Source organism: Scomber scombrus, chromosome 13 (assembly GCF_963691925.1).
Source record: "Scomber scombrus chromosome 13, fScoSco1.1, whole genome shotgun sequence".
Taxonomy (NCBI): domain Eukaryota; kingdom Metazoa; phylum Chordata; class Actinopteri; order Scombriformes; family Scombridae; genus Scomber; species Scomber scombrus.
In genome coordinates this window covers 175,654-236,467 of record NC_084982.1, presented here as the reverse complement: position 1 = coordinate 236,467, position 60,814 = coordinate 175,654, and the positions used below count along the sequence as shown (strand labels likewise).

The 60,814-nt window shown below is 40.8% G+C and overlaps 1 protein-coding gene across 1 annotated transcript; it reads right to left on the bottom strand.

Moving 5' to 3' along the window:
- Nucleotides 1-19,444: 19,444 nt before the first annotated feature.
- itgb2 (integrin, beta 2) lies at nt 19,445-59,259 on the bottom strand. Its single transcript, XM_062431192.1, has 16 exons — nt 59,135-59,259; nt 55,527-55,575; nt 53,847-53,944; nt 47,954-48,155; nt 43,210-43,380; nt 39,158-39,399; nt 38,161-38,319; nt 37,593-37,688; nt 37,396-37,485; nt 37,098-37,235; nt 29,607-29,800; nt 29,023-29,258; nt 28,314-28,533; nt 27,963-28,174; nt 26,560-26,726; nt 19,445-20,078 (listed from the first exon to the last, which is right to left on the bottom strand). Exons 2-16 carry the CDS (start codon nt 55,570-55,572, stop codon nt 20,013-20,015), a joined length of 2,337 nt encoding a protein of 778 aa, XP_062287176.1. The 5' UTR covers nt 55,573-55,575; nt 59,135-59,259; the 3' UTR covers nt 19,445-20,012.
- Between the last annotated feature and the right edge of the window lie 1,555 nt (nt 59,260-60,814).

The window sequence follows — 60,814 nt, the reverse complement described above, 5'->3', positions numbered from 1 at the left end:
CTTTAGCACATCTGGTGACATAGTGACAGCACAGCGCAGTCGGCTTCTTCCTGAACATGTTGACCAACTAATATTCCTGAAAAAAATCCTGACACTAAGCCATATGAAATAAATCACTCAGTGAGGTGAGGTACTGGCAGCCTGTGATTGCCAATACAACTTGACTTATTTGCATACATTGTTAGCAGTTATGAAAGACCTGTTTATCAATGGTTTTCTTTATTTATTTTATGAAGTTCTATAGAAATCACATCAACACTTTATTTTCCTCACTACAAGGGAGTGAAGGAGTAGTGTGGACTTTGCACTTTGAAAAGAAAGACCTAGTTGATATACCTCAGTGTGAGTGATGTTTACAGTTGCTGTGGCTATCAGTCAATAGTTTAATTGTTTACCCATTTGTAAGCAGCTGCATTGTTTATTTTTGTTTAACTGTTATATTGTTGTATAGATAGATCATCTTTATTGTCCCGCATGGAATTTATTTTCAAAAGCCAGTGCTTATACAATAACCACACCAGGACTATAGGCTATACAGAATATACATAAACCTGTAACATTTAATTCCCCGCCTATCACAACACACGTAGGCTATCACTCGTGCAACAAGGCAGTTTGTTAACGCTGCTATGGCAGAAATGACAAAACCATATCTAGCCTACGGCCTGACGGCAGTTTTATATGGATTGAGAGGTGTTGTTTTTGGTAGCTTAAAACCTTAAATTGTTTAATATAGCGTAAGAGGAGACTTGAATTTCTTTTAATGAAATTTGCGAAACGAAACTAAGTGAAATGAAATCAATCATAATGCCGATTTACTGGGTTATATAGCCTATTCGTTATAGTCATTTGTCTTGCAGTAAACAGAAAAGAATGTGTAGAATTGTTTCCAGTAATCATATTTAAACCAAAAATCCGTAAATTGACAAGAGAATGAAATGTTTGCAGTGCATGCGCGTTCACGTGAAGGGTAGTCAGATTCTGAGGGGGAGTCGGAAAATTCCACAACACCTGGAAGGTTACGGTGGATCTGACATTGTCACAACTAAATGTTCAGGATATTGTTAACTATTGTTAACTGTTGGTATTTTGTCTCTTAATGTCTCTACACACTGTTCAGTTTTCTAACTGCTAAAAAGCACTAATGGTACGTTTTTGGTTGTTACTGTAGAGAGGACTCTGTGTGTTTTTGGCAGGCAGTTTAGAATAATTTGTCAGTGTGAAACATTTCAGTCAAGGTGTCCTGTATGATCAATAAAGTCAGGAGAGCATCACATATTTGAACATTTGATAACTAATATCATAATATTCCCTTATCTTATGCTATGCTCACTTTCAAACTGTGAATCAACACTGGACCCTTAGTTGTAATTTATTTGCCTAGATCACTCAAAAAAATAAGAATTTGCGAATGACTATCCCGCCTGTGTATTACTCTAATTATTAAATGAATCCATAGGTCACAGCTCTGAGGTGTCAAAACACCTGTTAACCCTAACCCACCCCCCATTACATTATCCCACCCACATTTCAAATGCTTCCTACGTCCATGCTGTACATAGTCATGTTTCTTTACTTAAAGTACAAATTGAATAAAATATTATTGATGTATGGTGGCCACAATGAATGGATCAAAACAGATTGGGGGCCTGCCCAAATACCCTCAAATCTCACTCCAAGGTCTTGTCAAAATTGACAGCTCTGATTAATAATAAAATGAGGTTGTATGTGCCCCTCTGACAAAGAAGCTGGCCCCAACCTGGCCCCTCCATTAAAACTGGTCTAGAACCGCCACTGGTTTGTAGTTGTACTTATTATTTGGGACTCCAGAGTTATAGTCACCTGGGACTATTTTTTCAGCCTGTGACGTTTATGCGTAGAGACGCCGTACGTAGGGGCGTGAACGACAGGAGGAAAAGACCACAAATAGATCCACGGTCACGGACAATTTCAACATGCCTAACAAGAGAAAATCACTGTTGGAAAATACTTGCGATGCCGCCAAACACCGCATGACATAACGCAAGGTGGCAAAACTCCAGAGAAGTCAGGTATGAAACCACAAAACACAATCCACACAGTAGCTAATGCTAATGCTACAGCTGCAGCTACAGTTTGTCAGCTACTCACCCATACAGCCTTCCAACCATGTAATTATCCTTCCACGACATGAATTCATGCATTATGTTCCTCTTGGTCTCAGGGTTAAGATCCTTTTTGTTCCAGAGGTAAATAATAACTCGCCTAACAAAAACGTTGGTTTATGAATCATAGGGGCAATGCACTAGAGGGGGCGCCAAAGTGATGGGGGGAGAAATTATTTAGAGTCGGCATTCTCTGTATTTAACAGCGTTTGTGCATGTGTAAATGATATGATCAATAACAGCACACACACACACACACACTATAGGCGCCCCCTCGAGCACGCGCTGGAGCACGAGGGTTTTCATGACAGGTAGCTAAAGATGGAGAGGCAAGAAGGAGAAAGATTTCGTAGGGATGAAAAAAAGCTTTTCAAAGTGGTTGAAAGACAGTAGGTAAGTTATGTCTGGACAGTTTGTTCCTGTTAGTGATGGACAGCATGTTGTAAAAACAGGGTGAACAATACAGGAGGATGGGTTGAATGATGCTGGTGTACAGTAGTGACAGAAGGTGGGGGCAACAGAGAGGGCACAGAGTTTGTGGATAACATGGAGTCTGTGTTGGGACCTTTTGTGAATGTTGGTGATGTGTTGATCAAATGTCAGTTTATTGTCTATGGTGAGTCCGAGGTATTTGAAGTGGCTGACCTGTTCAACTATTTGGTTATGGATGGAGGTGGGGACCAGTCCAGATGGGGCTTTGCGTGAAGTATGGATGACCATTTCTTTCATTTTGACCACGTTCAGTTCCAGAAAGTTATTGGTGCACCACTGACTGAAGTGAGAGATGGAACGTTGGTAGGCAATAATTGAGTTATTGTCACTGAGCAGACCTAGGATGGCAGTGTCATCTGAATACTTGTAGTATGTGGTGATTGGTGAGGGGCTGATGCCATGATGTCATTTGTGTAGAGGGTGTAGAGAAAAGGGCTTAGGACACAACCCTGCGGGGCTCCGGTCTTGGTGATGAGGGTTGATGATGTGACTGTGCCTATCCTTACAGCCTGTGGTCTATTGGTGAGGAAGTTGTGAACCCAGCGGATGAGGAGTGGATATATGTTGAGGTGTCTTGAACATCTGGTGGCGTTGGATTGTATTGAAGGCTGAGCTGAAGTCTATGGCTGTGTCTCAATTCAGGGGCTGCATCCTTGTAAGGACGCGGCCTCGCGGTCTTCGAAGACCGCGTGCTATTGAGGAACCTCAGAAGGATGCATCAACCGTTGTGAAATGGGACGGTCTAGCCTTCGAAGCATTTCCTGGTTGCGTCACCAGCTGCGTCACCAGTTGTTCCCGCCGATAAGACGAGAAAGGCACACACAGAAGAAAAAACACACAGAAGTATAAGACAAACAGAAGAAAGAAGACAAAACGAAGAAAAACTCAACAGAAGAAAGAAGAACAACACATAAGAATAAGACAAACAGAAGAAAGAAGAGGTGGTGATGGTGGTGGTTGGAGATGTTACATATTTTATTATTTTTTAGTTATTATAGTATATCATTTCATTATTATAACAAATATTTCAAATACTACTCATGTTATTTAAAAAAAAAAAAAGGAGAAAAAAAAAGGAAACGGATATTTATCACTTCCACCCAGTGGATGATGCGCAAAGCAACACTGCTTGACCCAAGATACCGGGGGGACCACATGAAGCCACCTGAGCTAAGTGTTATAAAAGCAGAACTGGTAGCGGAGATGACGGCGGCAGCAGAAGCAACACGTGAATGTCTTTTGCACAGAACATTTTTGAGTGTTTAATTAATTATTAATCTAAATGATTTTGAATTTTATTGTTTTTAGTATAATTTGTTTCGTTCGTTTAAGACCTTGGTTAAGATAATTTTATATAATTCGCTTTGCACGGGGGGGAAAGGGGGGCGGCATCGTCCATCGGACCAACCCCAGTGGACAGTGGAGACCAGACCCCCAAACACCCTGAATATCAGCCCAGATGATGTCTCACTGACCACAGAAGACACCAGACCCATCCAGCCCAGCAGCACTGCCAGGGACTCCTGCTCAGCCTATTACTTTATTTTTTTTTATTTTATTAATTTGTTATTATTATTTTTATTTTTTTTATTATTGTAAATCATTTGGAATTGTAGTAGTGTAGTATTTAAGAATACATATTTTGTTAGTAGTTTGTTCATAATTGTACATAATGTTCTAATAATAATCTGTAAATAGTTATTTCTGATGTATTTTTTGTAAATAGTTAAATGTTAAGACTGCCCCCTTGTAGAGTTAAGTTTCATCCTTAAAAGAAAATATGAAATCCCTTGTTGTTCCTGAACAGTAGCACTTTATGTCGTTTGCTAATCCTGTTATAAATTGTACTTAAATTGTAAATACTAAATGGAAAAGACAACGTGTAACAATTAACCATTTTTTTAATTTTATAACAATACCATATAAAAACATAAACATTTATTAACAATAACAACCATTGTTCTTTTCGCGGGACTGCACATAGATATATATGGAACACATGTTCTATTTATATCTATGGGACTGAACAGCGGCGCGCAAAGGATCTTGGGATATATGAGGCCACTAAGGATAGTAGCGGTGCATCCTCAAAAACTGAAAACAAGGACGCATTTTGAGGCTGCGTTTGAGCATTCGTTTGAGGAGTCTTCGAATTGGGACAGGCCTTCGCGCGGCGTTGTGACGTAACCGGCCTTAAAATGCGTCCTTACAAGGATGCAGCCCCTGAATTGAGACACAGCCAAAGAGAGGATGGATGCAAAGGTGCCAGGTGATTCCATGTGTTGAAGGAGGGGGTGGAGGAGGCATGCTACAGCATCCTCTGGCCCTGTAAGCAAACTGATATGGGTCCAGCCGTGGGCTGACGACTGGCAGGATGATATGGAGGATGAGTTTTTCCAGTCATTTCATTATAATGGAGGTGAGTGCAACTGGACGGGTTTCTTAGGTACAGGGATGATGGTTGATGTTTTCCAGATGGTGGGGATGGATGCTGACCTGTATGATTCCCAGAAGATGGAGTGAAGAGGGGGGGCCAGTTCCATGGCGTAAAGCTTTAACACCTTGGCTGAGATGTTATCAGGCCCGGGTGCCTTTCCAGTTTTGCACCTACTCAGCTGCTGCTGTACCCTCCATCACAATGTTGTGCAGGTACGTCCAGGGGGAAGGCATTGAGCAGCTCATCACATGTGGCAGAGTGGTCTTGGGTGTCGAACCGTGTGTAGAAGGAGTGGGTAAGAGGAAACAACATTGTGATCGGAGTAGCCGAGTGGAGGGTGTGCGTGAGTGATAAACGCATCAGAATGTTCCCAAAACATAAGTCCAGAGTGTTGTTCTTCCTCGTGGGAATGTCCATGTACTGGTGGAAGGATGGCATGACACAATTGAGTCTACAGCTGTTAAAATCATCGGGAAATTTAGCCATTATGTGGCTAGCACCCTCGGCTACCAGCTCCGCTGCTGCTCCGTTGTTGGCACTAGGTGGGATGTAAACACAGCTGATCACAAGGGTGTGGAATTCCCTTGGAAGGTGGAAGGGGCGCAGTGACAGCGTCAGCATCTCCACGTCAGGTGTACAGACTGTGCTGTGGACTTTGATGTTTGTGCATCACCAGTTATTGACAAAGATGCAGACACCTCCACCTCTGTCCTTGCCGGACTGGCTGGTCCTGTCAGCCTGCAGGATGGAAAAGTTGTCCAGACTGACCTCCGTGTCCGGGACATCTCTGTCGAGCCAGGTTTCTGTCAGGGCGATGATGCATGCATCTCTGAAGGCCCACTCCACCTGGCATTTGGCATGCAGTAGATCCATTTTATTCCGGAGGGAACGTACATTTGCCAGTAAGATGGAGGGAAGAGGGGGTCTGAAAGGACGCTTCCGCATCCTGGTGCGTACACCTCCTCGCCTACCTCTTTTCCTCGGAAGGATTTCTGAAGGAAGATTAACTGCCGGTTTCGCGTTGCAGAGGACAGAAGAGCGTAGTTGGAGGAGCTCTACCTGGCTGTAGGTGAGTTTTTGTACCCGCTGACCTGTGGTAGTAACGCCGAGCAGTTGTTGGGGATCCATACTATATATTTACAGTGTAAGTTGTGGTTTATTTTTGTAGTTCCATCTTTAGGCTACCATACAAACTATGTGCGCTAGATTTCCCTGCTGCTCTCCTCATCTCCTACTGTTGACTCTCTTGTAACTGTAATCAGAAAGTATGAGTACCTGTAACCTGAGGTACTTTCTGATTACAGTTACAGTACACTTTCATCCCACAGTAACAACATTAACAATGATAATTTACATACACAATGTTATTCACAAATGGCCAACATGACAACATGGCCTTTGTTATGTGGATCTTCTTTCAAACAACTATCTGACTCATAAAAACGCACTTTAATATTTTCCAGCTGAGTGACGTGAGAACGATCGCCATCGAAAGAGACGAGGTCATTGGAGCCACCTCAGGTTACAGGTACTCATACTTTCTACTTTACATACACAATCTTATTCACACATAGTCTAACATTGCCTTTGTTATGTAGATCTAATTTCAAACAACTAACGGATGTAACTACACTCATAGATTATCATGTACGCACGATCGCCACCTAAAGAGACTGAAGAAGTCATTGGACCCACCTCAGGTTACAGGTACTCATCTATCTATAAATGATAGGAACATCTGTCTGTCTGTCTGTTATTCGCATATCTCTCGAACCGTTCATCCAATCGGATGAACGGTTTGAAATCAATCGATTTCAAAAGTGACAGGTGTCTTGCTACGGGCACGAGTAAGTGCAGAGCCAAGTTTGATGTTGCTTGGATAAGAAATGTAAAAGATATAGATAAATATATCGGTAAAAGAAGCACACATTTGCTGCTGCTGCTGTAGCCACTGGCCACTCCCCCTCTCACACAGCACACTGAGCAAAGCGCAGGACTACTTACCGGGGATTTCCACCGGCCCCGTCAGCGGTGCGAAAACTCACACTGGGCAGCGGAGTTGAGCTTGCTCTCCCTTTTTCTCCCTCTTTTGAAGTTGCACTGTTAATACAGTAATTGCAGTCCAATAAAATCCGAACGAGTGCCTTTGGCTACCGTAATTACGGTAGTAGCAGCATAACTAAAAGGCCCGATTTTGTTAACTTGCTCAAATTTAATTGATTTGGTATTTTTAGTTGATTTTTGTGCTTATACCGTGTGTCAGTAGGCTACGTAGCTAGATGGTGTCTTTATCTGTCTGTTTTATCCGTGTTTCTTGCTGAAATACAATCGGGAGGCTGCACGGGTTGTTTTATTTTGAAAGATGGAAGTTATTATGCTGATTCTTTGTCTGACTTCCTGTCTGGTGCAATCTGCTCTGTTGAGCCTGACACCATTTAGAAACGGCTCCATCAAAAATAGAAATGCTGCGGATTGATAGCGCTGCACCGCAGAGAGCCTCCTGGTGGAAATTGGGCTTTAGAGAGGCTATAAGGCAGCAGAGCTTTGGCAGCTAAAATGTGAAATACACTTCAGACCCTCAAAAAATGGATGAAACTGAAAACACTTCGAACAGACATCCCAACCTGCAAAGTCATTTCAGGGGGTGATCGGTGTCGGTCCGGGGGGGGGGGGGGGGTTGCTCTGCTAAGCGGCAACACAGAGCTATCAGGACGCTTTGCTCTCACACACGCTGCATTAATAGTCGCACACACACACACACACACACACATACACGCGCAGTCACTCTCTAGCGCACGCTCCAGATTCCGGGACATTGGATCTCATTTGCAAAATGAAAATAATGATATTTAGCATGATGTGTTGCAGTGGGATGTGAGGTGCATTCAGATTTGAGCATCAGTGTAAGGTCTTGTATGGCATTTGTCATGTTTTGGTTGGATCTTAACTTTTTCTGTAGTATGTGCGGTGAGCTTGTACTTTAGCTATACGTTCTGTAAATCTATTGTGTTCATGCCATACTAAATTTCACTTTTTTATGTGTGAAGTCAGAGGAGGGGGCACTTGAAGACAAACATGCATATAAAATGATCAATCAACATACAGTACTTTGCAAAAGTCTTAGGCCACCATTAGATGAGTTGTTTTAGACAACATGGACATACATTTTTTTTATTTAAAAGAAGAGTTAAGTAAGTCATCACTGGTAGTAATCAAGGACGCCGCAACGGGGCAGGCAACCCAGGCAATTGCCTAGGGCCCCGAGCTGAAGGGGGCCCCGAGGGACGGCTGACATCAATGACAAAATAATGGAACTGCTTTAGACGCTGCAACGACAACGCATCGGAAATGCCCCGCACAGGGCCCTTTCCGAGTTGTCACTGGCTAGTTGCTAGTAGGGGGGCCCTGACAGACGGCTGATATCGCTCCATATCAGCGACACAAGTTGAAACCAAAGTGAATTCAGCCATTTTCTTCTAAACACATTAAATTGGTCATAAATGTATTTTTCAAGAATTGTGGAGCTAGGCTTCGCAAACTGCTTCAAAACCCGCCCCTGCTCCTTTGCCAGTTAGCCGAGCTAGCAGCCTAGCTAGGTGGTGACATTGATTGATAGGTGACACTTGGTAGAGCGCTTGGGAGCAGAGACCGGCTGATTTTTTACACAATTTCATATATATATATATATATATAATTTATTTTATATGTTCATTGTTTAATAAAAGATTTCTCTTCTGATCCGTAGTCCTGGACTTCATTCATCATTATTCAGGGGGGCCCCATGGTCTTAGGGCCCCCAGGGGGTCTAGAAACGCCCCTGGTAGTAATCAGTTAACTTCAGCTAACTACACCTGAGTCTCTTATGGACAGGAGCTGACTAATAAAAGCCTGGCTGCCTCATTTATAAACTGGCTCATAAAACTGACAAATATTCTACTTTTAAGTAATCGTTGGCCTGCTGCTGAGGACTTTGGCTAAATTTCCAGTTTCACAGACTGATATTTTACAGTCAGTTGTATTTACATTCAGTATTTATATTCAGTATCATTTGTTTTGATTATAAACATGAAAGAATAGATACATCTCACTAAATAACTATCACTCCACCACCTCTCCTGACATCTAGGTGCATGAGAGTGAGTCAGATACAGGTGCAGGATGCAGGGACAGTGCAGAGATCCTTTGCTGTGGTGAGTGATGAAAGGGATTTGACAGTTTAGAATAATTTGTCAATGGGAATATTGAATGTTAAACATTTCAGTTAAGGTGTCCTGTATGACCAATACAGTCAGGAGAGCATCACTTACTTGAACATTTGATAACTTAATATACTGTTCCCAGATGAACCATCTTCTACCATGCTCACTTTCAAACTGTAAATCAACACTGGACCCTCAAATTCATTGTCATTTATTTGTAAAGGCATAGACCACCCAAAAAAATCTGAATTTGCCATATGTCACAGCTGTGACATGTAGATTAATCAATTTCTATACTTAGCTTTTGAAAACTTCTAACATGTGATCTGGGGCCAAACGCTTCCTCTGGAGGTAATTATAAAATGTACCCATCATTTCTCTCACAGTATAGTCAGATCAAAGTGTTGTAGTATCTAATTTTTGATAAGTATTTGGTTGTTCAAAAATGTTGAAGTCCCAAAAAGAATCAATCAGAAATCACCAGGAGTCGTCCAGCTGAATGCAGTTAGAGTTTTATTGTCGACAGCAAAACCCAGAGCCATTATACACAGACAGCATCTATGCAGAGAATGACACACAGAACTAAAGTGGGGGTACCTTTTATACGTTCTAATATTGCTGACCCATGTAAAAAGTTTCAACCCCTCCCAATGTGTAATGAATTTCAACCAAACAAACTCATTCAAAACAACATGCACATTCGTTTTGCACCTGGTGGCTGCTTGACCCAATTCTGGTTCTGTAGGTACTTCTGATGGGTACAAGAGTTCAAATTAAGTCATCAGTTTTTTTCCACCTTGGCCTTCACTTCTGTTCTTCCCCTCCCCTTTTTGCTCACCCACTTGATCACACAGCTCCTGTTGGCTGTTTCAACAGTGTTTATCACAAATTACTTCAAGTGCAAAATCACACACATCTCTTCATTTAATATAACAGCACTGGTCCCGACCATCATTAGTGAATAATAGTCAACAAACAAATGCCCCTATATCAAAAACAACATTATGCATTGTTAACAATTATCTACCAAAATTATACACTACAGTGTATAAACACTTGTTAAAAAGGCACCAGAATACAGGAAATGACATCTTCTACTCTGTTAAAAATGTAGATGTCCCACCCACATTTCAAATGCTTCCTACGCCCACGTTGTACATAGTCATGTTTCCTTTCCTAAAGTACAAATTTTATAAAATGTCTTTGATGTATGGTGGCGACCATGAAAGGGCCCCAAAAAGATTGGGGGCCCGCTCAACTTCCCTCAAATCTCACTCCAAAGTTTTCTGAAAAGTTGACAGCTCTGCCACAGTGATATTCTGAACTGTTTCTGTTAGCCCGCCAGGGCTTGTGTTTATAGAGGAATTAAGTCACCCTATCGATTTCAGAGACCAGATAAAGCAGCCATAGACCCCACTGTGGCTCGTGAATATATGTGGACAGACCAGCCACTGCATTTCCTTTACAATCACGTCTCTATCTTGGTTGGCAACTTAGCTGCCTGAGGGTTAATGCCATCTTGAGCAAGAGGAATAACAACTTTTTGTCAGCCAGCATCAGGTAACACGTGTACACAGTCTCCACGCTGTCAATCAATCAATCAATCTTTATTTGTATAGCGCCAAATCACAACAAAGTTATCTCAAGGCACTTTACACATAGAGCAGGTTCTAAACCGAACTCTTCAGGTTTAATTTTAAAGAGACTCAACATTCACACATGAGCAGCACTTAGCGACAATGGAAAGAAAAAAACTCCCTTTTAACAGGAAGAAACCTCAGAACCAGGCTCATAGTGGGAGAACATCTGCCTCGACCGGTTGGGGTAGAGAGGAGAGAGAGGAAGGATAGTAGCCTGGGTAAACCCATGCTCACTTTCAAGCGACATTCCACTTTGCTCTGAAAGTTAGCATGGCCACCAAAACAAAATTTTCGCCTGAGATAGGGAACCAATCACAGAACGGGGAGGCAGTCTCAAGACGATGAGGACCGTAGAGCGACTCTGTTTACATCCAGCATGGTGGCCACGGAGGTGCAGCAACCGTTCGAAGCAGCAGTAGATTGTATGCTAAATAAATTGGAAGTTCACTTTGAAAGTAGAACAAAAACCTGCGCTACATGATTTCCTTCGTAAAAAGGATGTGTTCGCGCTGCTCCCTACAGGCTCTTAATACATCATTGTGTATCGTTGATATGATTGGCTGTAAGATTGTCCAAAAGCGTACAGAAGCATTTGATTGACATTCATTGATCCCGCCTCAAATACGAAAAAAAAAATACAGGCAGACCCTACCTCAATTGTGGTAGGGTCTGGCGTTAGCCAGGCTAGAAGGATAGGAGAGAGAGAAGCACGTTGAAAATCAACATTGAAGCTATAGGTCCGCTGTGTGAATGTTTATCTGTGTACAAAGCTCGCCATTCTATCTCTTGATCGCCATCTTCCCTGCTTCTCTTTCTCTATTTCTTCTCTTCTTACTAACCACGCACACGCGTGTACACATATCAGAGCTGGGGACTCTGACTCGCGACTTGGACTCGAGTTGCACTTAAGTCTCACTAAACTGTGACTTCAGACTTGACTTGGACTCGACCTCAAAAGACTTCAGACTCGACTTGGACTCGAGGCTTGAGACTCGCCCAAGACTCGTGAACAACCTTTATTTCATGTTATTATTATTATTCTCATTATTTATCTGTCATTCATCTTTTTGTATAATCTCTGGCTCTGAGCTAGATGTAAACACCAACATCATGCCACGCACATGCGCCATGTGTGAAGTGCGCATCTTCAGTATCAGTCATTGACATTGGCGAGTGCGACAAGTTGTCAGGTTTTGTAGAAAGTTCGGACCCAAATGCAGAAAGTTCCAAATTCAAGAGTTTTTAATTGAACAGAAAAAGTCAAAAAACAACTCCAACAAAGAATGTCCCGTCAAACGGTGAAAAAACTCAACAAAAATGCAGGCTCTTGGCCACAAAACTGAAACAGGAAAAGAGCTGACAAACTAGAGGGCAGTCCAAAGAGTGGTCTAGAGGCAGGCAAGGGTCAGGTCCAAATAAGCAGTCCAAACAGGCAGATAATCCAAATCGGCAGGCAAAATCCAAAAACCAGGTTCACAGGCAGAGTACAAACAAGCAGGTTGGCAGACAGGAAAAGCAGGTAACAACGGTAGATGTGCTCAGAACAAAAGACTGGGACAATCTGACAAACTGGGGCTGACAGAGCACAGAATAAGTAGGCCTAATCATTAGGAGTTAACGGAGTACAGGTGAGCACAAAATGGCCGACAATGACCACATGGAAGCATGACAGGTGAGGGCGGAGTCATTACCCAAAACAAACAAAAGCACATGGTTGCAACACACAAAAAATGTCCAGCAGGTGTCAATGAACATGCAAGGATACTGACACTACCCCCCCCTCAACGAACGCCTCTCGGCGTCAAGGCAGGATGGCGTGGGTGTTGCTGGCGAAAGTCTCTAATGAGTGTCTTATCCACAATGTGGCGGGCGGGAACCCACATCCGCTCCTCTGGCCCATACCCTTTCCAGTCAACCAAAAACTGGAGACCACGCCCACGCCGGCGAACATCCATCAGCTTCTCGACAGTGTAGACAGGACCCCCATCAACAAGCCGGGGGGGAGGGCGGGGCACAGCCGGGGGAGACAGAGGACTGTGACAGACAGGTTTGACCCGGGACACATGGAAGGTGGGATGGACTCGGCGAAGTGAGAGGGGCAGGCGCAACCGGACTGCAGATCTGCCCAAGACCCGTTCGATGACATAGGGCCCAATGAAGCGGGGAGCCAGCTTACGTGAGTCCACTCGGAGAGGTAGGTCCTTGGTAGAGAGCCAAACCCTCTGACCGCTCCTGTAGTGGGGGGCCTTGACCCTTTGGCGGTCTGCCAACCGCTTGACCTGGGCACCCGAACGCAACAGAGAGGCTCGAGCACGTCTCCACGTCGCCTTGCACCGCCGGACAAACGCCTGGACCGATGGAACCGATGCCTCAAGTTCCTGGGAAGAAAAGAGAGGTGGTTGGTAGCCAAGGCAACATTGAAAAGGGGAGAGACCCGTAGATGCAACAGGGAGAGAATTGTGGGCATACTCAGCCCATGCCAAATGCCGACTCCAGGATGTGGGGTTCTGGGACGCCAGGCACCTAAGAACCCTTTCAAGGTCCTGGTTGGCCCGCTCTGTCTGGCCGTTGGTCTGAGGATGGAATCCTGAAGAGAGGCTGGCGGTGGCTCCAATAAGCCTACAGAACTCCTTCCAAAACGAGGACACAAATTGAGGACCTCGGTCAGACACCATGTCAAAAGGCATTCCATGGATCCTAAAGACATGGTTAACCATGAGAGAAGCTGTCTCCTTGGCAGAAGGGAGTTTAGGCAGAGGGACAAAGTGCACACACTTGGAGAACCGATCAACAATAGTCAGGACAGCAGAGTTACCATCAGAAGGCGGGAGGCCAGTCACAAAATCCAAGGCTATGTGGGACCATGGTCGTCTGGGTACCGGGAGCGGCTGGAGGAGTCCGACAGGTGGCTGATTTGAGCTCTTGTTTTGGGCGCAAATCTGACAGGCAGCAATGAAGGCTTGGACATCTGCAACCATTCGGGGCCACCAAAACTGTTGACGGAGAAATGCCATAGTCCTCCTAACCCCGGCATGGCAGGTCAGTCGGGAGCAGTGACCCCACTCCAAAACCTGAGGACGGACAGAACTGGGGACAAACAGGCGGTTAGGGGGGCAACCAGCTGGGCAAGCCTCCTGTTGCTGGGCACTGCGAACCACAGAGACTATATGCCAAGAAACTGCACCCACTAAACAGTGAGAAGGCAAAATGGTGTTAGGGGCAGGGGCAGCATCTGGAGCACTAAACTGTCGAGAAAGAGAGTCAGGTTTAGCATTCTTGGACCCAGGACGGAAAGACAAGGTAAAATTGAACCGACTAAAAAAAAGAGACCACCTGGCCTGGCGTGCGTTGAGTCGTTTGGCAGACTTCAAATACTCCAGGTTCCTATGGTCCGTCCACACAAGAAAAGGAACCTCAGTGCCCTCTAGCCAATGACGCCACTCCTCCAGAGCGAGTTTGACCGCCAGAAGTTCCTGGTCCCCGACATCGTAGTTTCTCTCAGCAGGCGTTAACTTGTGGGAGAAAAAGGCACATGGGTGCAGCTTACTGTCCTCCTTGGACCTCTGGGACAGGACAGCTCCAGCCCCTACCTCAGAGGCATCCACCTCAACAATGAACTGACACGAAGGATCTGGCATAACCAGAATGGGAGAAGAGGTGAAACGCTTCTTCAGTTGTTGGAACGCCTTCTCCGCCACTTCCGACCAGAAAAACCTGACAGAGGAGGATGTCAGAGCAGTTAGAGGAGAGGCAAGAGAACTATAGTTACGAATGAACCGTCTGTAAAAATTTGCAAAACCCAGAAACTTCTGCAGATCCTTGCGGGACTGAGGGGTAGGCCAATCAATGACTGCCTTGATCTTAGAGGAGTCCATCCCAACACCACCTTCAGAGACGACAAAGCCCAAAAACGATGTGGAGCGTTGATGGAACTCACATTTCTCAGCCTTTACATAAAGTTGGTTCTCTAGTAACCGCTGAAGAACTAATCGGACATGATGGACATGGTCACGAAGGGACTTGGAAAAAATCAGAATATCGTCCAAATAAACAAAAACAAATTTGTTTACCATATCCCGCAGTACATCATTGACCAAAGTCTGGAACACAGCTGGGGCGTTGGTCAGTCCAAACGGCATTACAAGGTATTCGTAGTGCCCTGTGGGTGTATTAAATGCCGTCTTCCACTCATCTCCCTCCCTGATTCTCACCAAATGATAGGCATTACGAAGGTCCAATTTAGAAAACACTGTGGCACCCTGTAACAGTTCAAAGGCTGAGGACATCAAGGGAAGAGGATATCTGTTCTTAACCGTAATATCATTGAGGCCCCGGTAATCAATGCAAGGTCTTAATGATCTATCCTTCTTGTCCACAAAGAAAAACCCTGCCCCTGCTGGAGAGGACGAGGGACGGATAATACCTGCTGCTAGGGAGTCCTCAATGTACTTGTTCATGGCCATGCTCTCAGGGGGCGCCAGAGAGTACAGACGACCTCGAGGCGGACAAGCTCCAGGAAGCAACTCTATAGAGCAATCATATGGACGATGAGGTGGTAGAGAAGTTGCCCTGGACTTGCTGAAGACGGGTCTCAGGTCTAGGTATTCCTCCGGAACTCTTGACAGGTCTGGAAACTCCTCAGGTAGCTCAGGAAAAACAGGGAACCGGTTAAGGGCAGACCTCAGACACTGGGAATGACAGAATGGGCTCCAGCCCAAAATAGAATTCTTCTCCCAATCAATGTGCGGGTTGTGTTTGACTAACCAAGGGTGACCAAGAACTATGGGAATCTGTGGTGAATCAATAACATAAAGAGCAATCTCCTCAGTGTGATTACCAGAGAGCATCAAACTCACCGGGGATGAGATATGGGTTACCTTGGCGAAACAGGTCCCGTTTAGCGCTGAGGCAGTCAATGGCACTTGCAGGGTGGTTACTGGAACTCCCCATCTGGTGGCCAGTGATACGTCAATGAAGCTCTCTTCAGCTCCAGAGTCAATGAGGACGGAGGTGGTGTGATGATGGCTCCTCCACATCACAGTTGCTTGCAGAACAGTGCGAAGGGATGGGGAGATCCTTGAGGGAATTGCGCTCACCAGTACTCCCCGCCTCACTGGTGAGCATTGTCTTTTACAGGACAGGTTGAAACAAAATGGCCACGCTGACCACAGTACAGACAGGCACGAGACTCCAGCCTTCGCTGTCTCTCAGCTGGTGAAAGACTAGTCCGGTCTATCTTCATTGGCTCTGGAGGAGCCGGAGTGGACGACCTTGATCCCCCCTCAAGGACCTGAAGAGGAGAACTGGACCCTCGACGAAGCTCAGTCCGCTGAGAACTACTGGTTGTCTTCAACCGATGAAGCTGACCTAGCCGAGTGTCCACACGGATAGCCACATCCACCAAGCCATCAAAAGATGAAGGCAAATCGCGGGGAATGAGTTCATCCTTAATCCCTTCAGAAAGTCCATTGAAAAACGTATCATACAGAGCTTCCAGGTTCCAACCAGTAGAGGACGCCAGAGTCCGGAATTCTATTGCAAAGTCGGACACTGACCTGCGGCCTTGACGGAGGTTAAGGATCTCACGAGCAGCCTCCCTTCCCTGTTTAGAGCGATCGAAGACCTTCTTCATTTCACCAGTGAATTGAGTGAAGTCATCCTGGATCGCCACCTGGTTGCTCCAGATGGCCGTTCCCCACTCACGAGCTCTTCCAGACAACTGGGTGATGACGTAGGCAACCTTAGAACGATCGGAAGGAAAAGTCAATGGCTGTAGTCCAAAAATCAGCTCACACTGAGCTAGGAATGACTGACAGGATCCTGGATCTCCTGAGTAAGTCTCAGGTGGAGGCAGGCGAGGTTCTCGGGCTGGAGCAGCTGGAGGAGGTGGTACTGAGGAGGCTAACTGGAGCTGTTGCACCCTAGCAGCAAGGTCAGTCACACTTGCTGTAGCTGCCTCCAACGTCCTGGAAACAAACTCAATTTGTGCCTGGTGTCTCCCCAGCGTTGCTCCATGCCGATCAAGAACCTTACTTATTTCTGCTGGGTCCATTATCTGGTCAGATTGTAATGTCAGGTTTTGTAGAAAGTTCGGACCCAAATGCAGAAAGTTCCAAATTCAAGAGTTTTTAATTGAACAGAAAAAGTCAAAAAACAACTCCAACAAAGAATGTCCCGTCAAACGGTGAAAAAACTCAACAAAAATGCAGGCTCTTGGCCACAAAACTGAAACAGGAAAAGAGCTGACAAACTAGAGGGCAGTCCAAAGAGTGGTCTAGAGGCAGGCAAGGGTCAGGTCCAAATAAGCAGTCCAAACAGGCAGATAATCCAAATCGGCAGGCAAAATCCAAAAACCAGGTTCACAGGCAGAGTACAAACAAGCAGGTTGGCAGACAGGAAAAGCAGGTAACAACGGTAGATGTGCTCAGAACAAAAGACTGGGACAATCTGACAAACTGGGGCTGACAGAGCACAGAATAAGTAGGCCTAATCATTAGGAGTTAACGGAGTACAGGTGAGCACAAAATGGCCGACAATGACCACATGGAAGCATGACAGGTGAGGGCGGAGTCATTACCCAAAACAAACAAAAGCACATGGTTGCAACACACAAAAAATGTCCAGCAGGTGTCAATGAACATGCAAGGATACTGACACAAGTTCAGCAGGAGTGCCTCAGATCATTACGTTTGGATACAAAGCCTTCACACTCCCGCTTTTCCCTGGTTCTCCCATATATCGAACCCATCTCCCACCGCCCTCCCGTCATTTCTCACGTAATTGAAAAGCCCAAAATGTGTTTGTTAATAATAATAAAAAGCGCCAAATAGCAAAGGTTTTCTTTTTAAAGTTCAGACAGGAAACCACCGCGACTCCGTCAGTTAGTGCCAATAACTTAGTGGCTCCGCTACTAATTATTAAAAAACACGTTGCGTTAACTATGGTCATTTTATATATATATATATATATATATATATATATATATTTTATAATATCCCCACACATTCCCTGCTGTGTTGTGTTAAGCAGCAGATAAAAGGCAGCTTGGAGAAAAAAATAATAAACATGTGTTTGTACCACAGTGTTAAACTGCAGTACAGTGTTTCTGTGATGTTCATGTTTTGTTGTATTTTACAACATTGTTAAAATAATTATTTTTTGTTGAAGAAAATACAGTTATGGAATTGAAATAATTCTTAGTGTATGTTTCTTCACATCACATTGCAGTAGATTCTCTATAGTGAACCTACAATTGATACATTTTCATACTGTCCTATATCAAGGTCAATGTAACTTTATTAATACCCAAAGGTAGATTTGGTAACAGTTTCAGGAGAGGGCATCTCAACATACAAACAGATACATACATACAAACTTCAGTGACAGCAGACAGTTAAAACACCACAGAAACAGACATGGGCAGGTGCTCGTAAGGCTGACTGATCAGGATGAAGGATTGTACAGCTCTAAGGTCAGAATTGGTTGAGACTTGACTTGGATTCTAGGTCAAAGACTTGAGACTTGACTTGGACTCTTGACCAGAGACTTGAGACTAGAGACTAGACTTGAGCTTGACCCTAAAAGACTTGAGACTTGACTTGGACTAAGCTACATGCTAAGTAGCCTTATCCTCAGCCACGTGTGCTGCTGCTGAGCCGGTGTGTTAAGGAGCATTTACCACAAGTCGGCGACATTGTGCCATTTTTGTCCAGCGGAAACGCCCCGTATCTGCCTCCCCCCGCTCCTGAACACCCCCATTCTCACACACAAAGACACACACCCCTCCTCTCTCCTACACACACAGACTTGTTTATTTGCACAGTCTTCCATACACATCTGTTGTTGTTTGTCTGGTAGTTATAGTGGTAGAACAATTTATAACCATTCATTGATTAACTTCATCAATTAATAATCAATTAATAATTTGTAAATAAACTGTTATAACTTTTAAAGAGAAGTGTTTTGTGATCATTGTGCATATGTTATTGTGATACTTTCTTATTAATAATTATTTATGATAATTATTAGTCATTATTAATAACCAAACTCCCTTCCACACCTACATTTTAATGGTTCCCCGTAGTGAGGCTACCCCTACACGCATCAACATATTTCTAAAAAGAGTTACTTGTCCTAGTGGTTGGTTATAATATTCACTCTGGACAGCTGCTAGCAGCAGGATCAGCACCTTGAGCACTGCTGCACACAGTCCTGACAACTGTATGAGGGCTTATTTCATGATTAAGCAATTTTTGAACGATGTTTAACAAATATTCTTTAACATTTGAGGTGACATTTATCAGATTCCCATACTTTCAGCAATTAAAATCCTGCTGATTTTACCTGGTGTACCTGCTACCTGATTTTCATGACTGAACAAAACTATTTAAAAAGAACCAAAGCTGTAATTAATAAATAAACAAAATTAATTTGTATCTTTAATTGAATTAATTGGTGTCTATTGGCTATAAACTAAACTTTAAATTACTAATGCCCTATTGGCTAAATCTTCAAATAAAAACAAGTTGTGGAAATGTTTAAATTTGATCTTTATTCATTTCCTTGAACTCCAATTCAGATCTCTTCTGGTATACATTTAAGAAGGAATTAAGTCAGTAAAATAATATGCCACATTAACAGAAAAACATTCAACTATTAAAAAAACTGATCACATGATACATCCACTGTATGTTACCATTATATTCTGTATCATTCTAACTTGTCCTACTGTACTTATTGTAAATATTATCAGCCACACAATTTTTAAATGTCATCTAACTTCTTAAAATATCATACTGTACTTTTATCTCATATTATTATAAGCAATAATAAAGAATGTGCATCATTTAAAATAAGCAGAATAATTAAATGCAATACAACTCTGGATAGTAATTCATCAATAGCAAAGCCTTGGTATGCAATAGTAACGCAATAGTAGACAATGCCCGTAAATATATCTGTGAACATGGAAATAGAAAGCAGTAACATTTGCGAATAACATATGAGTATTACAACTGATAATACAGACATCATTCAGATTTAAGAGGGTTGTGATTAAATCTTGCCACAGCTGTATGAATGCTTGCTGCAGGGCAAATACTCATTCTCCAGTGAAGGTTGGATTGCTCACAGTGGTGGTGGCCTTCTGCCACAGTGGGTTTTCAGCCTGTTAACAGAGAGATAGTGTATGATTAGTTTGTTTCCATATATGGTGATTTTTAAAATTATATCTCAAAGTCAATGAAGTTTAAGATTTCACATAATGTGGAATAAGCAGATTGCAAAAGGACACAGTGTCAGTGGTGTAGACAGACCTTACAAGCACCGAGCATGTTGTCATTTTTACAATCTAGAAAGAGAACAGTAAACTCTGATATTGGCTGATCAAATAATAGCTGGCTGGTGGATGTCATGAACAAGGCAGGGTCAAAAAACATTCAGGAGGGGTGGAATAATCTTTTTAATAATGACCACATGGCAACCTGAGAATACATTTTAATAATTAATCATTTCCATAGCACTAACTTCTTCAGGACCACTCCATTGCTGTATTTTGACTCCTTGCAGATACTACAAATGTGAGTATTTGACTGGAACCATAGGCGCCGAAACCGTGGGTGCTCCGGGGCCCGGGCACCCACGGGAATTCATGAGCACCCACGGGATCCAGCTGACTTTTTTTTTTAATCAAACACGTACTTCGGACGAGACTAGCGGTTTCTCTGTTAAAACACTGTAACTCCTACCGTTGTTCCTACTTACACTTATTATAGACGTCCGATTGGGATATATAGCGCTCTATTTAAAATATGTTTGCATAACGGTGCGCAGAGAAGTGTAGTCATTTACTTAATAAAGGAGCACAATCCATACAAACAAGCATTATATTTGTAATATTGTGTTTTGAGATGAATTCTGAGGTTCATTTTAGGCATTTATAATATAGCTTCTAATTACTTCTAATTTTTGGTTATAAAGCGTCTCACGAATGCAATGAAATGTAGGCTATGATAATGTCATGTAGCCTAATGATTTTCACTCTTGATTTATTTTATTTTATTGTCATCTCATCTGTTAAAGATAGGCTATTTTTGTGAAGCGTTTCAAACGCACTCATGTTTAAATCTGTTATAGGCTACAACCAGTAGCAAGACCTGTCTAAGTCAACTGATTTAGCCTAGTTTATGAATGGAAGTGGAGTTTATATCTTGGGCAATGTGATTGTGTTTAACTTGTTTGATTGCAATCAACCAGCGTTCAGTATCAGCCTGTTGTTTTACCTGTTGAATTTCCTGATACAACTTCATGGTTACTCAGCTAAATAAATTAAGCTACTCAGTTAAAAAAAATGCAATGCCTAGGACTCACGTTGACAGTGCCAAAGTGAGGCTACTCGCCTTGCAATAAGAGGTAAATAAACGTTTCAAATGGAAAGCACTTGTTTGACTTTACGCTCCTTTATTCAGAGCGAACAACGTTTCGCCTCTGTGCGTTCTGTTCGCTCAGGCATTAAATAAGCGTTTCTTTTATTGTCCTGGACATTATTTTAGCCTAACTCTAAACCAGTTAATAGAAATATTTTCATGATGTCTGAAACCTTTGAGTGTCGAAAATTTGGAGGAGGGGAGTCAGATTAAAAGTGCCAATGGAGATGGCGCGCGCACCCATCCGTTAGCAGCCTATCCAAACTCAATGCAGGGATAAAAGCACCACCCTTGATAAAATGTAGGCTAGATCTTTTAGCAAAGTGATATTACCACACTACAACACATGTACTAGGCTGGCTACAGATTGATTTGTCATATTACAAAGCTCAGCTTGACTGCTTTACCGTGTTTTCATCCCGGGAAATAGTTTTGGTCATAAGTGCCATCGGTTGTGTCGCGTCAAGCGTTTGCAGTGTAATTCCATTTTCGATTTAAATTTAAATAGGTTATTTTATTGTAAAATATTGATGCGATATGCACAGGGAAAATAAATAGGACTATATGAAACGTTATTATGCAATTTATGGGTCGCGACCCCCAGTTGGGAACCGCGAGCACCCACGGGCAAAAACAAAAGTCGGCGCCTATGACTGGAACCATTTAGAAAAGCTTAATGTGAAACATCTGTGAAGGTTCAGCGTTGAGTTTAATTTAAAGTAACTAAAGATCCACTGATTGATGAGTATGACATGAGTCTGTTGTAGCCTACTGATGGAATTAGTGCCTGGAAATGTACAATATACTGAATTTATCAAGGCAAATATCCAATAGGGTTTTTTCATAGCCATGGCAAGCTATGTTACTGTGGTCCTGTTTGTTGGCAGGGCCTACCGTGCCCTTCCCCCAGGGCCGGTCCTGCCTATACGCAGACTACGAAAAGGCCCCGCCCACCGCCAAGTCCGCACCTGAGTTACAAAGCCTGCTCATATTTACTGATGACAATGGGCAGGATTAAGCACAGCTAACCTTCGGGCCACGAAAAAAGGGAAAGAAAATAACATGAGAGTGAATTGCGGGAACAAGAAGCAGGTATTTGTGTTCTCAATCCCTGTCCAAGTAGACTGAGTTGCCACTTATTCATCCACAGATACACATTTGCCCACTTTTTATGTCCCATTGATGTTGGAAACTGAACAATTTCGCCACATTTGCTGTAATAGTATAAAAAATAAAAAGAGAATTGAAAAATGATTGGTGAAGAGGGAAAATGTAAATAGTTTGTATTGTATTGTTTTTAAATAATTTATACAAGAAATTCTGTTTTTTATGATTTATTACATTATAACAGTGTTATACTGCACAATAAGACATTTTGGGTTCTTCCTACTTGTTGTAGCCATGATTGTACTGCTCGCTAGAGGTGCAGGACCACAGCTGTATGAATGTGCAGTGAAAAATGAACCTCAGTGAGTAAAAATGTGAGGAGAGCAAAAAATGGCCAGAACTCCTTGGGGATACACTGTATTTATTTGATGAACGCGAACAAGCAACTGTGTTTGTTTCTGAATTGCAGCTTGGAAAGAAAGGCGGATCTGTGCACATCCACCAGCACGCTTGCACCTTGAGTACAAGTAAAACTCAAGCAGCATCTGTACTCTGGAGAATAGGCTTATTTGATATGAAGTGCAGAAAAATAAGTTGCACATAATTTTAAAACAAGACAATGATCTATTCTCAGTCGAGGTTAACTTAAGTTAGTTACAACTTTGGACTAAAGGAGGATATTGCAAGCAATGGATTGCAGCAATGACTATTGGTTAAATATTGATTTTAAAATGTTAATTAGTTAATAGTTAGGCAATATGGATGCACATCTCTCACAGTAAATAAGAACAGAATATTCAGCCAAGCTATGGTATAAATTGTATTTTATATGATTTATTTTATTTTATTATATATGTAGTGAACAAAATATTGATGCAACTGATACAATTAATAATAATGTATGATCTACCCAGTAGCGGCAGCTTTAGGTCCTACTGCCAACATAGACCCACAGCCTTCAACAAGTACAGACCCTATAGACCCAGGTGAAGTACAGGCAGCCTCTACAGTATAGGTCTACTTATTCTTAGAATGACAGATGGTGCAAACTGTTTTAAAAGAGGGAGGATTGTAGAGGAATGAGTGAGGAAATTAAACAGCAAAACTCTGAATTTTTTGAAGAGAAACTTCAATTATGAAGTATGATTATGTTCAAAGTGAACAAGTAATCTCCGTTTCTGGAATGGAGACGGCAGACTTTCACACAGCACTGGGTTAACAAACTCAGAGCTTTTGTTTTAATTTTTGGTTTGTTTGTTTGTATTGTGGTTTTGTTTTTGTTTTCTGTTCTGTGGCGTCTCATTATCACCGCTGTCAGTGGAACGGCCTTTCTCGGTCCTGAAGCATCAGGACCAACTGCCAGGGACAACAGGACAGCACCAGCTGGGAGCCTTGGCTCTGATGTCAATGCTCTGGACTTTTCTTGGAGTTTAAATCTAAGGACAAACTTTATGACACTACTGTGACAGATGAAAGGACTTTACTTTAGTAGCCTAACTGAAGTGAACTGGCTTGCCAGTTTTGTATTTGAGTTTTATATTTCACAGGGGTGGAAGTAACTAATTACAACTAGTCAAATAATTGTGTTTTTTTAGTATTTTTAATCATACTCATCATTTTACTATGTAATCATGATTTTAAAAGAAGCTCTTTTAAAATCAACATTGAAAACTACACAAAACGGAGCCACCTGGCAGCCTACCGTTCATCCCTAGCTATATCCTTTGCTCTGTTGCTTTTTTGGTGTGTCTGGCTAAGTTTTGGCTGAGCTGAAGTCCCTGCTCTAATAGTCACGTTTTGCCACTGATAAACAGTATGCTACTAGTTTAGGTATAAAACTTTTTGCCTCAAAAACGGGTCTTACTGTTCACCAGGAAATGTATAAACAACATCTACAGCTCTACAAAGACACCCTGAACTCTACCCGCTCCTCCTACTACTCCGAAATCATCCAGTCTGGCAGCAGCAATCCAAGGACCCTCTTCACCACCATTAACACACTCCTCAAACCAATGGACACCATCTCACACTCCTTCTCAGTTGAGAAATGCAATAACTTCCTATCCTTCTTCAGTGACAAAATCAGCACAATCCACAGCCAGTTGACCACCTACCCCGCTCCATGTCCCAAACCTGGGCCCCCCCTAACCACTGGTAAATCCTTCTCCACCTTTGCTACCATCACCTCCTCTGATCTCTCCTCCACAGTCTCAACCATGAAACCATCAACCTGCAACCTTGACCCGCTTCCCACCGCACTTCTAAAGGCCTGTCTCCCTGCTCTCACCACCCTCATCACAACCACTGTAAACTCCTCTCTTTCCTCTGGCCATGTCCCCTCCTCCCTAAAGCTTGCATCAGTCACCCCCGTACTAAAGAAACCCGGCCTTGATCCTGATTCCCCTAACAACTACCGCCCCATTTCCAATCTGCCTTTTCTATCTAAAATCCTGGAACGTGTTGTTGCCAAACAACTCATCACTTACCTAGACTCAAACGACCTCTTCGAACTCTTCCAATCTGGTTTCCGCTCTAAACACAGTACAGAAACTGCCCTCCTCAAAGTGACAAATGACCTTCTGCTATCCTCTGACACTGGCTCCCTCAACATCCTCATCCTCCTTGACCTCAGTGCTGCCTTTGACACGATCCACCACTCCATTCTCATCTCCCGTCTTCAATCCACCCTCGGCATCACTGGCACCGTCCTCTCCTGGCTCAGATCTTATCTCTCCGACAGACACCAATTCATTGCCATCAACAACTGCCAATCAGCCACTGCTCCTCTCATCCACGGTGTCCCCCAGGGCTCTGTGCTTGGTCCACTCCTCTTCATTCTATACATGCTTCCACTTGGTCAGATCCTCCGTCTCCATGGTCTCCAGTTCCACTGCTATGCCGATGACACACAGCTTTACCTCCCCTCCAAAACCATCACTGCCTCCACCCTCTCAACCCTCTCCAACTGTTTGACTGCCATTAAGACCTGGATGCAAAATTACTTCCTCAAACTCAACTCCAACAAATCCGAAGTCCTCATCATTGGTCCTGACTCCCTCACCCACTCCACTCAGAACTTCTCCCTCAACATTGATGGCTCCACCATCACCCCCTCCACCAAAATCTGTAACCTTGGAGTTATCCTGGATCCCACTCTCTCCTTCCTCCCCCATGTCAACCATATCACCAAAACCGCCTTTTTCCACCTCCGAAACATCGCCCGCCTCCGCCCCAACCTGTCTACTACCGCTGCTGAGACACTCATTCATGCTTTCATTACATCAAGGCTCGATTACTGCAACAGTCTTCTCTACGGCACCACCACCAAAGTCCTCAATAAACTCCAATACGTCCAGAACTCTGCTGCACGCCTCCTCACCGGTACCCGCTCCAGAGAACACATCACACCTGTCCTCCGTGAACTTCACTGGCTTCCAATCAAACACAGAATCAACTTTAAAATCCTCCTCACCACCTACAAGGCCCTCAACAACTTAGCACCCCCCTACCTTGCTGACCTCCTTCATCACCACGCCCCCTCCCGATCCCTCAGGTCCGTCTCTGCCAACTTGCTACAAGTCCCCCGGACTAAGCGCCGGACCTGGGGTGATCGGGCCTTCTCTGTTGCTGCCCCCACCCTATGGAATTCACTCCCCCCTCACATCAAAATCTCCCCAACCCTCTCCTCTTTCAAATCTGCACTAAAAACACACCTTTTCATACTAGCCTTCAACTCCTAGCTCCCACTGGACTCGTCATGTTTTAACCTTTGTTTTTGTCTTCTTTTTTTTTATTTTTTATTTTTTTAACCTTTTATAACTTATAAACATTTGTTTCATAGTTTTAAATAGGGAAATAGGGAAATTGTAAAGCGTCTTTGAGCACCGCATAAAGCGCTATATAAGTCTGATTTATTATTATTATTATTATTATTATTATTACTACAGTACAGTATACTGCAGTATGACTGAACAGTGGCCTTTTACCTACAGTGCTGTACTGCAGAATGGCTTTTTTAGAGAATCAATCTAGTACTGTAGGTTGTCATTCAGACATAAAAGGAGGTGCTTAACAAAAAATAGACAAAAACAATAACATCCAAATAAGTCTTCTCACCTCTGCCCACTTGGATTTCTTCCTTTCATTTTCAAATTTCCTCCACTCTTTCATGTCCTTCATATAAATTAATAATTTGAGCAGCATCAGCAGCAGGATGCCAATGACAGCCACACCCGCGATGGAGCCTCCGATGATTGCTGTGACACTGGGTGGTTCCGGACAGTCTAGAGGTGAAGGTATAAATTACAGAAGTTATACACCATCAAAAATACAAACTATAAAAAAAAGTTATATATAGCTAAGTGACTTTTTTAGCCACGGTAGTGACATGGCATGAATCCTTGTTACTGTTATTCACTGACCTTATCTCTAGCACCACCATAAGATACAGCAAAAGGTTTAAAACTTTTAAGTTGCTACAAGGGACTTTTAACTGATTATGAAACAGTCCCATGATGCCTCCATCTGACCAACATAATCAAACAAGACCATAAGCAAGGTCAGAATCCCTGTGAAATCAGACAAAATGATTTGGGATACATAGACCAGAAGAGCCTGTTGACCATTGGGGTACATGCAACATTGTAGCATGAGGGAGGACAAAGATGTTACTAGAATGAAGAGAGGCTATTCTTTTTGTTTGATGATCTTAATCTTACATAGCCTTAAATAAATACATTACCTCATCTCTATGCAATCTGAAAACAGCTGTGCTTAGTAAAGAAAAATAATATTTTTAAAAAGTAGCGTCTTTCTTTTACTTTCTTCCAAAATAAATCAAATCAAAATATACTTTATTGTCCCTGAAGGGAAATTTGTCTTGGACTCTGAGTACTGAGACAGCTGCTGCCATAGTTAAAAATAACAAAGAAAGTAAAAGTAAAAGTAAAGTAAAGTAAAGTTGCACATTTGCACAACCATTATGCAATACCGTGACAGAATTGCTGATAACTGATGTAATGCTACCAATTGCCTCAATATACATATTGCACATTCCCACATACATAAATAAGTACACATATTGCACATTCCCACATACATATAACTTAAAAATATCACACATACATAAATAAGTACACATATTGCACATTCTCACAACTTCCATACAAGGTAAAAACATTTGTTAAGATCTTAAGACACAAGGCAGTGGTGCACATGGAAAGTGCAGTCTTCATTCCAGGAAAATACTAAACGTTTTGACCACAAGGGCCACTAAAATCAATACAAAATAAAGTTCCTTGTGGAAACTTTAATGCAGACATTATACCTGCTTAATATCAGCATGTTACCATCATTGTTAGCATGCAGATATAGCACTTAGCTCAATGCACCACTGTGCGGCAGTACAGACTCTTAGTTATATTTCCACTGTGGAATCACAGAAAACTGCATTCTGTTGAATTTATTTGATTTGAATTTGTCAGCTCTGAAAAGCTTTATGTATTTCATTTATAGCTTACCTCTTTGTTTCTGAATTTCAGCCATGTAGTTGTCCTCACCGATCAACTGCTCCAGTTTAAATTTAATCCAGCAACCCTTCGAGTCCTTCTGCTTGCACTCCTTGCCTGATATGGTAAACTGGTCTACCAGATGACGACTGATATTGCTGCAAGCCACCGTGCAGTTTTTTTCGAAGGGACCTGATTCAAAGCCAAGGCATTCAATGCAGTTCCTGAAGACAACATTAATAGCAAGAGTTAATACTCGAGTATCAAGTCTCAACATGAGCTAGTGGTGGAACTCATTAAGTTTCTCATTTTTCATTTGTTTATGATCAAATGCTTGACTTTGGTTAGGTTGGGAGTACTTACATTTTGGTCTGGCAGGAGTCTGGGCAGCCCAAGCATTTCTGACAATTTGGGCGCTGGTACCCCACATCACACTCACAGCGGTTACACTTGCATTTCCCTCTGCCATAGCACACAGTGTTGTTAAGGGTACGACAGCCCTCCTCAGACTTCCTACACTCACAGGCTGAGCCCTCAAAGCCTACGTCACATTTACATGTACCACATTTGCATACACCGTGTCCTACAAGTTGTGAGGAATGGAAAGGAGAGTTAGGATGACTTTAACAATACTTTGTATATGCATTCTTCCACCACAAATCCCACATTCCCTCCGAAGGATGACTATAAGCAACATCAGAAATGAATGCCAAGCACCATATTTGGTCAGCTATAGACTCACTAAACAAACTGCAACAATGGAAGATAGAATTGAAATGAGGTATTCATAATTAAGGGTATAGACTCTGCTGACATGAGCGATAGAGACATTTTCCAACAAAAATTCATTTAGATTTTAATTTTCAATTCTCAGTCAAATAAGTGTTTCTCCACCTGTAAAGAGAGGCAGAGACTGGTCATACATATAGCTTTGGACCACTTGTAAATACTTTTATCAGTAAACTATAATGAAGAACATTGGTTATTTGCTGTAACACTTTAAGATTGACTTGCAGATCCACTCTTTATTTAATCAAACAATTCTGATTATTTAAAATGACTGAAGCGTTACCTCCACATAGTTGATTCTGGAACTTCTCACAGTTTTCATCATCGCATTCGCAGAAATCACCATGGTAACTATTTCCACTCTCTGTGGTGTGGCACCTGCACCTGCCACATACACAGTCTCCTCGACCCTCACACTCCTGTGTGTTATTTTGCTTCTGACAGGATGCTCGCTTGGCGCGCTCCTCTCTTTCATCAGTGGAGCATTCACAGGCCTGTCCGACATAGCCATCTTTGCAGCTGAATGAGAAAGAAAGCGTTAGAGAGGATGTAAAAATCTAAAATAAAATATAACTGTAAAGAGCCAGTCTGTTTTACCAGCATCCCTCCATCATGCATTTTTAACAGAGCATTCCTTTGATCATCTCTGAAAGCCAAATACAACTTTATCTTCTGTCCACTATCAGACTACATGATTCTTCTTAATGCCACAAGACAATATATCTTGTCATCCCACTCTCAGCAAGAAAAACAATGTATCATATTTCTCAAAATATTAAACTTTTAGGTGTAGGTGATTAAAACTATTTGGTTTCAGTACATGCCAACTAACATTCACAGTCATTGTGTAGGACATGTAACACTTACCTGCAAATACCACATTGGATTTTTCCCTGGCTGTTGCAGTATTCTGAGCCACTAACATCAGTGTGATTTTTACAATCACACTCACAGATTGTAGACAAGGTAACTGTCAACGTGTCTTTAATTCCAAGTGGTCTGATAGTGAAAGACGTGTCCTCCATACACGAGTCTGCTGTCAAAGTGATATCAAAGGAAACCTGGAGAGTGCAGCAAGTTTTGGAAAGTCATACACAGGAGAAATAAATTCCAACACTGTAAACATTTTAAAAAACTATTAAGTTAGGTCAAAATGAGATTTCCACATTCTTGATCCCTGCTATATGGGTCAGACCAATCCTTTCCACCTCTTTCTGAATCTGAGGTGCAATAATTGCTTGGGTCCTCTTTTCCAGCACCATAGTTTACCTGTATAAAAACAGTTCATTTTTCGTTTCTTTTCAGCACTTTGGCTAAACTCTACTGACCCATGTATTCCTTTAGTTCTCAGTAGTGATTATTTCATGAGTTTCTTTAATGATACAATTCTAACTATTAGGGACAAAATTAATCACCTCCTGCCCTCAATAAGCACTGATTTACCCTCTAACATAGGAAACTTAGAAACCACTGTTAAACCTGATATTTATTTAGACTGTTTTTCACCAGTCGACCTTATAGAATTAACTTCAATGATCACTTCCTCTAAACCATAATCCTGTCTTTTAGACTCAATTCCAACTAGGCTGCTTAAGGAAGTCTTTCCCTCTGTTAGCACTTCATATTAGATATGATCAATCTGTCTTTAGTGCCAGGATATGTACCACAGTCCTTTAAGGTAGCTGTAATGTAATTAAACCACTTCTTAAGAAGCCTACTCTTGATTCAGAGGTTCTAGCCAACTATAGGCCCATATCGAACCTCCCCTTTCTCTCTAAGATCCTCGAGAAAGCAGTTGCTAATCAGCTGTGTAACTTTCTACATAACAATAGTTTATTTGAGGATTTTCAGTCTGGATTTAGAGCTCATCATAGTACAGAAACTGCACTGGTAAAAGTTACAAATGACCTCTTAACTTCATCAGATAATGGACTTCTCTCTGTCCTCGTCCTGTTAGATCTTAGTGCTGCCTTCGATACTATTGATCATCAAATCCTGTTAAAGAGACTGAACATTTAATTGGTATTAAAGGAACAGCATTAAACTGGTTTAAATCCTATCTGTCAGATAGATTTCAGTTTGTAAATGTTAATGATAAATCCTCCATGCAAACAAAAGTTAGACATGGTGTTCCTCAGGGTTCAGTGCTTGGACCAATACTATTCTCCTTATATATGCTTCCTTTAGTTAATACTATTCTCCTTATATATGCTTCCTTTAGTTAATACTATTCTCCTTATATATGCTTCCTTTAGGTAACATTATTCGTATACACTCAATACATGTTCATTGTTATGCCAACGATACTCAATTATATCTTTCAATAAAGCCAGTTGAAAGCAACCAGTTTACTAAACTACAAATATGCTTTAAGGACTGCTATTAAACTGAAGTTATTGTGCTTGGCACACCTTAGAAAAACATTATCTAATGATATAACTACTCTGGATGGAATTACTCTAGCCTCCAGCACTACAGTAAGGAATCTGGGCATTATATTTGATCAGGATTTGTCCTTCTATTCCCACATAAAACAAATTTCAAGAACTGCCTTTTTTCATCTGCGTAATATTACAAAAATTAGACACATCCTGTCTTAAAATGATGCTGAAAACTAATCCATGCATTTGTTACTTCTATGCTGGACTTTTGTAATTCATTATTATCAGGCTGTCCTAATAAATCTCTAAAGACTCTCCAGCTGGTCCAGAATGCAGCTGCACGCGTTCTGACAAAAACTAGAAAGAGAGATCACATTACTCCATTTTGGCTTCACTGCATTGGCTTCCTGTAAAACCTAGAATATAATTTAAAATCCTTCTCCTCACTTTCAAAGCTCTTAATGGTCAGGCTCCATCATATCTTAAAGAGCTTATAGTACCTTATGTACCTACTAGAACACTGCGCTCCCAGCATGCAGGCCTACTTGTGGTTCCTAGTATCTCTAAAAGTAGAATGGGAGGCAGAGCCTTCAGTTATCAGGCTCCTCTCCTGTGGAACCATCTTCCAGATTCGGTCCGGAGGGCAGACACCCTCTCTATGTTTAAGTGTAGGCTTGTCCTGGGGACTCCCATGATGCACTGAGCTCCTTTGTCCTTCTCCCTCTCTCTCTCTCTATCCATCCATCTATATCCATTAACATTCATGTACTATTAATGCATTCACTAACTTAAACTTCTTCCCCGGAGTTCTCTGTGCTTTCTTGTCTCACAGGTAACCCGGGGCTGTAGAAGTCGGGATGACAGATTCCTGTCCCGGACCTTCTAACTTCAATGTTGATTTTCAATGTGCTTCTCTCTCAATGTTGAAGAGGCGTGTCAGCCAAGATAATCCAACAGTGTTCAGAAAGTTTTTTGACTATCTCAGTGACTTCTGCTGATTGCATCACCTTAGATTCAGGATGTGCAAAGCAGATTCTGACCTGGTAACGAGAATAGTGGACCAGCTTTTTAACTTTGCAAGGATACTGGGCAGGTCATGAGTTTGCCCTTTCAGTCTATGGGCCTTGAAACCTGAGCCCCCAGCACGCTAGCAGTTTGTTATTTTCTTGATTTTTAAATTAATTTTGCAGTAGGCATCAGCACACCACACAGAAAGGTAGAGTGCATGGTGCACAGTTGGGAGGATACTCAGTGCAAAGTGAGTTGTTGGTATTTTTGGTGGAAAATGTGTTTTAGACATTGCACTGATAATATATTTCTAAGAACCATGTATGTTTCTTTTCCTTTTGGTGATTTTAACAAGAGCAAGGTTAATATTTGGAATAATGCATAAAACACCTATAAACTATTTGAATGAAACACGCCAGTGGGTACCTTTAATTCAGCAGTGAGTAAGAAAAAGTAACCATCACTTCATTATATCCCCGCTGCTTGTGATATGTTGATAAATCTGCAGCCTCTGATTCGGGAAAAGCACCAGTGTGCTACACAAACATTAAACTGTTATTATACTGTTACTGTTACAAGATGTCAAATTACTATATAGAGAAATTAGACTTATGGTGCTTTTCCATTATACAGTTCTAGCACTACTCGACTCGACACAACTCTACTCGGTTTGGTACCAGGTACGTCGTTTTCCATTACTTCATAGTACCTCCTCAACATGGGCGGGGTCGTCATAGCACGGCTGCGCGAAACTGTCGTGACACAGGGACGCCTGCACCTCGTTGAAGGACCACTATGTGACGTCACGCTCATGACTCTTCCAGTGACGACACTCTCTGATCAATTAGTGGCCGGCAGTCTGTTGACGTCACATTTTAGTATCGGCTTGGCTCGCTTGGAACCTCGCCAGAGCAGGTGCTAAAAACGTACCAGGTAAGTCGAGTCGAGCCGAGTAGTGCTAGAACTGTATAATGGAAAGCCCCATCAGTAATGTTGGGTCTCATATTTCCCTCCAGGCTTGTCACAAAACTCAAGGACCTGGGATTAACACATCACTGTGCATGTGCATCCAGGATGACTTCCTGATGGACAGACCCCAGGTGATGAGGGTAGGTAGACACACTTTTTCTACCCTCAACACTGGAGCACACTGAGCCCCCTGCTGTTCTTCCTGTACACACACAACTGTGTAGCCACTTTTCATTTTAATTAATTTCAAACACTGTTGGCTTGACCAACTATTGCTGTCACGTTTAACTCTGATTGGCTCAGCTGTTTCAGAATTATGAAAACCATGATGTGACTGTCTGAGAGTGCATTTATTGATCACCACACTCGCTGATCTATATTCACCAGGACCTTCACTTGGCACTGCTGCACTCACAGCATGGAGAAGCCCACACAGTCAGCAGTCCCAAGACCTACCACACCTGCTGGTCGTTTAGGAATCAAATTAGGGTCCTATGTGTTTTTTTGAACTTGTAATGCTAAAGCCATGTCTTCCAGGGTGTTGGGAGAAATACTGGCTATTTGGAGCACATCAAACACATTCTCAGTTAAAGCTGAACTGAAGAGTGCATTTTCTTATTTTTGCATATGATGTGGTTCTGCTGGACTTATTGGACCGTGACCTCATTGGTTGGTAGTTTAGTGTAAAGTGGTTTGGATGAGACTAAGGGCCTGATTTACTAAGATCCCAAATAAAGGGTGCTAAATTCCCTTTGCAGTGCAACAGATTGCACGTTTGGTTCTTGTGCATTTTGCGCACGATCTACTAAGAATAATTGTGTAAATGTCAACAGGTGCATACAGCAGTATTGGAGAGTTTGTGCGAGCAGGAAGCCCACAAGCACAAAATTATATGTGATGCCATGGAATTAGAGGTTAACAAACATATTGAGTTACAGCAAAAATATATATACCTAGAAAAAAAAATCTACTTAAACATATTAAACATAAATGAATTAGAAAATGCTAAATAATTATGAAATAAATAGTATTTATTTGCAAGATGGTCCTGTTAGCCTCTAAGCACCTGTCATCATTCATTATAAATCGATTCCAAATGGTATTTTATTAATTTCTATATGTACTTCCTGTATGTGGGGCGCCGGACTAATGGAAGTCAATGCAAGCCCTCAAACTTTTGACAAGCATGTGACCTGAGGCTGCTCTCTCATTGGCCTGCGTCACGTTTCTCACGGGGCACAGCTCAGTGCGCCCCGGACACGCCCACTTTTATTGGCAGCGAATTGTTGTTGTTTCATGTTTTTTAATCTACTGTGATTGGACAGTTCCGGCTGTCATTCACGCCCTCCCGTCAGCTGCTGTCACCCAAACTCCTGCTGACGGTAGGTTCAGGAGATGACGTTAAAGTGGAGCCGCAGAAATTAAAGAAGATTATTTTGTAATTTCTCTACAAAAACATAATTTCACAAGACTTTCACTAGAAGAGAGAAAGAGGATAAAGCAGCAGCAGGTGATGGAGGAGCTGAGAGTTTCTCCTGCTGCTGTTATGATAAACGGAGCTGGCTAGCTGGATGCAGTGTGAGTTATTCCTTTTATTGCTTTATCTGTTTGCTGTTTCAAAGTGTCAGCACCGAAACGTTGTGGACAACGACAGGGGAACGAGACCTAAAACATCTCTCTGAAAAAATGCAAACAGAAAGCTGCAGCCATCGAGACAATAGCATGGAGCTAAGTTGTTTTTAGCAGACTTAGCATTGCTGAGCTCTTTCTGCAGCTGTTTCACCACATCTGGCCACATGTGGACCTCCGCTATGCCAAGCTCCAGAAGAGGAACATAGATTCAGTCAGTGGCTGCATCCAGCAGCTCCAACAGGACATATAAAAGATCAGGTAGTAGCTGCATTGCTGTTATTAATATTGTAAAGTGTTAAAAAATACTTTATAAAAGACATAACTATGAAGTGTAAAAAACTAAAATGCATAAATGCAGGATAAGAAATGATGGAAGTAATTTTGACTATTACAGTTGATTTGGGGTACATGTCATTATTAAAATAAGTTAAATAAATTATGCTTAATCACAGCAGTGTATAGTGCTTAATGCGCCATCTATTGTCATGTTTAGGTATTGCAACAACTAACAGATTACAGTGAAATCAGGACTGAAGACACAATAACTAAAATATAGGTGGTGTCTCTTTTTAAGCATATTAACTTATTGGTAACTCTGCTTTAACTGCTGGTATCTTTAGGTGATGTGAGTGAAATGGGCATTTTATCATGTCTAATTATAATGTTTTATTCTTCTCTCTGTGGGTCTGAGATACTATACTGGGACAAACCAGGGGACATTATAGTGTGTTGTGTTGTTTTTAGATTAGTTTTTCTTTCTTATTTTTATTTTTTTGCTGCGGTATGAAGTGGTGCTACGGCTTATTTCACACTAACCCTAGGACCACCAACCATCAAACTGCGCCCCCCCAAACATTTTTGTCACCAGCCGCCACTGCTATATGGGAAACTATTTGTTACAAAGTCAATACTGTTTGTTAAACCAAAAATATTCCACTCCAAAAATATTAACACAGGAAGAAAAAAAATCTATTTTCTGCATATTCTGTCATTGTGCCTCCGTCTCCTCCTCTCCACAGTAACAGCTTGTTAATACCTGTCCTTCAAAGGTTTTATTTATAGACACAGTTACCGTCAGCAAAACCTTCGATTTTGGTAAATCACAATACGTGTACTAAATAACATATTCACATTTTCTCCCCCCTTTATTTTGCACACTGCGGTAAAAACGCCCTGCATACATCAGCTTGTACATTTTTTTGCGGGTGATGTAAAGTTTGCACATATTTTTACACATGCAGACCTTTAGTAAATCAGACCCTAAGTCAGCAACTCCAAGTCTGAGGCCATGGTACTGCTCCAAAATGAATGGAGCCAGATTGTTCCTTTTGGGTTGGGAGTGAATTACAACCGCAGGATTTCAAGTATCTTGAGATTTTTTTTCACAAATTAGGGTAAGACTCAATACAACACTGACAGGCAGATTGACACAACGTCAGCATTAAAGCCTGCATGCACCAGACTGTTAGAGATGGGAATCAAGAACCAGTTCCAGTTTAGAACTAGTTCCAAATTGTCTGAACTGCTGGAATCATATGGCGGAAATCATCATGTCATCATGTCATCTCTGTGGTGGGTGAAGCGATAGCAATAGTGAGATGGTGTGCAAAATAGGGTAAAGGGTATAAAAACAGGAAGCACCTGTGTTCTGTTCTGTATTCTGATGCCTGAACTCTGACTATAAATATGGGTCTGTGGCTATAAATAGGGGTCTGGGTCTGATTGCCTGTTAGTTTTTCTTTGCAGATAAAAGCTCTTCAATTCCAAATATCAATGCATCAGTCTGATTTTTGGCAGACAAACAATTCCAGGACACTTTCCAGGAGCTAACAGTGCAGCAGAGAGGCTGCTATTCCCACCTGGATATATAACATGAATGTGAATAATAGTGGGGCACTCTGCCTCCCACTCATTTTATTTTTTCTCATAGAAGCAGGAGACTTTAAGAGACTAACTAATTAGTTAATTAATGCAGTTAACTTTTGGCTGGGGACCATTTATCTTATCAACCTGTTATGTTGCATGGAGGGTTATTGGTAAACAGTGGAGATAATAAAACAGTTGTGTTGTCACTGAAAACCTGTGTGGGCCAACTTTTTTTTTTCCACACAAAAAAATAAGCAGAATCAATAGATTGTTTTTGAAAAGAAAGAGCTGAGGGAGCAGTTCTTGGTTGGCTGTCCATGACGAGGACTAAGATAAGCAGGGGGACATGGATGGCTTTTTTTGATGAAAATTGCAATGTGGAAACAGACATGAAGAGCAGCCAATACAATGTTGAAACATGGAATTGATGGGACAAGAACTATGTGTACTTGATATATGAATATCACCATGATGTGTTTAAAAAACAATAAAAAGAACTGACCTCTTTTCCTGCAGGGACATTGTTACATACTCCCTTGTTGTCCTGTGCTGATTCTGGATGATCACATTTAGGGGTGTAGACAACATTTACATTGTCTGGGAGATTTTCATGGGTCAAAGTTACTTTGGAGGACAGACTCTGTCATGTAATACAAATTTGAGAGGGTTGTGAGATATGGTACACAAAAATAACACCAAGTTGTAAGTAAAAAAATGTATTTGTGTGATGTCTAAAATGTTTTACAAATACACTAAAGGAGAGAGGTAGCCACATTACTCAGTGGCAGTTGACAACTTACTTTGTAGGCTCTTTCAATCAAGTCAACAACATTTTTAGAATCTGCTGACAGAACTCCCACCACAGATTTTGGAATCATGTCAGAGAGTTGCTGTGATAAAACACAAGATACAAAAATCATTTCACAATAAGATTACAGAGTGTACTGTATACATAAATAAAATGAGGTACACCAATTATTAGGAACAAGATATTTACCTGGTACACAGACTCCACATTTTTTGTCACTGCAAATATTGGCTGGATATTGTTTTTCTTCAACTGCATTACTAGTTGTCCAACAGATGGGTAATCCTGCACACAACCATTGGTAAAATCAGTGAAATTTGTAAATATAAATATCTATGATGCCCATTCAATGATAATTTGATATGTTGACCCCTGAATAAAGAGAAGCTTATTAGGCATATTTTCAGGAGCAGGACCACACCACAACTGCCCCGCCTCCAGCAATTCCTATAAATACCACCTACATTTTTCCTCCATTCCCCCCCCCCCCCCCCCTCTCGTTTTTCTCTTCCCTTTCTTCCTCTACTTCCTTGTTTACGTAATAAATCGTTCAAGCGCATCATGTCATGGGTGTGGTCCTTGCTAGTGAAAAACTCCCTGGCTGTGGATTTGCAAGAAAACTTAAATCAGTGTGGTGATAATAGATCAGTGATAAGTGGTTAATTTGATGGATACTGGTAGTTCCAATTTTTTACAGCTTAGATCCTTTATATCAGTTATGATAATATTGCATCCCCTTATGTGATCCCAGACATACCATCTCACTGCTTTTGTCATAAAGGTTGTTTTGCATGTGGCAAGCTTCATCATTTGGCTCCAGTATACCGGCCAATTTTCCATCCCCAGCCATGTGGAACCCATCATCAGTAGTCAGGACAATCAGCCGAGTGCTGTTGTTCCTCCAACCTATTTTTTCCTAAGCAAAAATATGTGTTAGGGACCATTTAAGCAAGAAAACTATTTATATTGTAACTTTTTTACTGTAAGGAGAAAGCCATGGAGTACAAAATATAGACCATAGACCAATGTTCACATTCTGTCCTAAATGGGGTTTAGGTTAAGGCTAGAGAGAGATGGTCTATTGGTTTGACTAGAAAAATTGAATAGAATAGGCCTTTGTTGCATTTCATGTCAGCACTGACAATTTAAATAATTTAACCAAGGCCACATTTTACCCATACCTTATTCAAGCTTTAAGTTGCATAAGTAGAAACATAAAAAAGCTTTAGCTGTCAAGATCAGATATTGTACTGTGAAATGAAATATGTTGATAGTAAATTTATTGACTTATATTGTCAATTTTTAGTTTTAATGTCCTTTGTTACTTTAAAGTTGCAATACACAACATTCAGCCACTAGATGTCTAGCACCAGTATCTCAGACCAAAACAAATAGGTGCGTTTTTTTACTCAATAAGTTACTCAAAGTTGGGAAAAAAGCTTCACAATTATGAACCGAAACTCTATTCTCACCTCAAATGTTTTCAAAAACATATTTTAGCGTACTGTTTAGCTGCAATTTGATAAAGTTTGCGATAATTAATTTAAACTTGATTGCCAACAAATGGTTGAGTTATGATGCCCTTTAAATTTATAATGTGTTAAAAAGGTGTAGCCTGTGTTTTTGAATGAATATTATAGTAGTAAGCGATACTGCTACTTGAATAAGCAAAAACAGAAGGTTTAATTCTCTTATCAGCTAATATTTCATTCCTTGTGTTATTAATTGTTCAGTTATATCTCCTCTTTACTTACCCCACATACAGCAGCCTGCATCATGGCATCAAGACTCCCTTCAGGAGAGTCCAAGTTCCCAGAAATGAATTGCGCTGTCACTTTTTCCTTGAACTCATCCTCACTTGGTGTCATACTAAGCACATGTCTGTAGCCAAAGGCAGCCTGACACTTCTTGTCATTCTCATCACATGGCTTTTGCAGTTTCTCCTTGTTGGTGTTAGTGTAAGGAAGGACTGTCTTATCAACAAATGCACCAAACCCTGTTATTAGACAAACACCAATTAGTTCCTTATTCTTGTTTTTTTCTTATAAGGTAACACCTCTGGAGTGGTTTGTCAGAATTTCCAGAGATGTATAAGGAATAACATTCTGGAATAGTAGGCAACACTTAAAGTAGCCGTATGTAAGAAATATGTTCCAAGTAATCATAAAATGGCCCTATTATGTCACCTGACATTAAGGAATCATGTTAATTTCAAACACTGATATCACTGACAGTAGTAGTCCAGCCAGAATATTCACATTTGAAAAGCTAAGTGGCAGCCCACAAGTAATGTTTATGTTGTCATTTTGTGTTTTGGCCTGATGCGCCACCCACCACCTATCTACCAATAACCAAGTCAGTAGCGTTTCAGCATCCAAGTTGCCAGTTGCTACTGAGCTGCAGCTAGGAACATTGCAGATAATGTTTGATGTTACAAAACCAAAAAAGCCTCGTTATGATTCTCAAATACGTCGTGACAGACGGCTACAGCGTCATACAGCTGCATCTGTCACACAGCACTCAGCTGCACCCGCTGATATGGAGGAGAGGAGCAGCTAACTCACTGTGTGTGTGTGTGTGTGTGTGTGTGTGCGCATGTGTGTGTGTGTGTGTGTGTGCGCGCATGTGTGTGTGTGTGCGCATGTGTGTGTGTGTGTGTGTGTGTGTGTGTGTGTGTGTGACGGTGACGCTCTCCTTTGCTCTCAGACAGTCTGTTCAATGTAGGAATACTACTACTTTATTCCGCCTCCCTGTTATTTATAAAAGTACCGCAAAAGGCCGCAGTACCATTTCTAAACACTTCGTGTTACATACTTCAACTTTAAGAATAGGGTCTCCTTTTTCTCATTATTTCTCAAGTTGTTTTAACATAAGTTTAAAACATATATGTTTAATATATACAGCATATAACTGTGTTCTTTACAAGAGTTATAGGTCTACCCTTACTCCACCATTACCATTAAAAATGAAAGTAACCCATAATAGTGCTGCATGATTATTTATAATTAGGGCCCGAGCGGCGACTGCAAGTCGCCTGGCGAAAGCCCTATTGAAATTCGTTCATGCCCCAACGTGCAAGTGACCCCAAAGTGCAAGTGACCCCAAAGTAATCAAGTAATCAAGTAATCATGTGGTATGGAAGACCCCCGGGGAAAAATGCTATATTGAAATTGTAATGTTTATTATTATTAGGGCCTGAGCGGCGACTGCAAGTCGCCTGGCGAAAGCCCTATTGAAATTGTAATGTTCATTATTATTATTATTATTATTATTATTATTATTATTATTATTATTATTATTATTATTCCGACATTTCGTGCCCCAATTTCGCCCCTTTCCCAAATGCGAAAATGCTTATACTTTTGCACGGACGTCCGGCATCATCCGAAATTCGATATTTTTGGGTGGTCGCACATGGGCGACGCAGAATGGCGGAATAGCGCCCCCTACAAAGTCCAAAAATGCCCATAGGGAATTTTGCTAACTTTGTCCTATGCTCACAAAATTCGGTACACATATGTATTATACCCACATATGCAAAAAAGCCTCTTGACCTCATGACCTCAACCCAACAGGAAGTCGGCCATTTTGGTTTTGATTTTTCCCGCCTAAAATTAACTCCTCCCACAGCGTTCGCCCGATCAAGTTCAAATTAGGTACGCAACATCTCCAGACCTAGCTGAGCTTAAGTTGTGCTCTGCGCATCCGTAGGTCAAAGGGCGTGTCTGCCAGTGCTCAACTAACTTTGGCGTGCTCGCCATGTACATACGAGTGGCTCTCACGCCCACATACTTCATCCAATCAGCTTCAAACTTGCTGGACATGATGATGGCTCCGCCCTGAACGTCCCGATATATTAACTTCCCACGTAACTCATAGCGCCCCCCGGTGGTAACAGGAAGTTAACTAAGATTCATTAAAATTACATACTTTGCCCCATCAACTTCATTCAGGACCAGTTGGTGAAGCTACATTATGAAGACTGTGAAGCTACGAGTAATGGCGTCCGTGTGGCGACGCGGCGACCATCAATTCCTCGCCATGAAAATACGTTTGGCTTTTTGATGGCTTTATTGAACTCGTATCATCATGAAAATTGGTACACAGGTCCAGGGTGCCGACCTCAACGTCTCCATTTGCTCATAGGCGATCTCACTCGTGTCGCCCCCTAGTGGAAACAGGATGTGCCATATTTTACATCATCATTGTGCGATTTCCACAAAACTTCACATGTGTAATCACTGTCCCACCCTGAACGCAACCGCTTGTGTTTTGTTGCACTCTACTTCCCCCTGGTGGATGAACCATCAACCTCTCATAACTCCTTCATGCTTTGTCCAATTCACTCCAAACTTCACATGACTGATGAGTGGCCGCCCTGAACACACCAGACCACACCAGACCATATGTGTAACTACCTGTGACTGCCCCCTACTGGATGAACGAAACATTGCATTTTTGGCCTCCTTCCAGGTTTTTTCTCACTTTCTGCTTCACGCCACAGCCCCGCCATGCCTCAGGCCCCGCGGTGGCATGGGTGAGCGAGGGCCCGCCATCGCCGCTTGCGGCTTTAATTGCAATTGAAATCGCGATGTCAGCCTGTGCAATTATAAAATCGCAAAAGAGACTTTTAATCGTAAAGGAGACATTTCAATTTAATTCAATTTAAATGTGTGTATGAAAACGTTTGGTAATTTGTGCACCATGAACGGAGACTGCTGTCAGTCTCTGTGTAGTCAGTGAAGCATGTGCAGTGCATGGTCGCATGACTTGCTGGTGTGCAGACCACAGACCAGGTGCAAATGGAAGCTAATAAGCAGGACAACACTGAACTGGTGGCCAAAAAGAAAGAAGAAGCTCGAACTCTGTTACATGGTGATGTTTTGGATTCAAGCTCAGCAACATCGAGCAGAAAGAGTTACTCTGTATAACATCTCAAATGAAAGTCTCTACAGCACGTGGCAATACAACACATTTATATCAGCAGCTTAAACAGCACAAAGTAAAATATGAATGCATCGCAGGTAAAGCACTAACTAATAAATAGACTTAAACTTAAAGCCAGCCTGTAAACAAAATAAAACACAAACCGACTCCATAACGTTCTGCTTGGCAATAGACATGATGCCCCTTTACTTGGTTAGCAAAGAGGGATTTCAGAAAATGATCTGGACCTGAGGATCACACGACAACATAGCCTTGGGCTTGAAAGAGGCATTGGCTGCATGTGTGAGGAGCGTCACGTTGTTATCACAACAGATAACTGCATTAACATTGTGAATGTGATGGAGCTTAATCGATGGACATAAACTTCACCATGCTATTGGTAAGTTAGATTGTCAAAATCATCAAAAATTATACACCCATGATACCATTTTGTTTATCATATCGCAATTTCAATCATAATTGCAATATTTTCCACAATAATCGCAATATGACTTTTTCACCAAATTGTGCAGACCTAATCCATAATTTAAAATGTATTACAAATGTAGTTATATATAAATACCATAACTCATTTCAATAATTTTCCCCACTTTTCTTCTCTTGTTACTAACACAACAAACATACCTGTAACTATAACCCTAACCCTAAAAAAAAATGCTTTCACTGCAATGCATCTAACACAAAGCTCTTCTTTCATTGTATCTACTTAAAGTATTTGTCTTACCTTTACGTATATATTGATACATCGTATGTACAAAATAATTCCACTGTAAGTTGTGGATTCATTCTTAGTGTTATATAATGTATATTAGCATTTTAGACAATTCAAGTTGTCACATTAAAATTGAAATTTCATTACCTATTTTTGCATGTTCAGTAATCTGTTTCAGAGCCGCAAAAAGATCTTTCCCCAAATTCTTGATATTTTCCAGGTCATCTTTCATGGAGTTAGACAGGTCCATCAGGTAGTAGAGATCAACTGGATAACCCTCAACTCTTTTGAAAGAAACACTGAATTTGTGAGGAAGCCCTGTAATCACAAAACAAACAAGTGGAAAAAAGAAAGAAAACAAGAAAACTACTTATATTGACGAATTCACAATATGAAATGAAAACATAGTAATATTTTGGAATTCATCTGTCAAGATTCTTAATCATTCAGGTTATAGTTATCCAATGAGGGTTGAATCAAGGTAAAGCTGGATGGAATGGTGGTACATAATATCATGGGTGTTGGATACATTGAAAATGTGGGTGGGACAATCTTGCAGAGGGGGAATACAATAAAGGTCCAATGCTGGATTAGATCTTGTGGCCTTGAGAATATAAAGCATGGGCCCTAACCCACTCATCTACCTGGTTTCTCTGCAATGCAATTTTTTAACAGTTACCTTACATAACAGTGTTGCTGCTGCCAGTCAGTATAGAGACTTTGTAACAAAAACAAAAAGACTGTGAGCAACGGGCAAACAAAATACAAACATTTAGTTAAATGCCCAACTTGGATTTTCAATAAACCAATCATTTCCTGAATACCTTGTTGTTACAGTGTGTGACCCACCTCAGCTTCCTGGCATTTGAGCATCAATGACAAGTTTGAGTCAGCTGTGCTCATGGGCAGTGAAAACATGGAATACAGTTTAATTGATTTGGGCATTCTGTCAATAAGCAAGCAGAATGGATTTGATAATGAAGCACTGACTAAGCGCTCTGAAAACAGTGCTGAGTGGATAGACTGATGCAATGATTTTCAACCTGGTAAAACTGAGGGGGTCGAAATGAATCATTTAAAAAAGTGGGTGGGACTTGCCCCTTCATATAATGGCTGTACACCCCTAACTTGAGGGCAACTGAACTTGGTAGAAGATAGTCAAATAAGTTTTGTGTCTCATCCACGGGGCTTCTCCGGTTCTAACTGACTGAAGAGGAGTCCTGGGCCTCTGTAGGGTTGTTATCAAGGCCTTTAATACTCCACCTCTTCACCAGTCAGTTAGGTATCTACAAGTATGTACCACCATATCCAGTTCCCCTCCTCAGATTTTGGAATTTATTACCTCAGACCCAGTCCAATTCGAATTCCACCCTAGAATGCGCTTCAATTTTACTAAATTTTACTGAATTTTTATTTATTTTTATCATATTTTTTGTCATATTTTTGTCAACAATTGTTGATACTTCTGACAGATACTTCTGTGGAGTAAAGAGTTTATTCAAGAGAAGAGCTTTTTTCATTGAAACGGAGCAAGTCTGGAGGACACCACCCTATTCCAGCTGAGTTGAAGAGGTGTTGTCGTGGTTGTCGTGCTGGTGCAAAAGTGAAGGCTTGGAAATGGAGATATAAGCCCTTTCTGCCATCAGTCATCATAGGAAATGTCAACTCTTTGCCCAACAAGAGTGATGAACTGGAGATATTGGTGAAGACTCAGAAAGTATACCGTGAGTGTAGTCTCATGTGTTTTACAGAAATGTGGTTGAATCAAAACATCTCAGTCTCCAATGTGGATCTACCTGGCTTCACTCTCATACGATCGGACAGAGATGCTAAAGCTAGTGGCAAGAAAAAAGATGGGGGCTTGGCTTTATTTGTGAACCAGAAATGGTGCAGTCCTGCACATGTTACTGTCAAGGAGAATTTGTGCTGTCCATATATTGAATTATTGGCAGTGAGACCATATTATGTACCAAGAGAATTCAGTCATATCATAACAATACTTGTATACATCTCACCCAAGGCAACTGTTGAAGTTCCATGTGAAGTTCTACATGACCCCGTTGCTAAGATACAGACTAAACATCCTGAGGCACTTTTGATAATATCAGCAGACTTGAATCATGTTTCCCTCTCCTCCCACCTGACTGGATTTACACAGTTTGTTAATTGTCCCACCAGAGAAAATAAAACCCTTGATCTGCTGTATGCCAATGTCAAAGAAGCTTACAGAGCCACTGCCTTACCACCACTTGGCAGGTCAGATCACAACTTAGTTCTTCTGGAGACTTGTTACAAGCCCTGTGTGTGGAGGCAGCCTGCAACTAAACTCACAGTCAGGAAATGGACACCAGAGGCTACGCAGGCTCTAAAGGACTGCTTTGAATATACAGACTGGAATGTGTTGCTGGAAACAGAGGAGAAGAGTATGGACATTGACAGACAGGTTGACTGCTTTACTGTTTACATCAACTTCTGTAGAGACACAGTCATACCTACAAAGACTGTACGCTGTTTCCACAATAACAAACCTTGGATTACTAGTGATATAAAGGCAATCCTCAGAAAGAAAAAGGCAGCTTTTGGAGATGGTGACAAAGCATGGCTCAAACAAAATACAATATAAGTTGAAGAAGAGACTAAAGATGGCAAAGGTGGAATACAAGAAGAAATTGGAGAGGAATCTACAGCACAGCAACATCCGTGAAATGTGGAGAGGAATCAACACCATCTCTGGTTACAACAACAAGAAAAGACAATCAGTGGTAGGTGATGTAGAAAGAGTTGATGAACTCAACAAGTTCTTCAACAGATTCAATACAGTGGCTTCACCCAATTCCAATGCTGCTTCTCCTCCTCTTCCTTTTCCTACTCTACCTCCTCCTCTTCAACATGGATACATCTCCAATGCAGCATCCACCCCACTTCTTACACCTGAGCCTCCACCCTTGTCTGTCACAGAGATGGGGGTGAGGTTGGAACTGGGAAGAGTTTGCTCTGGTAAGGCTGCTGGCCCAAATGGTGTGTGTCCAAGGCTGCTCAAAGACTGCCCAACTGTGTCAACCACAAATACAACTCTGAGTCCTGCCACATCCAGAAATATTCGGATGACACTGCTATTGTGGTATCAGGAATGCACAGGAATCTGAATATAGGGATCTGATAAAAGCCTTCAGTGACTGGAGTCACAAGAACTATCTCCTACTGAACACCTCAAAGACTAAGGAAATTATCATAGATTTCCGCAGGTTCAAGCCCCCTCTTCAGCCAGTGAATACTTGTGGGGTGGACATCAAGGTGGTGCCAAGTTATAAGTATCTAGGTATATACCTGGATAATAAGTTGGACTGGTCCCTAAACAAAGACGCTCTCTACAAAAAGGGGAGAGGGCAGAGCCTTCAATTTTTCTTAAAGCTGCAGTTGGTAAGTCTTATAAAAGTAACTTTTTGTCATATTTGCTAAGACTGTCACTATGTAAAGACAGCATTACATGAAACTAGTAATCTGTAATAAAACAAAAAAAAAACAGGCTCATTTAGCCCCATCGACTGCTCCGACTGCAAATTGGCAAATTGGCAGAATCCACTGCGACCGGACAAAAAGAACCAATCAGAGCCAGGATGGTGTCTGATGGAGTGTCTGACAGCTGTCAATCACTGCTCACGCACACAGCCCCCTCCCCCTTCCTCCTCAGCTCGGGAGAGCGGCTTCAGGAGCGAAGAGAAAGTAATGACGCAGCAACAACCATCAACGAGGACAAAACTACCGATACCTCCGTTACCAACAACAGCACGTCAGCCTCCTCTGGGGGAGGGACTTTGGAGGCAGTGCAGGAGTGCAGCGGAGAGGGAGGGGGAGGGATCTGAAAGTTGTACTTCTTCAAATTTGATGCTATGTTCTCTCTCTCCTCAAAGTTACCAACTGCAGCTTTAAGGAAGCTCAGATCTTTTGACATCTGTAGTAAGATGCTGCAGATGTTTTATCAGTCTGTGGTGGCAAGTGTGTTGTTTTATGCTGCAGTCTGCTGGTGAGGTAGCATCAGACACAAAGATGCAAGGCGGCTGGACAAACTAGTCAAAAGAGCTGGCTCTGAAGGACGGAGAGATTTAAAAGATCCTTTGCTCCTACAGACATCAGGCTGCCTAATGGCGCTTTTCCACTACACAGTTCCAGCACGACTCGACTCAACTCGGCTCGGCTCAACTCGGTTTTTTTTGCGTTTCCACTAGGGATAGTACCTGGTACCTGGTACTTTTTTAGTACCTGCTCTGCCGAGGTTCCAAGCGTGCCGAGCCGATACTAAATGTGACGTCAACAGACTGCCGGCCACTGATTGGTCAGAAGAGTTGTCGCTGGAAGAGTCATGAGCCGTCCCACACAAGAATCAAACCCTGCATTTTTAAATACTGGCAACAGCGTTAGAGCTATACGGCTCAATTTTCTTGCTTTGTGTGTGACAGAAAGCCACATACAGCAGCAAGTACACCACTGCCTCAATGTCCTCCATTGTTTATGTGTTTTGTGTCGCGTATAAAACGAAGTCACGGCAGTTTCGCAGAGCCGTGCTATGAAGACCCCTCCCACGTTGAGTGGGTACTTTTTTGTAATGGAAAAAGTCGTTCCTGGAACCGCACTGAGTCGAGTCGAGCAGAGTCGAGCCAAGTAGTGCTAGAACTGTATAGTGGAAAAGCGCCATAATTCTTTAATAATTTACAGAAGAGCTAACAGACTAATTGAATTTCCCCTCGGGGATAAATAAAGTCATTTTGAATTTTGAATTTTGAATTTGAATTTTGAAATCAAGATAATAACCCTGGAACACACAACTGAATCTGGAAATCAAACTCAAGTATCAAACTCAAGTATCAAACTCAAGTATCAAACTCAAACTCACCAGGTCGCAGGTTCAGCTTAATCGTCTGTGGACTCAGCTGGATAGGCTCCTGCTCGCTGAATGACCCGGACAGAGGCACTTCCTTGACAACTTTTAGATTGTTTTTAGGGGAAATTATTTCTTCCTCCTCGCAGCCTCTGTCCATCAAATTAGCCTTGGTGTCACAGCGGGCTGCTTCCTGCTTACCTGCTTTGGTGAAATTCTGTACAAAGGAATGCAAAAAGAAAAGACATTTCTTACTGTATTTCATAATAATTGTAAAATACTGTAAAATATTCATCCCTTGCATGTAAATTAAGAGTCAATAGGGTCAAATGATACATATGACATATCAAATGATGTTTCTGATGTTATTCCTGAGCTTGACTTTGAGACTCACAGATTCAGTGAGAGCAGTGCATGTGGAGTTCAGCACAGGAGATACCTTACATTTATCTAGGTCTGTTTTATTAGGTCACGTTGCTAAAATTGCTGAAGCAAGCTCTGTAACATGTGCAACATTAGCTAACTACCAGCTCCAGTCCATACTCCTCTGTGGGCAACAATGTCCTGCTGGTAGGAAAGAAGCAGTGAGAACCAGCAATTAAACTCAAGATTTGATTCAGTTTAGTGAATTAAACCTTAGCTGAAATGAGTAGTGGTTTATAAACCCTCTGACTGTACAATCACAAATGGGAAGGAAGGAGACCTGGAATCAAATGTCTCAGCAGATGGAGAAGCGAGGTGTGTCAATGTGTAACACTAAAACCAGTTTAAACACATTTTATTGTGTTCGATTGTAATAATGTCTGTCTTTCTAGTTATTAAGAAATGGATAATAAAATCAGCTCCTATATTTTACCAGTCACATTGCCTCGCTAAATTATTTGTTTGTTTCACAGATAGTGATGAGTGATGAGAAAACCAGCCAAAAGCTCCAGTGAGGCCCTATCTTTTCTATCCCTTTCACTTGCACTATCATGCAGTTCACATTTACATGTGCAAAATGCTTTTTTATAAGATTAGCGTGGCTCCTTTAGGAGACAGGGCAGCATGTGTGTGTGCATATGGAGTGTGTGGACCAGCAAGAGAGAACAAGCGGGTGATACGAGTGACAGTTAATATAGCACAGGCCAAGCAGAAATATGGGTCAGTAGCAAGCAGTAAAAGTGGTCAGTTTGAACAGTAAAAGTGCAGTGTAAATCACATTGATCTGTTAATAAAGGCTACTGCGTCTCAAGACCAAGGAGAGCTCCTGTGTGTTGCTTTCCCACTGCTGGTAAACATGAAGAGGGTTAACCCCATAGTGAACAGCATCAGCTTCAGCCCTGAAAGTAAACAAATCTCAGCTGTGCTTTCTGATTACGAGCTAAAACAGGAATGGCTAACAACTTGTTTCCAAGCTAGACTGTTACAAATCTGTCAGTTTTGTAATATAAATGTTACAAATAAAATACAGCAATACTTAATTGAATATCTATTCTTTTGTGTTTACTACTTTTTTTATTTGTATGGATAAAATTAAATTACACATTGTGACACTTCAATACCACCAACAGTTTCCATTACAGTGATTTTGGTTGAAAATCTATGGATATCTGCCTGCCTCCATGGACTAACCGAGTACAACCTATGTATCAGAAACGCTGCTTTGTATTAAGAAGTAGGTGAAACAGTTTACTAGAATTTTAGCCTCGTTGTGATTCTTTCACCGAACCAATCATACATAGTGTCAGAAGAGGGATACTGTCTGTGAAATAAGTGATGGAAATATTCATCTGCGCATGCCAGTTTGTTTACATGTATGAGGCTGACTTTCACTATGTTGAACTGCAAGGAAACTAGAAAGTGGCCCCTAAGCATTACATTGCACCCTGTTTTCCAGCTTCCAAATTAAGCACTCTTGCTCAATATTGGACCATTACAATTAAAGCTGCAAGCAGCGATCATTGGGCCCCTCACACCCCCACGCATGACTGTGATGCAGTCAAAGGACTTGCATTGTGGGTAAATTGATGTCTTCAGATCTGACTTTATTTTGATGGAGCTAATTTTATTTCATAACAGTTATGAATAAGTTAATAATTCATGTCAGACATCTGATATATGTGAAATATGGGATGAAGTCAGCTAAATTGGGACACTTTTTGTTTAATTGCATGGGAAACTGACAAAAGCAAAAATGGGCCACTAAAATTGAAAGTGAAACAGTAATTTCTGATAAAACAATCTAATAAACTTTCATTTCAAAACACATCTATGCACTATAACAATATATTATTAATGTTAAATTGCATCAAAACAACTTTCATAAAAAAGATTCAATGGTCTTGCAAGAGAGTGTGTGATCACTTTTTGGTTTCTCTGGACTGTCTTCCTATAATTACTTCATGCTCCCCTCTTCCTCTCCTTTACCCACTAATTGTATTAACAGATTCTTCCCTCACTGACATCCTTTATTTTCCATTCTGTTTCTTTCTTAACCTCTTCTCTACTCCCTGTTTTATTGTTTGACATTGTCTCTAATCATAAGTTTAATGTTACTTTCCTTAAACATCTGTCACTTCTTTATTTACATGCCTCTTTCACTTTTTCCCTTTTAAGTTTGTGTGGTGTATGTGCACAAATCATGCTGGCACATACAGTGAGTGAGTGTGTGTGTGTGTGTGTGTGTGTGTGTATGTGTGCATGCATGTCAAGAATGCACACACACACACACACTCATATGCACAGACGAACATAGTTGTGTACACACAAACACACACCTGGGGGGGAAATGGGAAACAGGCATATCATACATGCATAATATAATAATTTGTTAATAATATAAATATTTATTAATAAGAGGAACCATTAAAATATCCGCTAAAACTCAATTCACATTAAAGTAAATTGGGCCAGTAACTAAAAATGCTTTTTCATAAAAAGTAAGTGTATTTTGCAAAAGATCAGCATTTTATCTGATAGAGGCTATTAAGATATTTATAATGGATCACTACTTCTAGATGTTTGTTTCTTTATTATTGAGTTATCAACCTTATCACTGACAAGTAAGATTTGGCCAGGCACCTAAACACGCTGTTTTCTTCAACAGTCTTGATATGAGGCATTGTCCTGCCCACCTTAGCAATCAATTGTTACATATAAAGTACCGTTGTGGCAAGAATTTGATATAATTTGCAGTCTGTTAATGTTTAAAGAGTTAAGATGCTCAGACCTTAAATGGCCCATTTTACCTGATGGCTCAAAAGAATATTAGACATTTTATTTACATAGCATATTTAGAATAATTTAGAAGCTAAAAAGAATAATTTAGAAGCTAAAAAGAATTAGAATAATTTAGAAGCTAAAAAGAATAATTTAGAAACTAAAAATAATTACATTGTTTCAAGTGGTTTGATTATCCATGATTGTCCACTAGGTCCAGCTAACTCAACAAGAGCAGAAGAAAAACACAATAGAAGAAGATGAGTTGAACTATATGTTAGTTGTCAGTCAAGCTCTTTACTTTAGCTTTCTTAACGTGTAAAAACCTTTTTTGATTCAATAAAGAAGCATGTCTCATTTTAAGTCCAGAGTCTCGTCTCATTTTTTTTGAAGTTAGACTAAGCTACAACAGGGGTGAAATAACACTTCCTGTGTCGACCATGTGGCACTCGAGAACATCCATTAATTCTATGTAATTTTGTAGTATATGATGTGGAGAACACACCCTGTAAATTACATGTAAATCTGATTATGTTTGTCACATGAAGCTGACTTCCAGTTTCCAGTAGGGGGTGCCAAGACTCAATATTGAAAATAGCTATGTTCAGGCCAGGACTCTTATCAACCAAGAAATTTGGTGCAGATTGGAATATGTCTGTTAAAGTTACAACTTCCCTCTTCATGGCAATACATTGTTTGTTGTCTTGCCATGGCAACAGTGTATGATGAAGACTTGATTTTTATCTAAGTCAGTTTGAAAGGAGAGGATTGAAACTTGATATTTCCTAGGGCGCACTGTTGAGCTATTTTGTCCTGTAACAGCCAAAGACCCATATCGGTGATCAAGTTTTGTTACTTTTGAGTAATGTGCAAATGTTCCTAAATTTTTTAGCATTCCTAGCACATAAATGCTAAAAGTAATTAGGGGTGCTATTGAGCTGCTTTGCCAATAGCACCTCCCAAGCCCATTTGCGGTTTCAAATGGAAATACTTATTAGTTTGAACATACGTGCAAGGTTTCATGAATTTTTGCACATCCTACAGGCCTCAAATATGTGCTCATACATTGCAAATTGATGTACAAAATCCAAAATAGCTGACTTTCTGTTGGATGAAATATCCAGGTGTACTGAAGAATGCAATAATTCCACATCAAAGACACTGCCCTCAAACTCCACCCGGGGGCACTATGGAGCCACACCCAAGCTCAATCACTAATGATAATGATAAGAATAATAAATAAGAAGAAGAAGAAAAAGAAGAAGAAGAATGATGATGATAACAATTATAATTAAAGCTGCAAGCAGCGTTAGTGGTGCTAGAGAACACCCAACAAGTATATGTCATGTTGTAGTGTACGATGTGGAGAACACACCATGTGAATTTCATGTAAATCGGATGATATTTGTCATATGAGGCTGACTTCCTGTGTCCAGTAGGTGGCGCTATGAATATGAGTTAGTATTGACGCATAGACGCTTTGAGGGCGGGACCCTTATCATGCGTGAGCAATTGGTGTAACTTTGAACTCAAAATAGCCGACTTCCTGTTGGACAGGAGGCTTTTTTGTGATTCTAGTCATGATACATATGCATACCAAATGTCTTTAATGTAGGTGTATGTAGGAGGCGGGGCTTCAATTTTGAAATGTTCCAGGGGGCGCTGTCGAGCCATCTTGCCACGTAAAAGGCCCAGACCCATATCAGAAGTCAATATTTGTGACTCTTGATGAATGTGCAAAATATGGCGTGTGTAGGAGTTTGTAGGTACGTACAAATGTGAAAATGCATTAGGCGTTTGGGGGCGCTATGGAGTCCCCTGGTCACACCCAGGCCCAATCACGTTGAAACTTAAACATTTTCACCAGGTGTGACGTGTGCAAAGTTTCATGAGTTTTCCGGTATGTTTAGGCCGCCAAAAATGTGCTTCTTTGCATGGAAAAAGAACTTGAAAAATAATAATTCCTACAGATTCGATAGGGCCTTCGCACTGATAGCGCTCGGGCCCTAATAATAATACATTCGGATCCAATAGGGCCTTTGTACCGTTTTGTGCTCGGGCCCTAACAACCTTTGTCATCATTAGTCACATACACCCAAAATAATTCCCTTTAAAATTATAACCAATCCACATGAAACATTTTTTTAAAGTATTTTTGATGTCCATCACTCATGTGTCACAGAACAGATATGCGTTCCTTCTATTAGACTCATCAATCTCTGAGATGACTCTGAGTTGTCCCCCTTACATTTTTTTATGCTCCAAATCTATTTTTTTTACTCCTCTGGCATGTTTAGTAAAGCTCATTTCCACAGAAATCTATTTAAATCATAAAAATATCCTGTTTAATACATTTTAATACAATTTATTAAGGGTATCCGTATTGACCGATTGGCTCCTAGTCTGCCTGTGAGCTTGACACTGTCCAGTTAATTCATCTGGAGCTGCTGCTGGCAGGCTGGTTCTATGGACAAAGATGTCTGAAGAAAGGTCAGAGTTGGTGTGGACTGAACACTTTCTCATTCGCTTTCTATGTGGATTTCTAGCAAAACCTTGAGACTTGCTGGGCTTCATGTCCTCTAAATCCAGATAATATGAAATGGTATGAAACAGCTCCTTGCAACTGATTTTATTTACACATATATTACAGATACAGATATACAGATACAGCATACAGCACTGGAAGACCTATGAACCATGGACTTACCAGCTTCTGGCACCACATACAGTCTGGGCCAGATCTGATACAGTCACTGCAGGAGTTGACCACAGACTTCGAGCAACTTTCCCCATTTTGACACAGTCCTAGAAAGAAAAACACAAACTATATTCAACACAGTCACACAAAGAAATTGTAAAATGAGCACAAATTCATAATTGAAAATGTTTATTGTTTTATGTTGACTTGAATAGAAATACTTTTTGTAGGGATGGGCAGATCAACACCTGGAGTATCTATAAATTAACATTAAGCCCTGTTTTTCCCAGAATTAATATGCTCACAATTATATTCTGCTTATATTGTGCCTTGTAGTGTGTGTGGGTGGGGGGGTATTGTCCATAGCTCTTGGAAAGAGCCTGTTGGTCTGATCATGCATAGTTTTTCAGCCTGCCTGAGGGAAGTGTTGTCAACGGGGACATCTCATGACGAGGCCCGTTTATGGAGACAGCTTGACTGGATGTCACTCAGATGTGAAAGTGGGGAGTGGATAATCCACTGAGCTGTTTCAACTACTTACTGCAAGTCTTTCCAGACCAGTACAAGACTGTTTAGCAGTATGTTAGGATGCTTTCAATTGTGCAGCGGTAGAAGTTGATGGACAGCTTTTGAGGGAGTCTGTTGCACGTCACAGTCCTCAGGAAAAAGAGTTGCTTCTGGGCCTTTTTGATCAGACAGAAGGTGCTCAGGGTCCAGATTAGGGTCTGTGAAGGACTGGCCGACCCCTAGCTTTGTGCAGGAACTGAAAAGCTTTTTGGAGCTGTCCTCCTACTACAGGAGGTTAGTGAGCGAGTTCTCATGCATAGCTATTCTGGTTGCTGCAAAATGAGGAAATTTGTATGTGGACAGAGGAGAGATTAAGGAGTTAGACGATGTTATGAGGGGCTAGTGTAGAGCTGACAGCAGGCGATTTTGTTATTTTGCCGTTGGCTACAGCCTAGAGTAGCCTGTGTTATTGTGCATTATAAAAGTTGCTCCACGCTACCTTGGCAAGGGCATTACAGTATATTAAGTTGTTGTTAGATGTGTAGGATGTGTGAGGTTGCAAAGTTGCAGAATGCATTTATTGTATATACAAACCTGAAAAGGACAATTGATGATGGTAATGACATATTTTGATGTATTTTGATGCTGGTAGGCCCAGGTGACAGCCAAGTAACATTGTACAACATTATTTTTTGTAAGTATTTCTGACACATTACAGGCCATCTTGAGAGGACGTTGAAATAATGGTGTGTTCTATTTATACTCAGAAATCTGTATTTCCCATTTCCGAGTTGGAAATTTCAAAGGGAATGACCCCTGATGACCCCCTATTTTTTCCAATTTGCTCTGACTGCCTGAAGAACATTTCTTTTCTGTGGCCAGTTTTTGCATCTTCAAGACCAAGGCTACCTGGATTTACTGCAAGTGAAACTAAACTTGTCTTTAATATGTCTTGAGCATTTTGTTAGATAGCTGTTTTGTTTGGCTTTTAATTCTTAAGATACCCAGTGATAAAATAGTGTTATGTTGTATACCGTATATTATAACAGAGGGACAAAAAGCTCCATAAGTTTTACTATTGACTCCTTTTGCATTTCATGTATTGATTCATCAATATAACAAATACTGATAGATAGAGATAGATTTGCAAATAAATAATGTAATGTACTTATTAAAACTTACCATTCCTGGCCACGAGGATTAAAATAAGTAACAAACACCGATCCATTTCCTGATGACAAAAAAAAACATGCATTAAAATATATGAAACAAGTATCCCTAAAAATAGAAATCATCCTGGAAACACCTGGAAAAATATAACATACTTTAGCATATTTTATATTTCAGAATGTGTACCCTAAAATGATCTTAATTTTACAGTTTAGATGCAAATTTCATCATTGTTACTTGATAAATATCAACCCAGATTTGGAATTAGTTCATGTATAATTGAATTAATTTAATGAATTAAATTCATAGATTCTTTTGCATTTAGGGTAAATTGATTGGATGATGAAGCTATAGACTGCACCAGAAAGAGGCTACAGGCCCAGATGGATCATCCCCAGTGTCCTGAAGGCCTATGCTGATCAGCTGTGCTAATGACATGAGGAGCTGTAGTTCCATCCAACACATTTAAAACCAAATTAAAGTCTGCTAGCTTCTCAGCTCTGTAACCACTGACTGTACATTGTATATGACGTGCTATTGTGTGTAGCTTTGTATTTTTATATGTATCCTATGTGTTTTTTGCCTTGAAATATTTGTTATTGTGCTGTTATAATGTTTTAATATTAACATAAGGGACTGCAGAAAATGGTACAGTATATCAAATGGTAACATTTAAGTTTAACACTCTACATGGTCCAAATGGACAAATTACTACTACAGATGTAGAACTTTTTCTGTGTGTGCTTTGATAGATGAGGCCCCTGGTATGAGGAATCAGCTATGAGCTTTAATTGGACTTTCATAGAAGTAACAAGGTGAGTGAAATACTGTATCAGTTTTAATGTGTGGATTAGAAATATAAGTGTATCCATGTAAACAACAAAGTACTAACTGTGGCCACATTTAGGTGTGTCCATATGCTGATATACTAAAACACTAACAAGCTGAAAAAGACCTGTGCAATTTCCTATCTAAACCTTTCACACATGAATCAAAACAGGTACACATTTACAATATGATAACATTAATCTAAATACACTGAATGAGATGTGTACCAGGGTACGAAAAAAGTTGGTTTTGTAATAATGAGCGACTAAATGTAATGATCTCTCATCCTTTGAATAGTGTCATTTCCTGTATTCTAAAATGGAGCCTTTTGTTGCACTGTGTCAACACTTTCAACACCATAAAAGGCAGAAAGCAACAGCATAGGGTTGTGTCATCAGTACATTTCCGCTTTTTGACTCAGCCATAAAGAAGTGTTCATGAGAAAGGAGAATACATTTATCTTGTATGTTTCTGTATTTGTTCTACAGTATTTTGTGTACATTCTCAAAATGTCAACACCTGTAAAAAAAATTATACAATGATAATCATAAGACCACGTTTACTTATAAAAAAGCTTTACTCATAAATGCTTGTCTTAGAACAAGCCAGGTTCCCAAATGGACATTTTTTGTAATTTGCTCCAAATTTTGCCATAAAAGATTATATTCATTATTCTTGACAAAGTTTTGTCAAAGGCTTTACAGTATTATCATAATTATTATTGCTATATAAAAATCTTAATGCCACAGTGTAATCAAACATTCCATAAAATGAAGAATTACTAATGCAGAGTTAAGGGTTTGACAACAGTCCACATTTAGATATGGACTGAAGTCACACTGCGTTGATACTCTGCCCCATATCCACCTCAAATGTGTGATACTTGGATGAAATTTACATTCACCATACATTCACCATATTTGGCAGCTGAGAGGTTACATATATGGCTCTATGTTAAACCATGGAGGTGCTTACTAGGGGGGTTAGAGTGTCCACTGGGCCAGATGTCTCAGGCAAAAAGCACAATGACGCAGTAAAACAACCTGAACCCTTGGTCAACAGGTTCAACAGGTTCTCGTAATATACTCATACTAAGAAAAGAAAATGCACTTAAGTCCTCTACCTCCACCACAGTCCTCTTTCAAAAACATTTTGCACCGAGTGTTTATCTGAAACTAATGTAACTAATGTTTTTAGTGCCAAAGTTCCTCTTTTTGTTTCTACACATCCACCACTGCTCAACAGGGAAACACTGGCAGACATCCACTTGATATGACTAACTCACACTGCTGAAGCCTCATGTAACACATTTGAAGGAGAAAAACCTCTTTCAGCGATGATGTGTTTTAAAAGTCTTGAAAAATTAGAAATCTATCCTTTGAAGTAGTGAAGCAGCAAAGAAGAAGATAACATAATATTGCGTAAGATAGAGGAAAGGTCAAAATCCAATTAGTAATAAACAATATTTAGTCCAGACTGTTAGATCCATGGGAAACCCCACAATTTAATTTTTTTTATTTTACGAAATAATAGTGCTATGAATGGTTTCATAAGATAGATAAGTGACAGATTTGATTTTAAATGTCAAGGGCAATGTTGACGGAATGCCCTGTCATCAAAATAATCCACGTACAATGCCAAATTAATAAATCCTCGAAATTAAATGTTCCAGTTCATTGCAAAGCCCAAACAATCAAAAGTAGTCAAGTTCTAATTTAGATGGATGTTAATAACTTTAGATGCCTTTCTCTTTTTTCATGAGTCGAAAGAATTAAATATACTATCTGAGAAGCAGATATGGCTATGTCATTATTACCTATTACAATAGATTATTATGAATATAAATTATTAGTATTTATAATGTAACAAAAGAGACTATATTAATCATTGGTTCATTTGGTTTATAAATAGGACTGACCACTGTCTTCATGAGTTGTTCCTGATTAAGTCAAAGCGTCATAAAGCTAGTAACTGCTTATTCAGTACTAATTACTAAAACATTAGTTACTCTTTTTGTGTTCCCTCAAGTAAAGTGATACATAAAACGGAAAAGTTACTAAGTTGTCCTTTAATACTTTGTAGGTTCATTGATGAACTTGAATTTAAAGTATTAATAAAACTTTTTTTATTTTCACTTTTCATGAAAACAGACAACTGAGTGTTTACATATCAGGCAATCATTTATTTTTTATGTATCTGCCAACACAATGACCACATTGATATTTTTGCTTGTTAGCAGCTCATATAGACAGGTAATATGATATGATGTTGGAGAAATTAGGTGCTCTTGTACAGGAAATAGCAACATCTTTAGCTGACATGAAAATTAATTAAAAAATGAAATTCACATAATATTATTACATAGCTCTGGATTTATAAACAAAATTGAAAATGTAGTTAACGAAAATGTGTCCCTCAGTTAATGAAAATATGTCCCTCAGTAGTTATTTCAGTAACTTCCTCTCAGACACCAGCCAGAACGGGAAATGTTGTCTTCCTCATTTAGATTAATATAAATTCTCATTCTGTCACAAACCTGTGGTGCAACTATGCTTTATTTTGGCAGCCTGACTTCAGTGACTTTATTTAATACTATGCAATACACGGTGAATCACAAAATATCTAATTGTGTAAAGCCAAATTTCCTTTGTCCTTCTTCAGCCTTAACTTGAAACACAAGACTACCAACTGCTCAGGTAGGAGTAACAACATTTAAAGGTCAAGAGCATGAGAAGAGTCAAGAAGCTCTTTAGTTACAAATACAAACTATTTCAATACAGAAACAAACTTACCAGAATCCGGCAGATGCAGCTGCAGCTGCAGCTTGATTTGTGGTTGACAGTTGTGTGTGGATGAAGGCACTCCACCCAAAAGAAACAGGAAGTGTGCAGCAACAGTGTGCAAGAGAACAGCAGGGGTTGGGTCACAGAGTAGACCACACATTACAGCTAGATCTTAAAAATATACTGCACAGAAAACTGTTGTTGGTATTAAATTTAAAAAGGGAGGTCAATCACCAAGGACTAATTTACTACTTCTTCTACTACTCTTTATGATGGTATGTTTTGCATATATAGGCTGACAGTCATGGGTGAAGAAGGCATACAGGATAGGGTTTAGGACACAACCCTGAGGAACACCAGTGTTCAGGATGAAGGTGGATGATGTTTGTTTTCCCAGCCTGCCAATCTGGGGACATTTGATTGGGAAGTCCAGGATACAGTTGCAGATGGTTGTGTTCAGGCCCAGTCCATGAAATTTAGAATCTAGGGTGTTGGGGATGACGGTGTTAAGGCTGAACTAATGTCCAAGAAGAGCATCAGCTGCTCAAGTATAGTGTGGAGGGTAACACATCTTCTGTTGATCTGTTTTCCCATTAGGTAAATTGGTTATGGTCTAGTGTGGCAGGGATGGAATGTTTAATCTGGGCCATTAATCTCTCAAAGCATTTGGCTATCACTGGCGTGAGTGCAATTGGGCAATAGTCATTTAAACAACTAACGCTTTTTTGCTTGGGAATAGGCAAAATGATTGTTTTCTTTGAGACAAGTTGGGACAACAGTGTGGTTCAGGGAAAAGTTGAAGATGTTAGTGAAAACTTCTGCCAACTGATCTGCAAATGCCTGAATTACCCGCCCCGGGAGGCCGTCTGGTCCAGCTGCCTTCCTCGTGCTGATGTTGCGCAGTGACCTCATTTGAGTCCAGAATGAGTCCCTGATGATCTGGTGGCAGCCTGTCCATTACCCTTGTGTTATTATCTGGGGTGGCTATGGCTCAGGAGGTAGAGCGGTTGTCCTCTAATTGGAAGATCGGCGGTTCCTCCAGTCCACATGTCGATGTGTCCTTGGGCAAGACACTTAACCCGTAATTGCTAATAGCTTCCTCCTGATGTGCAGGTTGGCACCCTGCGTGGTAGCTCATGCCATCAGTGTATGAATGGGTGAATGAAATGTAGTGTAAAGCACTTTCAGTGGTTGCAAAGACTAGAAATGCGCTATATAAGTACAGTCCATTTACCATCTGTATCAAAGAGGGCAAAGAACCTGTTGGTTTTTATTTAATTAGAATTTACATTTGCAACATTTGTTTTTTTCAAATGCTCCTGAAAATGTCAAATGGTGTAACCATCTAAATCACATACAGTGTATTTAAGTGCATTTATAAAAAGAATTACTTCATTTTAAAACATCAAATGAAAAGAACAAAAAATTGAATATTCCTTCATTAAAATGTTAATGCGTTTTATCAATATTGAGAAAATGTGTTTTAAAAAAAACATTTTGTTGCATTGCATTTATTCCACATTTTAGTTCACATTTATGTTCCTGTACATAATCAGATTTTTATGAAAACATACTGCTTACACCTGTGGGACACTGGGTTGCATCAATGGATGAAACCAGTAATTTTCATAAAAATCTGATGTCTGACCATGTTCCTTCTACAGTCAAACATCACTGTTTGTTGAAGAA

Bases quoted from the DNA above. Each gene is read 5' to 3' on its own strand.
- itgb2 (XM_062431192.1), bottom strand. From the start codon at position 55,572: ATGGATCGGTGTTTGTTACTTATTTTAATCCTCGTGGCCAGGAATG. The intron at 38,320-39,157 runs GTAAGTAAAGAG...ATTTTTGCTTAG, and splicing joins TGCAGGCTGCTGTATGTGGG to GAAAAAATAGGTTGGAGGAA. The intron at 37,689-38,160 runs GTATGTCTGGGA...GGTTGTGTGCAG, and splicing joins ATGACAAAAGCAGTGAGATG to GATTACCCATCTGTTGGACA.